Below are 72089 nucleotides of genomic sequence, written 5' to 3'. Positions count from 1 at the left end.
TAACATTTCCCAGTAGGCCTTCATATTAATATTTATATTATTGACATTGATATTTAATAAAAATTGATGGTATTTTATTATATTTTAATTTAACAACAGTTTAAGGATCCTGAGTTAAATACCTTTTTGTGGTCTCCATTTTTTTTCTTCTTGTTCCTCATGAGAGGTCATTAAGCCATAAGCCTCTCTCAGAGCTGTGATTATATCAGAGTATATCTCAACCTTTTCAAAGCCCAGAGATGTTCTGTTATTGGACTATAATTTTGGTAGTACTCTTCTGGTGTTACTTTTCTATTTATATACATTGCCAACTATTTTTTTAGTTATCCCTCTCAATTAATTTGAACGTACTTGCTCTCTGTCATTGATTTCCCTCCTTTTCCTGCTGATTTCATGTTGCTCAGAACAAGAAATCTTCTGTGGTGCTGCCTTGGTTGGAAATGACAGCCATTTAAAGCAGATATTTAGATTAAATAATGAATTACATTTTTCTTTCCATATTTGATGAGGAACATATTGATAAGTTGGAGAAAGAGATAACCACACTCTCTGTAGTTACTTCCCCTTTTCCATTATTTAGTATTTTTATTAGAGCATCATCTAGATTCCAACACCTAAGTTTGAATGTTAATAATGTTGTGCCAGTGGCCTTTGTTATCCTTTGGGCATATAATCACACTGACTACTTAGAAGACATCATAGTTTCTGAGACAAGTAGACATTTTCAAAGGTTTTCAAGCTCAGCCTAATGTTCCTTACACAGGAACAAGCTCACACAGACTATCTGCTTTTGAAAAGCTTTCCTTGAATGCTTACCTTTGATCAACTTTTATTTCTTCCTTTTATTATGAAAACTTCCAGAAGTCAAAACAGACTTAAAAGTGAAGAGGAAGTGATTTCAATGAAGACTGTCAGAGTCCACTGATTCAACACAGTCCCTAAGCAGCTTAATAATGTCAGAACTCTTGGGAACTCATGGGTAATGTTAAATGTTATAAGTAAGAAACGTCCCTAAGGTACTTGGTCCTGGAGAAATTTCTACCACCTTTTCCTGAGATAAATCTTTCCTGAACACAGATGGCCACAGTAAGGAAAATGTAACTTATATTTATTTGCATTATCCTGAGCTAATATAGATAAGAGAGCACGTGTTTGTTTTCATATCTTCTTTTTTTTAAAGAGATTTTTGTGTTAGTGTGATTATCATAACAATCATAACCTATTTCCCATGACTGTCACATGTTCTACTGTTTACCATGATTAATGATCCCATGTTCACCGTCTTTTCAAAAACACCCAACAATGCTGACAGCTTTATCTGGGAATTAGGAGAATGGCACAAATATGCATGAGTGATTCCCATCAAAAGCCTTTTCTAAATCCTCAGGACTTTGCAGCAGAATAAAACTGAAATTCCTGAATTGTTGAGCCTTCACTGATTAAGGCTTTAATCAAAGGATATAGAAAAGGAAAGGATGAGAAAAAGGCATGGAGAAGTAAAAGGTTGTTTTCCTACACAAAAATGAGCTGTCACAGAAAAGCTGATGTAGCCAAAACTACTTTTACTTTTTTTATAGCCTTGACCTGTCTGCCATATGTACAGTGCAACCTATTTAAGAATAAAAATAAGACACAAGCAGCAGGGTTGCCCTAAGCTCCCAATAAAGTTAGTAGAGAGAAAATGCATTAAATATCTGACTTTTTTTGTGAAGATTTTCTCTGCAGTGACCATATAGAAAGCTACTTTTCCTTAAAGTTCCCATAGGTATTCTTCCTTACTTCCATAAGGTAAGGTGGGATATATAGTGATACTAGTATATCTTCCCATAAAAGACACATATATGTGAGCCTATTTAAATTATGCAGCAAGTAAACACAGATCCATATGCACATATCCATATTAATATCTTTTCTTTATATCTATAATATTAAACTTAGCTATCAGAAAGTACATCAAAGGAAGTATCTTGCAGGAATATCACATAAAAGACCATTTTCTCCCACTTTATTCGTCCAGTTCTTCTTTTTTCAAAAGCAATTCTAGCAACAGCTTTAATATTAAAATATTTAAAAATTAGTGTTTCTTATTTTGAAATACTGAAATAAAATAATTGCATCATGACTGATTTCGTCTGAAAAACTTATAGATAAAACTTATGACTCTTCAGAACTCAGAGATATCTGAGATGTTTGAATAATTTTTATATTAATGCATAAGAAAAAATAAAACTGCCTTCATAAATATTATTGAAGGCGTCTCTATTATGCCCATATTTTATATTGAAGAAAATACTTATCATCCAAGGTCAAACTATAGGGTAGGATAAAGTAGAAAGATTTTACTTGCATATGTCTGTCTGTTGATAGGCAGACTACCATCTTAATAATCTGAAATGTCTCAGAATATAACAAGTAGTGAATATTCTTATTATCTTCTTGTGAAGGTTTATAAGAAGATTTCATCATGAATAGTAATGGGTCTGTCGAAGAGAGAGCTGTCAGAGAACAGTGGTAACGACACCAAACACAGTTGTGTAGGCTCAGCACCCAATCTTAGGCAGACCAAATGTACTTCTTGTGAAACTGGGGCTCAGTAATTACCCTCTTTTGGGTGCCAACCATAGGTCTCATTTCTACTATGAACATATAATCAATCCGCTCTATTTGAAGGTATTGCTCATTTGAGGCAGCCTGAGCTGTAGTTATCATACACTGATCATGAAGAATATGGGTCAGGTGAATAGTAAAGTCAGGAGCCTGAATTTTAGGATGCAAAATTCCACGTTTCCCAGGAGTTATTTAGTTGGACCCCCTATGATATTACCCTTAGGGCATGGCAGCAAAAGAGAAGGAAATGTGCAGCATCAGTACAGCATTTATTCTGTGCCTATAGGGACTTCTATGTTTGTCACTTTTCCTTTAGTTTTTTTGTTTTTTTTTTTTTTAAACTGCAACCATTTATTTCTTTCACGAACCATTTATTCAATCACTCCATTAAACAATATTCATCTGACTTCTGAAAATAATTTTTAAAATAATGTTCACCTTTTCATACTAGTCTCTAATAATATCTTTATCCTCTTAATAACAAAAATTATAACATTTTTGCAAATGAGGGATTAAAAGAATATTTTTCATGCCTAAAAAAAGTTACCAATAGAAATCCACTAAGAAGAACATCTGAGGTAGTTTATCAGTTTTTCCCTGTCCTAACTCTTCAAGTGCATTATAAATGTCAGTTTTCCATTAGGAGAGTGATTATTCAACTTGTCTTCAGGCAATTGTTTTTGCAAGATATGTTAGCAACATTCACAAACACTCTCATAGTAAAGGAAATCTGGATTTTCAGTAGGATAATTTTTTATGTGTTGCAAAATCAACATAATCACAGTAATTTATAGTTATGAATAGTATAGATAGAGTATGTAAAGAGAGATTCTGTGGCTGTGGCTGTATGATCACTATTCCATGCCTATTTGAAAACGACTTATACCTTACCTCCATTTTTAATGTCAAAAAATCCTGATTCAGACCGTAATAGTTAAAATGCATTTATTTGTATTTTACATTTCCTTTTTCTTTTTTTTTTTTTTAGCAGAAGGAATAAACTCAGCAGACTTCTCTCCTGCAGGATCTGCAAAAGACATAAGAGAAACTTACAAATTTGTGTTACAGCATCATGTTAGTATCTTCACCAAGAGTAGTCGGATGCCAAAATATAAGTCCAGTATAACACAGAAATTACTATATCAATAAATAGAATCTGTAGACTTTCATTTTTCACTTGCTTTTTACCTCATATTTTTTTAAAATAGAAAGCATGCAACTGCAGTCACACCTTGAATAATTGGGATGGCACCCAATAATGTTCAGATGTTCAAAATAAAAAATTAATGGAATCTCATGGATGAGATTCTGCCTGACCTTCACAGTCTGATAACATGTTAGTAGTCCCACTGATTTTATTAGTTGTGACAGTACTCCAGAAAAAAATATAATTTATTAAGCCTAGTAGAACTGGTTGCTGTAATAATTTTTGCTAGAAGGTGTTCAGAGACAATAAAAAAAAAATCTCCAACATTTGAAGGAATCAGGGCTGCCATAACAGTTTTTCATAAGTAGTCCTCTATCCTACTTGCTTTCTCAATTTTATTCCAATTTTAATCTTAACAACTCATAGAAACTGATATTTGTACTAAAGGGCACTCTAGTATATGTCAGCAAAAGTAATTGTCTTACAATACAGTATAATTTACTTACTGTACTGTTGAAATATTAACAGATGTAAATTATTTGAAGTATAAAGGTTATTTCCTTAATCTGTTATAACTTAGAAGTAATTTTTTTTCCATTAATTTAAGCAAGCTGATGGAAGAGAAAGACTGGCTCTGGGTCACTTTATGGTAATTTAATTATAATTATTGATTTGAGGAAAGTGATGGCATTTTTTACAAGCAAATGTTTTCTGAAACTGTGAGTTTTTCTAACACTCAGCTAAAGTGCTCAGCAGTTTTATTTAAATAATTGTTCTGTCATTCATTAAGAATTGCCAACGATTGCAAGAACAGTTGTAAGAATTATATTACCAATGGCTCAATGAAATGTTGTTGACAACTGCTTTGAGAGAAAAGGTCTTTTTTCCTCTCAGTCATCAGAAAAACAGCTGCTATACAGGTACAAAGAAAAAGTATTAGTTACCAACAGTAGGGACAGGGGAAATTTTGACTGAATAGATTTAGTATTAAATCAGGCACTTAAGCTTGAGACAGAGGGTTTCAGATGTATTTTTCTTTAAATGATTTTGCTGTGTTTAATTTGTTTCTTAAAGTTATATTTGTAGCTAAAAGGATCATCCTTTCCTCGTGGATAAGTAAATCCATCCCATATATAACTCCCTAGAGTAACGTTCTCCTTCATATATTGTTGCAAATACCAATAATATATCTAAATTCAAAAGTGTCTGCTAGACATTTTTTTAAGTCTGTATTTAAAAGCAACAATAGGAAATTTTTATGAGCTGCATGCTCAATAATAATGTAAGGTGTTAACAGTGCTGTTCTGGTTTAGTATTGTAAGGTGTTTTTAAAAACACAGATTATGTACTTTCAGTAGTTGTTCTCTTGCATTCATGTTTTCTTTTGCTTTGATAATAAATGCTGCCTGGCATATTCTCTGATTTTTTATGTTTGCGCTACATTTTTTTGTTCTTGCATACTCTGCATTGTCATCAAAGATCACCTAAATGATCAAATAAAAAAGAAATGGTGGGATTGTCTTAAAAGAGACTCTGGGGTTCATGGCAATAAATCCATAGTCCCAGCTTTCTGAAGAGCTGTCTGCTTCTTCTTAAGTCTCAGAAGGTTAAGAAAATGCCTCATAAATGAAAAGAAAATTGAACTCTTGCATGTAGTAAACAAGAGTTCTCCAGAGAAGTCCATCAGTTCAGCAGTTTCTTTTTTTCTGCTAGCATAAAAAGTTGTATATTAGTCTTTATCTCATTACATTAACTGTTGGAGTAATTTGCCAGCTTAAAATACACCTAATTTCTTTTTCTTCTCAGAAATTTTTAAAAAAACTACAATATATTAAATTGAATGCATTTTGTCAAACATGAGCTTTTCATTGAAAGAAGTTATATCAAAACTAGTTTTGAAGATTGGTTGTTCATCACCTGTATACATGAAGAAGACCACTGGAGGTATTCTTGAGCAGTTACAGAATCTTTCTTGTTATATTAAATCATTATGAGGTAGAACAAGTAAATTGGTCGCTCACAGCTGTACCACTCCAATTGTTGCATGTGCTGCTCCACACAAATTCATTTTGGAGATGATTGTGCCTTAATGGCACCTTATAACTCCATAAAAACTCTATAATTTTCACCCTGAAATATTAACAATACATTTTAAGTTAGTTTTCCCTAATAAAATTGGTTTTAAACATAATCATAAATCCTTTTTTTAATTTAGCTTAAATAAAAATTTTCAACAGAATTTCCAGCAAAACATGTATTTAATGTTTGATTCATAACTGTAAAATAATGTGCATGTTGGGCTGATTATAAATAAGAAGCACAGTGTAAATATATGGTCTGATGTGCACTGCCTTGTGTCAAATATAAACCTGGAGATTTGATGTGTTACTATATATATGCACACACATATGTATAATAATACTTTATATATATATATACTATATATTATACATATATATTATATATTATACATATATATATGTATAATAATACTTTATATATATACTATATATATGCACACATATATGTATAATAATACTTTCCTATAATGCTAACAATCAAGAAATAAGTCCTCCTAACAGGGATTAATAACAGAAGTTATATTCCATAAAGCTGAAGACATCCAACAACCATTTGGATATCTTTTTATGTGAGATTTAGATATTACGCTGAGGAGCAGTTTGCTTTGCAATCATCTAGTAATGAGACATGAGGGTATTCCAAACCATCAACAAACATCTAAAGCTTGTCCTTGTATACATTACTTACTTTCTTCATTTTCATTATAACAGGCAAGACACATGGAAAACATAGTCTTTGAAGAAACCCCAACTCTAAGGACTTGCCTTTAGACCTGCAAATAAAATGCTGACTTAATTGTGATTTTCCTGTTTCTTCTTGGGTTTCCTTTAAAATATGATTAACCGAAAACTAAAGTAAGTTACTAATACTGATTTAATTATATTTTCATGTGAATTTTAAATGAAATGCAGCAGAAGTGTAGCACAAATACAATATTACTTATGGCTTCCTGCAGTAGTTTATTCAGATTGTAATTTCAATTTAGTTTTAATTTCAATTTAATTGAATAATATAGTTGCACTGAATAATGAGTATAGTAATTAAACTGATACATCTAGAGTTTATTTGTCTAGTTGAAATTATATGAAACTTTGGGGAGAAAAAAATGAAAGAAAAATCTGCTTGGTTTTAATCTTTCAAATTTGATATTAGGAATTTTATTACACATGTTCTTTATTTTCTATATGAGAGATATGAGCTCCCTGATTAAATGCACTGGAAGCAATTATATTCTAATTGTAGATTTGATTTTAGATTCATCATCTGTGCTCCTCCAGAATTCTGTTTCACAGATAAGCTACATACAGCTGCAACAAATACTTGATTCTCTGTAAATACATACAAATATATACAAATTGTGGAACAAGCAGCTGGAGGACAGCCCCATGGAAAGATACCTGGGGGTTTGCTGATGATGTGCCAACAGTGCTCCTCAGCAGCCAAAAGAGCCAGCTGTGTCCTGGGGTGCATCAGACACAGAATCTCCAGCCAGTCAAGCAAGGTGATGGTCCTGCCCTACACTACGCTGGTGTGGCCTCGCCTCACAGAACCACAGAATGGGTCTGGTTGAAAGGGACCACTGTGGTCCACCTGGCCCAACCTCCCTTCTGAGGCAGGGTCATCCTAGAGCACATGGCACAAGATTGAATTCAGACACTCTTTAATATTTCCAGGAAAGGAAGACTCCACAGCCTGTCTGGGAAATCTGTTCCAGTGCAAGATCACTCACACAGTAATGAAGTTCTTCATCATATTCAGATTGAAGTTCCCGTATGTCAATTTCTGCCCATCGCCTCCTGTCCTATTGCTCAGCACCACCAAGAAGAACCTGGCTCCATCTTCTTGGCACCCTCCCTTCAGATACTGATAGACATTGATGAGTCTCCTCTCAGACATCTTTCTTGAGGATGAACAGGACCAGCTCCCTCACTCTTTTATCATAAGAGAGATGCTCAGTCTGTTGATCATCTTTGTTGCTATCCACGGGACCTATTCTAGGAGCTCCATCTCTCTCTGAGGATCCCAGAACTGGACATGGCACTCCAGATGTGGCCTCACTAGGGCTAAGTAGAGGAACAGGACCACCTCCTTCAAACAGCTGGAAATGCATTTCTTAATTCACTCTAGGATTCTCTTGGCCTTCTTGGCACACTGCTGACTCAAGGGCAATTTGTTTTCCTCCAAGACCCCCAGGTCCTTCTCTGCAGAGTTCCTTTCCATCAGACTTTTCACAGGTGTTTTCCCCAACCTGAGCTGGTGCATGGGGTTATTCCTCCCTGAATGCAGGACCTGGAATTTGACCTAATTGACTTTCAGAGTAAAGTGCTGTGGGCAATTTTGGGTAGCTCATAGCAATCTACATCTTCTTCAAGAGGGAAAGTGGAGAGGGAGGTGCTAATCTTTCTCTGGCGACCAGCACAGGAGGAAATGAAAGGAAGGTGCATTGGGGAAGGAAATGGAAGGAAGCTGCAATGGGGAAGTTCAGATTGGATGTTATGAAAACTTTCTTCACTGAGAGGGTGATCAGTGACTGGAACAGCCTCCCCAGGGAAGAGGTTGTAACATCGAGATGGTCAAAGTTCAAGGAGCATCTGGAGAAGGCTGTTAATTATATGGCTAAGTTTTAGATAATGCTGCAAGGAGCAGAGCTTGACTCAATGGGTCTCTTACAGTGTGAGACTTGCATGTTTTTCGAAAAGAAGACTTCATTTTAATTTGTTGTTTGCTTATAATTTGTTATCCTCCAATATAAGTTACAAGAAAGAAATAAGAAATATTGGAAAAATTGATCATGTGATCATTATATGTGACAAAATATATTGTATATTACTATATTTACATGTATATGTAAATAATACAATCTGTAATATTCCCTATTTTTAATTTCTTTGTTAATGAGAAAAGTAAAAAAATAAAAATATTTTTAAAACTATAAAATTCAGCTATTAAAAAGAATAAAAGAGTAATGGTATTTCACAATCATGAAAATTAAACATGGTGTCATGCCCAGGAATACAAGTTGGGGAAAAGAAGGAGAAAAGGAGGAATGTTTGGAGTTATGGTGTTTATCTTCCCAAATAACTGCTATGTCTGACAGAGCCCTGCTTTCCTGGAGATGGCTGAACTGCAGTCTGATGATGGGAATGAGCAAATTCATACCTTGTTTTGGTTTGCTTGTCTGTGCAGCTCTTTTATCTACTTATTAAACTATCTCTATCTCAACTCATGAGTTTTCTCACTTCTATTCTCTCTCCATCCTGCTTGGGGGTAATGAGTGAGCAGCTGCTTGGTGCTTGGTTTCCAGCTGGAGTTGAACGAAAATAACCTGTTTTTTTCATCATAGAAATTACTGACCAAGACTAGCAAATATACACAATACCAAGGAGTACTTGGAAGACCCAGCTTTGGATCACAAGGGGACTGCCAGAAGGGAGATGAAGAGATGTGGCTAAAGGCAGGGCCACAAATGATATGGAACTATGGATGGGCAAGAGGAAGGAGAAAGCCTCTGCTCTTTTAAGATTGTCTGGCCAAGGATATTTTCAGTGCTAAAATGGATAATGAGAAAGTAGGAAAACCATGCACAAGAACATACAGAGACAGTCCTGATTGTCAAATGATGAGGGAGGGACAACCAAACCTAGCCAGTCAAATTAATTGATAATGGTATGTTCAACATGGAAATGCTTATTTCAGTAAGATTTTCTGATCACAACCTTCTCAAAAGGGACACCAAGGAAAAGGGACATGATAAACAAAACATTTGGAGATCTGACAAAAAGCATAATAGAGAAAAAGACAGGAAACATTTGTCAGGCACACAAATTTAAGTGTGTGAATTGATCTTTTGATCACAAAACTGCAAGCAAACAACAACTTTGAAAATGGAAAGCATGAGAACCTGAGGGTTCAGATTGCTCTTTGGACTGTTTCAACTAATGAGGCAATATGCTTGAGAAGGGAGAACAGAAGGAAGCAAAGGAGGAGGAAACAGAACGGGGTATAAAAGTGTCTGGTTGTAAAGTGTGGCTGGTCAGTACACTTGCACACTGAGCAAGCCCTGTGCCTGATGTCTGCAATCTGCTCTATCTTCTTCTCATACCCTTACTTTCCATTTGTTTCATAGCAAGAGGAAAATATACTTCTGTGATTTGGAGAAAAGATCATGTTAGAAAAGGAAGGAGGCAGGATGGGCCAACACAGTTCCAGAACAATGCTTCATCAAGAAGTTAATATATTTATGATTCCAAACTGCTATACCTAAACCTTGAGAGCAACATTCATTTTCTAATGTTTAAAACAGTGTTATGATTTTGAAGGACTAACTTATTTCAACAATATTACATGGACTTCTTTTTCCTATTCCAGACACAAACTCATCAGTGATAAATTGTAGCAACCAATGGTGCTTTGGCTTTTTTATCTGAATTACTTGAAGAAAGAGATTTTCAGTATGGTTTTCAAGTTCAGTAAGATCTATCTCTTTTCTTTCTCAAAAAGCTATTCTGTGACAACCCCAGGGGGCGGACACGTCTCATGAAAAACATTTATTAAATTGCTCATTGATTTCTTTATCGGGGTAAAATGTTCTACACTCACTTCCTTGCACTCTTTAATTCAAAGCATTATGCAGAAGTTAGGAATAAGAAGACTTCTCACCCATCATGTGGCCAACACAGGCCAAGGTCTTTAAGAGAGCATAACTGAACCTTTCTCCTTTTGCTTTACTCTGAATGCTCAGAGCCCTGCTGCTTGTCCTCCAAGCTCAACTGTAGGACATTTAACACCCAGCAGAGGTTGGCTAGAGGTCAAAAAGTGCTCAGTTTTCCTTATTCTATCTAAAATGTACACAGAAACCTTTGTTTGATGTCCCCTGAGAAAGTGGAAGGGACTAAGATTTCTCTGAACTCAGATTTCATCACTAGCCTAACCTGCAGTCTCTTGTGATTTGAAAGAACAAAATGCAGGAATTAATTTGAATGACTGTAAATACTGTTTCCAGTAGGTATCTTGCCATTACAAATCCACATTAATTCTTTCTTTTTTTATTATGAAAGTATCAGCATTGTTCCCTAAGATATTTCCAACAGGCTTCAAATTCCTTTGGGTCTGCCACCTATGTCCTCCCATTGCACCTGCTTTCACTCCTCTTCATCCTGGAGCACACTCCAGGTCAGCTTGTTTCATCACGTGAGAGAAATATCATCCATCCCATTATATGCAGACTCTAAAACCATGTGAACCAGTTTGAATAGTTCCGCAGAAAAGACTGCAACAACTCCCCTAAAGTGAAACTAATTATGCTTTAATATGCCTTCTAGACCCAATAGAAGCTCCCATGAGCCTGTTGCCATTTGTCATAAGCAGACAGACAAAACTATGCTTTACCCTTGAAACATGAGCAGCTAGAATATCAAATTTCTTTTTTTTAATAATGCTTTACATTGTTTTGTTGACTTCCAAAGATATTTGGAATAAACTCCAGAGCAAATGTCCCATGCTAAAGCAGGTTAGATCATTTAAGTAACATAATCTAAACTCCCTATAAGATGAAAAATTCCATTACTTCACAAATTAATGGATGCTTCTTCCTCACTGTCATTCTGAATTCTCCAAATAAATGCCTTCCCAGTTTCCTATGTAAGACATTTATCCTGTGATGATCATTAACTATTTTCTTTACAATTTGAGAATTCTCTTAGTAATTTTCCTTTGAATGACTGCAATTTTAAAATAATTCTCAGCATCACTGCAGCTGCTCTTCACAATTTCTCACCCTGAAGAGGGAGGACACATCCAATACATGCCATCAGATATCATGCTGGTTTGGGGATTTGTGTTGCTATGATTACCTCACAATGTACAAAGGATATTTTCCTTACAGGTTTTCTGCTTTTCTATGAGTTAACTATGCCTTAATCTTGTTCTATGTAGCCTTCTAAAACCAAGAGAACACAAGGAATTAATTTGCACAAATTCTACTTTCTGGAAAGAAAATATAACAAACCTTTTCTGTTTCAATCTCATGTTGTTTCAGTTTACTGTATTTCATCACTTCCACAATGGTTTTTGACTCCCATTTTCTTCAGGAATTGTTAATTCTGTATTTTATGTAAGTCATCTTTCGTTTCTATATCACATTGAGGAAAGCTATAAACATAATGTTTCTATTTAGGGACTTTCAGCATGTCAATTTCTGCTGTGTCATGATTAACATATTTTTTGTTCCTTTAGAATTGTAATTAGCACTTTAATTATGTTTTTCATATAAGCAATACTGATTCAATAGCTGCAGACTGAAAAGCACCACTTGATTCTATCCTCTGACTTCATGGATATGACAAACAGTTATGATTTGATTATAAGTGATGCCTCTGCTGCAATTAAGGTGCAAAAAAGACCATATGCCTAAGCCAATAGTATGGCTTTTATTTAACGGTAAATGTGACCCAGAGAGATGGGAACAGGAAGGCAGGCAGAGCCCAAGTATAAGGGATGGGTACAAAGAAGGTGGTTTAAGATTTGGATTTATTTCTCATTATCCTACTTGACTTCTGATTGGCAATAGCTTAGGTTAATTTCTCCAAGTGGAGTCTGTTTTGCCTGTCATGGTACTTGCTGAATTATTTCTCCCTGTGTTTATCTCAAGCCTTTCATCATATTTTCACTCCCCTATCAGTTGAGGGGGGAAGTGATAAAGTGGCTTGATGGGCACTTGGTGTCCAGCCAAGGTAAACCCACCACAAATGGAAACATTTTCTACTGCAGAGATTTCTCCAGATTCTCTCTCCTGTCCCTGACACACTTTTTCTAATCACCTCTCGTCAAATATTCAGCAAGGAAAAGTGCACTGCTATGCCTCATAGTTATCTATTTGAACTGTTTGTCCTTTCTTCCTATAATGATTCTTTGATGACTTGGAATAGTATTATTTCAGTTTTATCTCCTTGTGCCATTTTTCTTTATGTGTTTAAGTGTCCATGATGCTGCAAATAGCTTTGCTGCTCTGAACATGAATATTGAAGAGTGTTCCATAAAAGCTATTAGATCATATCTTTTCTGAGACACAGAGCTGATCTGGGATTCTATGCTGATATTTTTTAGCATGACTAGACAGGAATTTATGTTACTTCCCAAGCACTGAAGACCTCAGGGCTTAGGATATGTTTTGATCATGTCTTTTCTGTCTTCTCTGGTCTGTAATTTCCATAGCTATGAATGTCTGCTGAAATGAAAGAAAATATTATATACAGTCTGAAGTCGATTGCATCTTCTTTCAATGAATTCATGCAGCAGAATATAGATATGCTGAAGAAGTAAAAATGTGCTGTAATTAGGACCCTTCTTTACCATCTCTGAAATATAGAGCAGAGTTCAGAGTAACTAGACCTTATGCTCATTAAAACTTATGATAATTAATTAAAGAAGCAATTCAGTTTTTCCTCTTGAAATGTACTTTACTTTTGGATTATTGTACTGTCTACCTAATTTACTTGGGACCACGAGTCTAAAATTGGTGGTGCCAGCAGTCAGCAATAAATTTTCTAGTAATTTCTTCAGGTATTTGGAGGGGAGGGAAAATAAAAATTTGCAGTAGTGAAATAAATATCCAGTGAATATAATGGATAAAACCCATATACAATAAAGTGTAATAAATAACTCAAAAGCTCTCCTCCATCTGCATCGCTCTTGATTTTTTAAGTTCTGTCCCTAAACATAATCAAGAAAAATTTCTTCTGATTTACAGAAGCTTGATGAACATAGGATGATATGCAGGAGTAAAACGTGCTGTTCCTGTATTTCTCAAGCAATTTGATTTAGTGGAAACTTATATAAATTTATGTTAAAAACTACAAGAACTACTTAAAGTTATGTCAGATTCAGGTCATCATTTCAAGGATTTCACAGTCAATTCACAATCTCTCTCTGACATAAATACAGAAAGTAAAAACCTGTTTGAATCAGATGATAACAAGAACACATTATGGTATAAATGATGCAATCATCTTGTGTGCACTCAGAATAAAATGTATTTTAGAGGGAAAAAATGAAAGTATTGTAATAAGCTGCAGGAAAAGTAGAAATTGTTGGGAAGTCAAATAATTATAGCACCTTCTTTCTTGTATAAAATGTTTCAGCAACGGTTGTTATGATGTTGATGACACGAATGAACATAGATATTGTTACTGCATATGCAAGGCTAGAATGAAATTATGTTTAGCCTATGACCTTGAACTTCTCTTTATTTTATTTACAGAGCAAATAACATAAATGTATTTTATGTTATGAAATAAAGAAATATTTGTAAATATTTTGTAATGTAGGGGGATAGAATATAAGAAAATAGTGTAGAAAGTAATCTCACCCCTAAGGAGTTGCAGCTGGGCCAATTATCAAAGATTAGGAACAGGCCTGACTTTAACAGGCCACAGCAGTAACCATGAGAAGCAGAGTGCTATAAAAGAGTGGGGTGGGTGGTTGAGAAGGGAATTGGAGTCAGTTGGCTGCTCTGTGAAGAAGAGTCAGTGCTCAGAGGAGAAGCCCACAAGAACCACCAAGAAGGTATGAAACTCTTGCCATAAGGAGACAACAGTATGGGACCCCTGAGATAAGATGACGACATTGTAATATGTTGTTTGCAGGGTAATAATGTGAAGTAAGTTTAAAGCACAGCATACTTATAATCTTCAGTGTTAATGGCAAATAAGTACTTAATGCAACATGCAGAATGCAGTTGTGTCTACAATGGAAATAGAAAAAAATTTCAGTAGTCATATGCACAATTAAAACCAATCTGAGACAGTGTAGAGATTATTATGTTAATACAGAGAAACTCACTAATATGTGAATTACTGAAATTGTTTCACATTTTACAGATTTTGTGTATTCCTTTAAACAACTTTCTCTCTTTTATAACCTTCTTGTTGTAACTCTAGATATTACATTAGAATCACATTATTCTAAAATATTTTCATAACACATAATCTCAAGTACTTCTTATAGAAAAGCCAGATGATTATTTGAGAAAATAATCCTTTGAATTTACCTCAGTTATAGGTCATAGGTTAATGGTAAAGGTAATGCCCAGTATCTGAGGGCATTAAAATAAAGTAACAAGGTATAAGATGTATTTATAAAATGCATGCATTGAATATAGATATTCATTTATCAGTATATGTCTTCTGGAGTGTAGTTATGTCAGGACTGGAGGCACGACTGTTTTACTCACCTCTCTGAAGCAAATGCAGTTTGACATCCTCCAATAGAAAAAGAGTGATCTTGGAAAGAGAACTGGAGTTAAGATAAGAACAAATTATACCTGCAGGAGAGGGTTTTGCTACTTTTTTCATCAATGTGCTGCTGCCCTTCAGTTGCTGCTATAGAAATCCAGCAGACAGGGAGACTATAGGGGCTTTATAGATAGGAAGTTCCCTTAAGCCAATCAGTGCTCTGCCCATTTAGACTTATCATGGTTGCCTCCATGTCATTAATAAAAAGAGACAACAATGAGAGTGCTGCCACATGAAAGTTTAAGAACCCATTGCTTTTCTTCTTGTCTACGAGGCAGTCTGCCTGCTGTCCAGATACAATAGAATTCCTAATCAAACTTTTAAGTAGATTATATAGCTCGCTAAACCTGACTGCACATCCTTCTCTTCTTCCCCTGGATCTCTAAATCCCCACTGCATTCTTAGCAGCCACATAGCATAAACTAGTTATCTCTGAAACTTACCCATTTTATTTCAAAGACCTGCTTTCTCTCTCTCTCGTGTGCTCTCCTATTTTTCTTCCACTCTTCTTTTTTTTGTTAACAGTCAAATTTCCCTAAATGTAGAAATTTCCTAAATTAATTAGGAAAATGCAAGTTTCATATTAATTTGATCCTTTAGATCTAAGAGAGGAGAAAAAACTACATGAAAAAGGTTAATTTTCATCTAGAAAAAGAAAGATTGACTAGGAAGAAATTTTTATTTCAACATATAAAGTTAGAGGATATGCTTATGTTTGCGGTGATCTTTCCTTCATATAATGTCAATTTCTTCATAAATTCTAGAATTTCTGTAGAATTCTACAATTTCTTCAGAGATTCTAGCAGTTATACAAAAAAGTTGTGATAAATAGCTGTGAAAAATATATATTCATTTGACATAATACTACAGCATTCTTACCTGGATTATTCCTCTCACTTATTTGTATCTGTAATATATTTTTATGTATTTAGACATCTTAATTTTATTTATATCATCATAGATTCCTATAGAGAAACACTTACAGATTAGATGTGGAACTATGTCACAGAAATCACAAATGTATTCCACCTCTGACTTATGATATACTTAAAACCTTCAGACCTGAGGCTTAATTCAGTGTCTGTTGATGTAATTGGAAAGACATTCATTTTAATAGAAACTGTACTTTGCTTATGAAACCAAACATTTGCAAAACCTGATGCAAAGCCATGGTTTCTGTTTCTGGTTTATCAATTGACATTTTTTTCTGGCCTTTTTGTGCATCATAACATAGTGTTATTGCTTTGATGTTTCATACCAGCTTCATACTTACATATGAACTTTACCATTCATAATATAATTTTATGGTTTCAAAATTTTAGAAAAAATGCGTGTAGCGTCAAAAACATATACTTTTTTCAGGAATCCATCTTCTTATTACTTTAATTAAAAAAAATTGATAATGTCTTGGTACTTTCCAGGAGACTTTCAGTTAATGGTCTAGTTACGGACCAGTAAGGGTTTGGGGTTTTTTTTCCTTCTTTTGATAGAGTTTCTCTTTGCTGAAATTCTCTCATAGAATTTCTCTCTTCTTTTGGCAGGGGGAGCTGTGGCAAGCATCAAAGATTTGCATGATTTTGCTGCTTTCTTTGAAATAGATTTCATGGCACATTCTGATCCTGGAAAATATAACTCTGCTAGGAACCTGGGTCCAGTTGGGGCTAGTAGCAAAACCAACTGAGCAATAAATAACAAAATGCAGGAAAAAATAAAATGTTTCATAACAATCTATCTGTGAATCACTGTGAAAAATCACAGTACAAAATCACACATCACTGTGAAAAATCACACATCAGGCTATTAACTTAATTTCCATAGGTCTACAGGCCTAATTTATGCTATTTCTTATATTTGATCTTTCGAGTGGGACTATGCCAAGCTCTTAACATTAAATGGAAAGAAATAAAGAAATAATTCTGGGGGGTGGAGGGCGGAGGGAAAGGGTGTGGGTTTTTTTGGGTTTTGGATTTTATTTTTTTTTAAGCTAATGTATCTTTTGTGTGATCAGTGGGAGAGCAGCAGCAGAACTTGCAAAACTCTGGAGCATTTTTTAATTTTTCAAATTCTTCTGACACCACTCAGTGATAGATGTTTAATTTAATGGTATAGGAAATAGGTCATATACTATATAAATCTTCCATGGGTTATCATTCCAAAGCCAGCTTATGACTAAATATTGCCAAGCTAAATGTGTACCCAAGACATATTTCTATTATAAATTATCATAGCTAATTATACACAAAAGTGCTTTTATGCTTGTGCTTAAAAGAGTTTATCAGGTACTGGATAATTTCATTAGGTATTAGTTATTTTTTGGATAATGAGAAATAATCATTATCCACTTGCTCCATTAATTCATGATTTTAACTCTCTCTACTAAAGTGTCCCGGACGTAGCTCATTTTCATAAGTTGAAATGCTAACCTCCCCATGCCCCAAAGTAGGAAATAATTTTGATAGAAAATCTCTTCTTTCTTTTAAAGCCCTTTTAACTGATGAAAATAAAGTTCATAAGAATTGTACACAGCACTGAAACTGCTTACAAACCATATGTTAATATATAATAATATTTATAATATAATTATCATTCTTAATTATTTATAATATATATAGTTATTTAATATGTTGTTCATCTCTCTGATGCTGAACACTGAGTTGAAATTTTCAGAGAACTGTCAACAGTAGCTTCAGGATCACTTACACGAGAAGCAGCAGCTAACTTTCTGTCATATTTTCCCTCAGGCATATTACCTTGCACTTATCAACACTGAATTCCATCAGCAGATACTACTCAGATAACATTTTCAAATCCTTCTGCAAGTCTGTACCATCACCTTCAGATTTGTCCAACTGGAAAAATTACAATTTTCTCCCTTCTCCAAGTCATGTCAGTAAAAAAGAAAAAGAACAACTAACAGTTTCTTGGGCGAAGTCTGTCCTTTTGCCCTTTTTGTTCTTGGATCTCAGTTTCTGTGCTGTTGCTTGCATCCAACTAGATTTTGGCAAATGCCTTGTCAGGGTAAATCCTTCCTACAGCAGCCAAGTCTATGTTCCTGATGAAGCAGGGAGTAAGGAAGATGGGAATGAAAAACAAGTTTCAATGATCAGTGACAAAGCAACAGCAGAAGTTGTGGGACCATGACACATTTTTGAATTATGTAGAAAGTGAGGAAGTAGACTATGCAATATACAGGATTTGGAGGACAAAGAAAGATGAGTTTCACGAGCACAGAAACTTCAGGCAGGGCATAAAAATGGGGGGCACAGTGGTACTGTGTAGTTGAGGATGGCATCCAGAAGGCTGGGGAGTTGAAAGGGAGCTTAGTGTGGTAGCAAAACTAAGACACCACTTGGAACAGGAAAGAGTGGACATGCTTGAAAGGTTATGAATCAAGTACTTGGGAAATTAAGAGATTTTGATGACTAGGGGGAAGATTGGCCATTCAGAGTCTGAGCGTATTAGGAAGAAAAAAATAGAGCTATGAGATTAGTCAGAGCAGCTTTAGAATGAATACCTTGTTGTATATCCCCTCATGCTCTGAGGGGATATTTCAATTTTTTTTATTGAAATAGCATACATAACATTGCTGGAAATCACCCTGAATTACTAAACATAACTTTTATTTATTTTTTACTTTTCAACTGGTGTTTAATTTATAAAAGGACTTGTGTCTTATTTATGCATCATTCATCATCCTACTGTTGAATGACTTCACAAACCCTTATACAGATAATTTATGAAACTGTCTGTGGTAGGTTGACCCTGGCTGGATGCCAGGTATGCACCCAAGGCTGTCTATCATTCCCTTCCCTAAATGGACAGGGAAGAAAAAATAGATGTAAAGGCTTATGAGTTGAGACAGGGAGAGATAACTCATCAATTACTATTACAGGCTAAACAGACTTCACTTGGAGATATCAATTGAATCTATTATCAGTCAAAAACAGAGTAGGATAATAAGAATTGAAACAAATATTTAAAAAACCTTCCCTGAACCTGTCCCTCCTTCCCAACATCTATCTCCCCCCCCCTAGTAGTATGGGGAGATGGGGAAATGGTGGTCGGTTCATCACATATTATTTTGACTACTGCTCAGGGAGAGGAGTTCTTGCCCTGCTCCAGCATGGGATCCTTCCCGCAGGCTACAGCTTTCACAAACTGCTCCTGTGTGGGTCCCTTTCCAAGGGGTAAAGTCCTTCAAAGAAAGCCTGCTCAAAAGGGTCCCCAAAAGGGTCACAAGTCTCACCAGGAAAACTTCTCTACCATGGGCTCCTCTCTCTACAGGTCTTCAGGTCCCTTCCAGGAGCCTGCTACAGCATGGGCTTCTCACAGGTTCACAGCCCTCTTTTGGGCAGCAACCTGCTCTGGCACAGGTGTCTTCAACAGGCTGAGGGTGGATCTCTGCATCTCTGTGAACTTCCATGGGCTACAGGAGCACAGCTGCTTCAGTATGGGCTGCACCACGGGCTGCAGGGAATCTTGGCTCTGGCACCTGGAGCACCTCCTGCCCCTCCTTCTGCACTGACCTTGGTGTCTGCAGAGTTGTCACTTCACATATTATCACTTCTCTCTTCCCTGGACACAATTACTTCAGGTATTATCTCTGATGGGCTTGGCCTTGGACAGCAGCAGCTCTGTCCTGGAGCTGGCGTTGGTTCCACCAGATGCGAAGGAAGCTTAGGGCATCTTCTCACAGGCACCACTGTAGTCCCACTGCTAGCAAAACCTGGCTGTGCAAACCCAATACAGTCCTTAATTAGGTAAACTTTGATTTTATCGCTCCATTTAACAAGAATTTTGATGACTTGCTTGGGATCACAAAGTTAAGTCTGCCAAATCTAAGACTTACCAAGACTTTTTATTTCTCAGCTTCACACAGCAAATAAAGTCATTAAAGCAAATGTATAGGTCAGCAAAATGAAATAAAATTAGACATACAAACAAACACAGGCAAGCTGTTAAACCAATCCAGAAATGCTAAGTCACCCTTTCTATCCAAAAACATACATGGAAATTAAAGGTAGGCTTATTTCAGAGAATTCAATGAAGTGTAAGATTGCTTACTGAACTAGAAATATTTACTATCCTGCATTTTTTTAGTAATGGAAAATGCAAATCAAAATTCATCATACCAAATGAGGGAAAAAATAAAGATGGGTTTTTTTATTTTATCAATTATTTTTAGTTTCAATATCTTTAGATTTTAATAAGCATTTTACAAAAACATTGTTAGGTTTCCTTAATTGTAACAATATTATCATTTAATTTACTCTTTCTGTGAATAGATGTGAATGGAGTTACATCCAGCTGGTGAATGGTCGTAAGTTGTGTTTCCCAGGACACAGTTTGTGGGCCAATTCTGTTTAATACCTTTATTGATCTGGATAAGGGGACTGAGTGCACCCTCAGAGAGTTTGAAGATTACATAAAGCTCAACAGGACCTTCTGGAGGGTGGGAAGGTTCTACAGAGGGATCTGGGCAGGCTGCATTAATGGCCAAGGCCCACTGTAGGTGGTTCAGCAATCATCATCCCTGGAAATGTTCAAAAGGCTTGGGGAAGCAGCACATGGATCCATGGGGAACATTGTTATGCTGAGTTAACAACTGAACTCAATTATCTTAGAGGCCTTTCCCAGCCCTAATGATTCTATGCTTTTATTTTTTGATATAGTACTGAACTCTTATTTACTGATTTGTTTTTTTGGCAACATTGTTTAGAAAAATAAATTAAAAACTACTTTTTGAACTGAAGAATTATCTGTTTTTTTTCTTTTCTTTCTTAATGAGGGTATAATTAAATAAATTTAATTTTTTTCTTAAATTTAAGAAAATTACAAGGAGCTTGGGGGTTTGGGATCTACATTATAAAATACAGCACCAAGCCACCAATAGCTGAAGCATAAGAAAATGCCCACGGAAGCTAAACTCTGAAAATTTTAGAAGTTTCAGAAGACTGTTTTGTCAAAAAGGCAGAGAGATCTGCAGCACTTGAGGATGAGGATGAAGAGTTGTATTTAATAAAAGAGAGAGACAGAGACCCTGAGCAAAAAAGATCACTTTTTGACAAATGATAAGCTTCTGAGTTTTCATGAACCAGCAAGATAGGGTTTTCATATATTTTTACAGCAGTTTTGTCTTGAAGATTAGAAAACTGAAACATGACTTGACCCTGAAAACAATGTTGGCTGGCATTATTAATGAAGTTCCACAATCCTTAGGGAGAATAATATGCACTCTTATCGATGTGTTTGCTTCTATGCCACTGTGGTTAAGTGTCTCAGACCCTGAACCAAAGGACAAAAGATAAGTCAAGTCTCCCTGAACAATTTCTCTCATGCTTTTAACTGCCATAATCCCATAGACCGGGTTTACGTAAGCCAAAAAATCTGAGCGTTCAAAATATAATATTTTTATTTACAATACTTTCATATCTAATTTATATATTCAAAATATTCTATTTAAGTATACATATTTGAAAAAGCAGTGTCAAAGGCACCCATTTTAAACCATAAATATGAAAATTTTGCAAATAATGTTTAAAGCAGTGACAACCCTTAGTTCCACAAGCAAATCATCTGAGCTATATTTTCCCAATTTAAAAAAAAAAGTGGTTTGGATTTAGCTTCAGATCTTCTAATGGTCTTTTGTGGGGAAAAAGAAGGAAACTTGGGGTGTATTTAATTTGTTTTCACCAGCACTACTCACAATACTGTGAAATATAGAGCACTGGCTGAGTGGAAAATTTTGCCAGAAAGTATCTGAGATGGTACAGCCAGAGTAATTTGACATTTGTGGTTTAGCATTTTTATGAGTCATTTATTAAGTGCATTAAAAATATGCCTTCCCTCTAATCTACCTTATTTGTGTCATTATCTGTTCTCTGTAATTCACTCACTAGAAAGGGATCTAAATAAAACCAAAGCAAAACACCAGAGTTCAGCACCCCTGTGTTGATCAAGAAGCATGAGCAATGCACTTTCTGGAAGAGTGCTGTCTGATTAGGATTATTGCCTTTGTGATTTACTTCCAAATTTATTTGTGCAAGACACCACAATAAAAATCTCTGAAATCCAGGAGAAGTGAGATCCCAGTGTGCTCTGACCTCTTTATCATACCCAGAAATGACAACATGATTTTCTTAGAAATTAATTAGGATGAAAGGCAGAATGATCCCACAATCAAACAGGGAGCTAAACCAAAGACTTTGCAGCATATGAATGATGTAAACACCATTCAATCATGAAAAAATAATATCAGGAAAAAATATTAAATACTTCCTTTAGTTTCTATAGTAAGGCCATCTATAGTTTTATACATAGCATATCAATTGTAAGTGGGGGAATTTAGCTTCTAGATATAAAATATATCTGAACCAAACATTTAGTTTGAGGACTTTTAAACTTTTTTTCAGTTCTTTCTTTTTAATTGCAGGTAGACAATATGAACATAATCTAAAAGGTTTTGGTCTACCAAAATAGACAAATTTGTCTTTTTTTTTTTACTAGAGAAAGGGGTCAATTACTGGGAAGGTATTTACTGTTTACAGGCTTGAAATGCATTAAGACTTTTCTGTTTTAACTAGGTGATTGGGACCATAAGACTGAAAACTATTCATTCCACTAACAGTGAATTATTTGCTTTTTATATCTAGTTTGTTTCTTTTTGTTTATAGGAAGATTTTGATGCAAGAATGGCAACATAAAAAGTGTATGTGCAAAGTCTTTGTAAAGTTTGTAAGAATTGTTTTGGCCAAAATTGCTTACAAAAATTAGACTCTTTCACTATCCTTCCTATGAACTAAGCCTTCTTCCCAGTGTTTCCTTCAGATTAGTTGTGGAAATAGAGAATTCTATTCATTTTCTTGGACAACTAAGTAAGATGAGAAAACTCTTCAAAGAAGAAACTTTTCCAGAAGATCATTTTCGCTGGACATTGAGAGACAGACCTATACTTTGTTACTGAAGAGAAGCATGATTCTGCAGATGCATGGGCAGTTACACTGAAATCACTCCTAGAAGAGCTGAAGTGAAGGGAGGAAATTAGAGAACCTTTTGTACACAGGGTAGAGTTACCAAGTTTGAAAGAGTGGGCAGAAATAGCAGTTTAGGAGAAAGGATAAGACTGGCCTGTGCTTTTTCAGGAATTCTGTCTTAAAAGAGAAGTTGTCTGTAGCAAAGTTTGGTAAACTAAAAAGCTATTCTAAAATGTTAACAATTCTTAGGCTAGGTGTGTGGTGATAATAAATTTGTGTGTCTTGCGGTAGTGGCTTCCTTAGTGTAGCAGAATTTTATCCTGAAGTTACCAAGAAATCAAAAGAGACATTTTTCCAAAACTGTTCTGTTTACTGATGCAAATTGTCTACTGTACTTCTTCTGTAGTAAGATACACAGGAGAATCACATATATAACAGTAATTTATTTTCTTCAAAAGCTTGCTTACCTGTTTTCTTCCCTATGTCACAAGGCTCTTTCTTACTGAACAGAACATTAACAGTTCCATTTATTCAAAGGATGGGACACTATGTGCACTGATAACGATTTTAAAAATGGGTCCAGATTCATATGTAATGATTCTCTTTTCATTACCACATATGATTCAGAGTGCGTGATGCACTGGAGTAGGAAGCACAAAATCTATAAGCTAAAGTTGTTTTATTTTATCTTCTCAAGCCTTGCTGCTCATGGGAATAGACAGGGGCATGAATATTTTTATTCAGTGCTGCCATGGCATCAAAATATGTTCAGAAAGATACTGAGGCTGCCTGCACCTTTTCTTTAGCACCCTCTGAAGTTTTAGATGTCACAGAAAAGTTATGGATTCTGCCTATACTGCCAAGTATAGGCTTTAAAATATTGCCCTGACATATCATGGTATAAATTGATAAAGATACATTATTGCTCATAAGTAGCAATTATGTTTTATATGTTTTCTGCTAAAAAAGAAAACAGTATTCAGCTTGCCAAGATTTCTCATTAAAAGTTTAAAAAATTAGAAATACTTGTTACTAATTAGATAATTAGGCAGTAGATTAGAAACCTCTAAAGAGAAATGCACTTAAGCCTAGTAGTATGTTACAATATATCTGTTTGAATTAATTTCTGTGGTATCATTAGCATTATGTATTAACTTCACAGTTTTGATTAAAATGTGTAATCTGAGGTACCATTAAGTCTAACACTTAGCATCTCACTGGATTTTTCATGTGTCTAATTAGCACAAGGTTCATGTTCGTGTTTTTTTCAATATGAACACAGCATTAAAGAAGCATACCACTGATTATGCTAATATATCTGGTGGAGCACCACAGAGATGAATTTTTTTCAATTTTCTAAAAGGTGAATACAATTACAAATCTAGCAAAGAAAAAATCTATGATTTAGTACATTACCTTTGGACACTTGTTTCAATAAGAAAGAATTTTGATAGTTACACAAAGAAGAAAACCTGGTATGATCCAAGAATTAAAATAAAAGTCTCTTTACATGTCATTTATGAATAAATTAAGTTCGGTAATCCGATATTACTGAATATTATTTATTAATATTTTTAGTAAGCAAGAATAAAGTATGCAGATACTTAGAAGGACAACGTCAAATGAGAGGATACTTTTGTGGGTTTTAACAGATGAAAACCTCCAAATTTGCTAACACAAATTAACTAACCTGAAAATTAGTATGAATAAAAACTTTGAACCCAGTCTTTTATATTTTCCTCTTCCCTATCTTCTTATGTATGTCACATTTCTTTTAATCCCAGCTTTTCCTGATTCCTAGCTTTCAGAACCTTGTAATATCTTACAATTTATCCCCATCATTTTGCTTTCTCCTATCTTTTATTGCATCCAATTTTCTGTCTATCCACTTAAATGTATATCTGAATATGACTTATTCTACTGATTCCATCTGTCATCTCTTCAAAAGTAGCAAATGAAGGTCATTCTTAACTGAAGAGATTCATGACCATAAGGAAATAATAAAAAGAATTTACCTCCATTATTCATCTGTTATAGGCACATGATGGTTAGTTAAAAAAATCACAATTTCCTCTCTAAACCCTATGAAATTCAACTTATATAGTGAAATTGGTTTCCCCAGTAGTTGATCACACAGCAACCATGTCCTTTTTTGGAGAAAATAAACTGTTTCCTGAGAGCAAACCTGAAAAGTCAATTACAGTTTATGAGTTAAGCAGTTAAATGCTTTCTTGACTCTATTAGTTTGAAATGTGGAAGACAGTTTTTCTTAAACAGCTACTGATTTCAGAAGGAGCTAAGTCTCCTAAATACAAATTAGACACCCAACAATCATTGTAGAAATGACCACAAGGGCCATTTTCTAAGACAATAATATTTCATATTTTATGTTCTTAATTAGGGAAGCTTGAAAAATTAACTAATTCCCTTTTCCAAACAAAAGGAGACATAATAAAATTATAAAAACCTGGAAGCTAGAAACATCTTGGGAAGGGATTAATTTATCTGGAAGGGACAGTTTGAAAGCAGCATTTGGAACCGATCTCCAGAGGGATGGAGAATTTACTAATGAGTACTAAATATTCATAAATTTGTGATCATGGACATTGTAGTCAATGAGTGTCAATGTATTTTACATATAGCTAAGTTCTCATGTAAACAGATAATAGGAAAGTATCCCAGATTTAGTGTTTCTCTGCTATCTAGGATGTAAAGAAAACAAGCTGAGCCTTATGAAAGAAAACAAGCTGTTAGAGCTTGTGTAGTTAGAAATTCCCATTGTTTAACAGCAGGTTCTATTTCTGGGGCAGGAACTTCAAACCGTGGAGAGACAGGATAATTATTTTCTTTATGTTTTACATATGCATTGTTTGCTTCCCTGCCTGTAGGGAAGGGAATCTTCCATCTATCTCAACGGCTATTGTTTGTCAAGATTTAGGATTCCCTCCCTAGCCTGCAAATATGATATGAGAAAATAACACTCTGAAGGGAATGTCAGTTGGGTTGTTTCCATTCTTTTTATTTATATTGTATTAGGGCAGTTTGCTGTCCTCAAATACTCATATATTTGGGACACTTCTGTTTATTCTTAAAGGGACACTGAAGATGCTCAGTGCTCTTTAGGACACACTAGTGGTCTAAATTGCATACTAAATGGAATTAGTATATAAATTTAAATTATAAATGCATTCCGAATTCTGGTTTTTATGACATTGACTGAATCTGTTCCAGTTCTTCTTGGCAACTGCCTGGATTATGTTGTTTAAATGTGGTTTTCTTCCTATCCCTGTATCAAAACCTTGTTCATCCTGGCCCTCATTTGTGCTTCTTTTTGCCACAGCACCTCTTTCATCATTGCACTTACAAAAAAAGATTAAACTATTCCAGGAAGTGGGAGAGTAATGCAATTGAATGGATATTTAGGAGCCCTGGATGTGCATGAATTGGCCCTCAGTAAATAGTTTGGCCCTATGCCTTTAGTCTTTAAAGCAAATTAAATCCTGAATGGCATTTCTCCAGGAAACATGCTTGATGGATTCCAAATCCCAAATATTAAACATAGGCTGAATCTCTGAAGTAATTTTTTCCTTCATAAATAATTTTAGGAGGTAAAACCATTCTTTTCAATAGACAACTAAGGTTGCAGTGCTCTCCTAGCCCAGAAATCTAAAATTCTGGACTGAAGCTAAGCTAAAAATTGATGATACAGAACTGTAAGGAATTATTTACTGTGTTCACCTCTGGATGGTGACACTATTAGGCTTCTGTAGTTGAAACACAAACAAACAGAATAGACAGAATATATTTTTGTAATTGAATTCATACCTTAAAGTCACCTTAAAACTTGCCACAGGATTTCTCAACATATATGGGTTTAAGTATTCTAAATAATTTTTTAGAGAAGCAAGAATCAAGAGCTTTTATGCAAGAGACCTACAGTAAGAGACCTGCCCTAAGAACATTTTGTCTTAGCATTGAAATTACTTGCTAAAGGGCTATGTCTTTTATGGACTTGAGTGGTGAACAAACCCTGTTATTATTTGAGTTTTCTCTATTGAATGTGTGACCTTTTAAATATGACAGAGTTGGTTGGCCCACACCTTAGCTGGAGCCATTTTCAGGAAATTTGTGTAATATTTTTACTCTATAATAATTCTGTGTTTATATAGGTATAACTCATAGGCAGGAGCTCTGGACCAGAAAAAAATCATAAGTAACAGAGGACATATTAAATATCAGAAAATAATTTGACAGCTAATTTCATTTAGTCAGTACATCTGAAAACCATTGAATAAAGGTTAAATTAACATATAATTTCTTAGACAAGCAAAGTTGTACTTCCTAGTATCACTGACTAGTTTGTAAGTGTAGCTTATTTTTTTTTCTGAAACCAAAATACTAGGATTCAAAGACAGAAATGGAATAACAAATATATTTTAAAGTTTATAAGTCCAGCACCTCAAAAGAAGTAATGGAATTTATTTTGCTTTCTTTTTTTTCTCTAAAACATTTTTCCTATAAATGTAATTCAGAAGAGCAAGCAAAGACTTCTCTTAGTGTTAAAACACTATAGTCTTACACACAATGTACAAGCAAAATGATGATTTATTTTTTCTGTCATGTAAAACTCAGATGACAGCTTTGGTTAGGTTTGGGATAGAAATCTCACTAGAAATCTCTTCCTTATCCCACTGCTGTAGTGGAATAGAAGTGTACCTGAACAACGAAATAGTTCTTCACCCCTGAACTAAGAGTATACTGTTGCCAAAAGATGACAGAATCAAAAACTTGGTGATGGGGGAAATGGAGAATGTGAAACACTCTTTTAGTGGGCACTCACCAATTATACCAGGTCAATATGAAGGTATCTGCAACCTGCATGAAAGTGCTTATTAAAGGAGTAAGTGTAAGGAGAGGGCCTGCTTCTCTAATAGTACCTAGTCAAAGGAGCCACAAAACAAGAACATACAGAGAGAAACCTGAACCAATATGCAGTAATGTAGATGGTGAAGACAGCAAACCTGATCAATCACACAAACTGAGAAGGTTATGTAGGTTGTGAAGGTGTTTATTTTTTTCAGTTGGAAGGATAAGGAAAGGGAGGGAGACAAAACATGGAGAGACATAAACCCTGGCAAATTAGCATTAACAAACAATAATCAAGGACTAACCTGGTCAGTCATTCTAACTGATGGACTACCGAGAAACAGCAGACAAACCAGGAACCTGCAAAGAGGCTAATACTAGCCACCATGTGTGAGAAGTTGTGGCAGAAAAGAGGAAACATAACCTGTCTCGGTCCCTCTGGGAGCCTCTCAGGAACCCTGGGCCAGTCCCAAGTTGGCAGACACCGGGGGGGGGGGCAGCCCCGACACGGCCGACAACGGGGAGACACTGTCTGTGTGTGCCCCGAGGGTGCTGAGGGCACCTGGGCTGGCAGGGAGACACTGTCTGTGTGTGCCCCGAGGGTACTGAGGGCACCTGGGCTGGCAGGGAGACACTGTCTGTGTGTGCCCCGAGGGTGCTGAGGGCACCTGGGCTGACAGCAGGGAGACACTCTCTGTGTGTGCCCCGAGGGTGCTGAGGGCACCTGGGCTGACAGGGAGACACTCTCTGTGTGTGCCCCGAGGGTGCTGAGGGCACCTGGGCTGACAGCAGGGAGACACTGTCTGTGTGTGCCCCGAGGGTACTGAGGGCACCTGGGCTGGGGGGAGACACTCTCTGTGTGTGCCCCGAGGGTGCTGAGGGCACCTGGGCTGGCAGGGAGACACTGTCTGTGTGTGCCCCGAGGGTACTGAGGGCACCTGGGCTGACAGCAGGGAGACACTCTCTGTGTGTGCCCCGAGGGTGCTGAGGGCACCTGGGCTGGGCGCCTGTGCAGCACAAGAGACACCAGAGACATCGGTAGAAGAGAAAGGGCCGACTCTTAGCAGGGGTTAATCCAAGGTTTTATTAGGATCCCAAGGGAGCTCCTGCACCTCAGGGGGCCTCCTGCCAAGAGCCCCGGGAGATGGGCCAAGGTCACATTTAAAGGGAGGTGGAAACCAAAAGTAGATAACATTTTACCAACCAATGAGTGACTCTAAGGGATGGGTACTGGGGGATAGACATATAGGACAGCGTATGGGGCAAGGCTTGGGGGGCTGACCCCTGGCCTCTGGACAATCACTCGACGACCTGGACCGAAACTTCTGGATGGAGGGATGGGATGCTGAGTGATTGACAGAGAGCCAGGGTGGGGGTTTGGGAGGGGGGGGATATCACAGGGAGAGGGATAACAGGTAAAGGGAGGGGGGTACAGTCTGGGATAAACCATTTGGGAAAAATATGGGAATACAAAACAAAACTACTTCAAAGTATTACAAAGTATAAAAACGCACTACAACAATAACCCTTGCTCTTAGAAGAGGAAAAAGGAAGGCCTGAGGAACACTCCAGTCAGTCTCAACTCTGTGACCAGCAAGATCATGGAGCAGATTCTCCAGGAAACTCTGCTAAAACACATGGAAAATGAGGAGATGATTTGCAACAGCTAACATGGCTTCACTAAATACAAATCAGTACTTAAAAGTGGCCTATGAGAAAGCTGGGGAGGGACTTTTTACAAGGACATCTAGCAACAGGACAAGATGTAATGGCTTTAGGCTGAAAGAGGGTAGATTTAGATTAGATGTTAGGAGAAAATTCTTTGCTGTGAGGGTAATTGGATACTGGAATGAGTTGCCCAGAGAGGAAGTGGGTGCCCTGTCCCTGGAAGTATTTAAGGCCAGTTTGAAGGGGACTTGGAGCAACCTGGTCTCATGGTAAGAACTCTTGCCCATGGCAGTGGAGGTTGGAGCTAGATTATCTTTAAAGGTCCCTTCCAGTGTAGAACATGCTATGACTCTATGCATCGTATGATTTTATGACTGAAACAAACAACATATCTGGGGCTGTTTTTTTCCTATGTTTGTTCATGTTGTTACCATTGTTACAGAAAAACAGTGTGAATTTACCCATTGTGCAGGTTCTTGGGTTGGTATTCTGCTTTTTACTTTAATTCCTGAAAAAAAGAACATCTGGAAAGTTACAGATTCAGATGTCTCATCTCGATGCTAGAACCAAATTCATGTAGAGGGTAATTAAAGTGAGGTGGAATACAATCTGACTCAGTGCATAGGTACAAATTCATATATGTGAAATTGATGCCTTTTTAACCCATACAAGATTACTAAAAAATTAATGAACAATAGATTTATATCACACTAATTGATGTAATTTATGTCTCTTTTTCTGGCAATGGGATACATAAAAGTTCATTACAATCAAGGAATAGCTATAAGATAAAAGGCTAAGTCTTGTCATAGATTTTTAAACTGGTTAATCAGTAAGAAAGGAATCACAAGGACTATTCCCAGGGCTATCAGGTACAATATCTGATCAAGCAATAAACCACTGATTTATATTTAACACATTCTTTAAAGTTAGTAAGTGTTCTTATTTACATTTCACAATCAGGAAACTGAAATAGAGAGCTATGTCAAATTCAGCTCTTGATAGCTATGAAAAGTGGGACAAGTCACACTTTTACAGAGTTTTCTCTCTCTGACAACAGAGGTCAAACTGAGACAGCAAAAATTTGCAGAAATTATCCCACCTTAAGACTAGTTTGATAATGAAAAGGGAAATATGCATATTTTCTCTCATTGTAATATGAAACTAAGTAAATCAAATAAAGATTTTTTTTTTAGGCAAGACTAGGAAAAAAGCTGAAATATTTCAGAAACAATCTGAAAATTTCAGCACATTTGAACAAGGTGTGATGTTAATATCTGTTTTATTTTATTTGAAAGTATGGTCTGCCCTAAAAAAAAAAAGCCATAAATATTTTTAGCAATTAGAAGTCAGTAACAAAATGTCTGATTTAGATTCAAACCTCAGCACTTCTCGTCAGAGTTAGAATATTACACAACATGAGCCATATAATCTAAGCCACACCTGCCCACCTGCCAGCTTAGAAATTTGCTGTGTCCAATATGCCTGTGGAGTAAAACCTATGGGATTCATTTTGTGTGTATTTTAATTTCTCTGTTTCTTGGTAATTTCCAATAATGTTTCTGCCACCTAATCTTTATTTGGCAAATAATTATAATTTTTATTAGTGTGAAGCACTAGACTTCAAGCTTACATCTGGCCATATCAGGTCATGCTGGAGCCTTTGCTGATTTGAAATGGTCCTGGAAAGCACTTAGCAGATGAAAAGGAAAGGCTCAGCTGCTAGCACTTTAGTTACACAACCTTCATCAGATCTGGTATTTGAAAAATAGACAGTTATTATTTTCTTCTTTTTTAATTTTTTTTCTGATGGACTCTGCTATTATCCAGAAATGATACTAAGATTTTCTGTAGGAGTACATCTACTGGCAGCTCATGATCTGCTCATGATCTGTTTACAGATTTTATAGGGGATAATAAATTGGCTTCCAAAAGGTTTCTCACTCTACAATAGTTACCCACCTGTTGATCCCAGGTTTCTTTAATAGTTTATTGCCAAACATTCATCTGTAAATAAAAAATTCTTTGGTTAGTTCTCTCAAACATAAATCCATCCATTCTTCATGATACCATTATAGAAAGATGCCATAATGAGTTTCTGAAACCAGTGTTCTTCTGTGCTGTGATTTTTCTGATTGTGATTTTATTTCAGCAGGCTGTATCCTAAAAAAGGGATAGCATAGATAACAAATGCCTCCTTCATCCCTTGTGCTGAGTTATTTGAATTGCATGGACCGAATAGGTCTGAATACTTTAGTATTTGAAAACAGTTCACACAAATGTATTTTGTCTGCTACAAAAAAGGGCTATAGTTATCTTTGACATTTACTGCTTGATTTTACAGGCAGGGAAGTTGTGGAGGGTGTGACAGTGTTCACAGGGGTTTTCAGGTGAGGGAAGAGACGAGAATGTTGACTCCATGTTCAGAAGGCTTGATTTATTATTTTATGATATACATTACATTAAAACTATACTAAAAAGAATAGAAGGAAAAGTTTCATCTCAGAAGGCTAGCTAAGCTAAGAATGGAATAGAAAAGAATGATAACAAATGCAGCTGCCTCAGACTCTCTGAGTCAGCTCTGCTGTGATTGGCCATTAATTACAAACCAGCAGATGAGACCAATCACAGATGGACCTGTTGCATTCCACAGCAGCAGATAACCATTGTTTACATTTTGTTCCTGAGGCCTCTCAGCTTCTCAGGAAGAAAAAATCCCAAGAAAAGGATTTTCACAAAAGGATGTCTGCAACAGGAGGGTACTACTCATTACGACACCTGTTACAGAGCATAAAGCAAATAAAATTATTCACAGTAAATGAAAAAGGTTATGCTGGAAAATTCCCACTGTATAAGAATATTATATATCTATCTCTATAGTCAGGATATTTGAGGCAAGTTGGGAAGGTCAGCTATTCTGTTGTTACTGGTCCTGAATTTGCTATGTAGTTCTTCATATAGTGCATGTTTGTTTGGTTCATATATGGTTTATAGTCTTTGGGTCTCCAGTATAACCCTGTGCCCTTTTTGTCATTGTCCCATAACATTACTTACCCTGCATCCCAGGGCTCCATTCTCAAAGCCCTTTCTGTCACACCAGACCTTTATGCATCCAAACTACATTTTTAAGTCAACAGTGAATATTTCCATCCACATAAATCATCAGTACATTACTATTACTAAAACATTGGGGTTATGCCACAAAATTTTACAAAGTTGAGCAAAGTGACATTAATGAGTTAATAAGTACTTGGTCATCAGAAAATTGTCATTACACTTAAACAAGCTAAAAACAATGCTCCAGGCAGGCCAAGGGGAGCTCCGATGCAGCCTGATGAGCCTTGGCCCATTTGGTGCAAAGACTTTGGCTTGTAATTAGCAATAGCAGTGCTGTATCTATGGAGCTAAATGGCTCCAGGGCAAGGTGACACCATCTGGCATGGGGAGATCTCCCTCTCTACTCTAGGACCAGCTTGTTGGCTTTTTCCCAAACCCTTAATGCTTGATTCTGAGCCTAATCCTGGTGCTCAGTGGTAACATACTCAAAGAACACATTGCCATTGTGTTTGAGTGTGACTTTCAGCTCAAAGTATTCAAAAGAATTTGAGACCTTTGTGTGGAGGTCCAACAGAGACATCACTTCTTTAGTTCAAAATTCAGCATGAATACTGCTCTGTGCCATGGGGTGTGGCCTTACCTTGAGGAAGAACACTTTGAAGACCTACTGGAGCAAAGCCTAGGTATTGGAGGACAGAAAAGAATGAAGGGGGGGTCAATTTTCCTCCCCTTTCAAGGGCAACCATGGACTCCCCATTAATGTATTATGCTTTATTCTTAAAAGAGTTATTTTGGGAAGGGGTGGTTAGTAAAGAAATCAGGAAGAAAATTAATGTTCAATCAGTGCCAATGATAAGGGAATGAATGCTCAAGCTTGTTTGACTGTGTAGATGTATCCATAAGTCTCAATGTAAGTTCATGTGTTCTGATTAGAACTCTGAAGCTTTGAAAGTGTCTGAGACATATAGTCAACACTTTGTTGCTCTTTCCATAATTTAACACCTTTTTCAGACAAGCAGTGCCACATATTCTACATATTTAGCATATCAAATGGGACAGTGTTATTAAAATTACCCATACATTCCTATCTAGAGGTCTATAAATAATTTCAATTATTGATTTTAATGGTATACCTGTTCCAACTGCTTCATTTCCATTAATTATTCATTAATATGCTTGGATTTCCTGCTGATGCCAGCTGAATGAACGAAGAATATTTGCTGTAACATTGCAAAATAATCTGGAAGACAAAAAAAAGTGTGTATATATTTTTTTTCCATTTTAATAAATGCAGTCTTGTTAAATATATTATATTAGAGGAATTGATAGGACTCTATTAAATGTGTAACTGTAGATGCATGTCTTTTATTATTTTATTAATTTTAATAGCGATAAGACAATCTGCCTTAAAGGGATGACATTGGTTAGCACTCTGATAAAAAGGTAATTCGTTTAGAATTGCTTAAGAACATTTGGAAGGCCACAGAGGCTCAGAGATTAAAAAATAAAATTAGCTGCAGGAGTGTCCTGAGATGTATATCTTGAAGAATTTGAAAGACAAAAACTTAGCAGTTAAAGATAATTGGACTGCAGGAAATGCTAGGATAAAATCCCCCCAAAAAGTAATCTAAGGAAACACTAAGAACTGGGTTACCTTTTGCAGTATCCTAATTCTGCAATCACTCAGATTTAATAACTTTTGCCATCTCTCCCACATCTTTTGTAGATATGCAACTATGCATTTTCCACCAAGAGCAGGAAAGGATGTCCAGGTCTAGATGTGCAAGATAGCTCTCAGGTAGAGTGCAATAAGCACTATGAGACACTAGAAAAGAATACATCCCCTCACCTGCCCGTGCTTCTAACAAGGTAGGTGAGATAAAGGTACACTAGCATATGGGGGTAAAAACAAGATCATGAATCTGTCACCTGCTTGGAAGCCAGCAAAAATCTGAAGATTTTAAGCCAAGAAAGGGGGACTGAGGAGTTTGGGAATAGACTTGACAGAATCATTTTAATTGGTATGCCTTAAAACCAACATTTCTGAAGTACAGGCAGAATAGCTGTCTAACATCATAGTTCAGCATTAAATCAAACAACTCACAAATCCCTAATGACACTTGTCATTTTTGTAGTGTGGCCAGTTAGTTATTTTCACAAAGAATGTCAATCTACACAGGAAACCCAATTTCCTTATTGGAGGAATCAATGATCAAAACTTTTTGGCTTATCTTAAAAAGGAATTTTGATTATATTAAAGAAATGGTTTGACATATAAGGTTATCAAACCATCTTCCAGAAAATTATTTCGGGGGTTGGTTTTACTCTTTATTGAATCAAATAATATGTACAAACTGGCTGCTTTTCTCTACTCTACTACAAATATTGATGCCAAAATGATTTTTGCTGCATATATTTGTAGATCTGTAGACTATTGTTGTGCAATTATATAGTTCCTAGCTAACCCCAGGATTTTTCCTACCCTGATAGACAGAAAGACAAAACACATACCAAAAGGCTCCTATCCTATCTTGCTGCTTCTGGGAACTAAGGTTAAAACAGCTTCTCAAGACACTTTCTCATAAAGAAAGTACAGCCATTATAGCAAGTAGCAAGAAAGGGGAGTTCCAGAAGAGGATGAAGCAAGGGAGTAATAGCTTATTACTTCTGCTTCTAATTGGAAATTCTTGTAAATTATGCTAATTTGCTAAACTTATAAAACTGTATTTTCCCTATGTGGGGTGGGCATTTTTCCATATCTGCCTTTGGAGGCCTCCAATTGAAGACCAGCTTTTATATTGCTTTCTATACTAATATTGTCTTGAAAGTGTGTTGTTTTGTTTCTAGATCTTTTAGATATCAATATGGTTGTTCTTTTCATGAAGTCAAATTTAACCACAAATAATTTGTTAAATTTCTTTGTAAATTTCAAAAAACAAGGTTACCTTTTAAATCTGGAATGCATTCTTTTCAATAAATTTTGCAGTCTGCTTTTTGGTATAATTATTTATCATATACACCATATAGAACACGACAGCTATCAATCTTTCCCATAATACTTTAGCACATTTACCCAAAAGTCATGCCCAAAATAGTAAGGCTAATATTAGGATACAGGAAATTAATTTGCATAAAATCTAACAGTGCAAGAAGCACACTGTATTATCCTAACTAACAGAGATCTTATTGATTTACTCTTTTGGTAATATATTTTTAAGATTTAAATTTTGACAGTCCTTTTTCTCATATATTTCTTATGAAGTAGTGAGTTTGCCAGGTACATTGCAGTGATGAATGATCTTACAAATATACTTCTACACTGAGCTGGTGATTCATACAAGTGAAATATTTTTTTCAGTAATCTCCCAGAATTTCTTTTCCTGCTATAGGTTGTTATTTAAAACATTGTAGCTTCTAGTGATTTTTATTGCAATGCAGTACAGGCAGCTGTATGTGAGGACATTTAAGTAATGAACACCATGATCATCTTTCACTGAAAGAAAAGAGGCTATCAGGAAGCTGCCTCTGACCATCATTAGACTGAATTAAGTTTGCATTTAGTGTGAAGAAAGAAAATGTCCTTAATCCACTAATTCAGCATAAACATCTCTATTAACTAATCCTCTCAAACTGTAGCAAATGCCGTGTTACTTCATAACATCATGCATTTCATGCTCAGGATAATATTTCTGATTGGAGAAAGCTTTAGTGTCTCAGCTAACTTTAGTCAGCTAAAATTCAGTCATATAGGATGGGATTCCTTTGCCTAAAGATAAATATCTACTGCAAATTGAGATGTCCTACCGTATCCTGTGTGGTCTTCCACTGTCATGTCAGGAGGATGGAATTCTTCTATCTGTTTTGTGTCTTATGTGTCCTATGTGGCTGTCTCAGATATTGTAGAACTTCTAAGGGGGAGTAAGTTTAGGCAAGTAAATTACAGACTTACAGTAACTGAGTAGCTTCGTAGAATCCAAAAACTCAAGTAGACTCAATTCATTGTTCACAGGTAGGAGTCTTGCCCCATGTGAAATATCCTAACTAATCAAAGCTTTTGAAAAGGACTGAAATAATTGCCAGAGCATGTCCAAGAGACCTCTTCACACAGTCAATATATAAACTTGAGCAACTGAGTGAAGCCCTAATGACTGGAAATCCAGTGACTAAATGAGAATCAAAATGCTGCATGTGCATGTAGATATCTAAAATTAGGAGAAAGTTGTGTCCTACTGGTATTCTGAGCCAGCTATTTGGGATACCTGTATAATCAATGGAGACATTCTGGCATCTGGCGTTGCACCTCTCTTAGGGATTCACCTATTGCAGTGATTGTTTGGAAGTGCTTCTGCCTGCTGACTAGAATGTGGAAGAAGAAATCTAGCTAAGATTAATGAGCTGAGTGATTGAATCCCACTTCAAGTGTCTAAGGAAGTGTGGGCTTTTCAAAATCTAGGGTTTAATTACCTAAACACAGGGCTCAATTTTATTTGCTATGCCCTAGGACATACATATAATGCACAAGACCTAACTGAATATTTTTGAATGGGCAGGTGGCAACCAAGATACCCCAGGTTATCCTAAATTTCATTATATGCCAATATTAAGGCATCTGAACTGATTTCCTACAGTCAATTTAAAACCAGATGTCCTCATGAAACTAGAAAGTTATGGCATAGATATAACTAAATAGTCCTTACCTATTTTAATAAGTTTCAGGCTATGTCACACCAAAAAAATCCTTTAGCATTTAACTAGTTATTCTGATTGATACTCTTGGAGCCTACTTGATCATCTTTCAGGTTTCAGCTTATGAGTGTTTATTCTCATAATGTATTGGAATATTTATTGTCCTTTTAAAAAGTAGTCAATTTTTGTAGCATAGTTTGGGAAGGAATTATGTACAAAATACAATTGGCAGTCTAGGTAATTACTTTTTATGTTCTTTAAATAAACCAAAATTATTTTCATTTTTCAATTTGATTTAATCCTATTTATTAATTTGTAACAGAAAATTCTTTTGTGATTAGTTATAGCATTCCTCATTATCCTCATCATGCTCCTTCCCTTCCTCCCTCCTCATGTTCTCTCCCTTCTTCCCCCTTCCCTCCTTCCCTTCCTTCCTTCCTCCCTCCCTTCTTCAAAGAGCTGTCCTTAAAAGTTCTAGTGACGTAAGAACAGAGCTGTGACTCCTTTGCCACTTTTCCTTTCTATGTGAAATAAAAGCAAATGGTCTTTTTTCCTTTTTTCCTCTTTTTTTGTTAACTTAGAGAAAATAATCATTGCAGAATGTCCCTTCATCTAACATGGGGGCATGTATAATACCAAAAACAGCTAATAAAGGATGTCAAGGCAACAGGAATAAAAGAAATAGAAAAATCAATTGAGATTGCTTCTGCATCTTCACACAGAACCCACAGGACAGAACATTCTTTTAAAAAAAGCTTGGTGAAGTTAACTTTCAGGTTTACTTAAAAAGCCTTAAGAATCCTTTCTATAAAAGTTTTAATGTTATTCTTTTTATAGCAGGAAATAAATGATTATATTATATTATATTATATTATATTATATTATATTATATTATATTATATTATATTAATTTTATTATCATATTATATTCTGCACTATGCATTCATTTCACTATACAAATTCTTGTATATCTATATATCTGGTCACACATACACACATGCAAATCAACAGTGAACATGTAAATGCTTCCATTATCACTTTTTTTCTGTACTCTACTCTGTAAACAGTTCAAAAATAGAAACTTACTACATGCTTTATTCTCACAATGGTTCATTCTAAACACCCTTTTGAAATGTTTTGAAGTGTATAGAACCTGAAACTAACTATCTATCTATCTATCTATCTATCTATCTATCTATCTATCTATCTATCTATCTATCTATCTATCTAATCTATCTAGATATACATCCAAGATAAGTGGGAATATTCTATTACTGCTTTGTTCTTTGAATATGATGTTCTTATTTACTTCTACATATTTCCTTCTCTCTTAATCATAAATTGCTGATGTCCACTGAAGTGCCAGAAGAACAGCTGACATGAAGATTGAATACAGAAATAGATTTCCAAATTATACTGTTTCAAGATTCAGGATATGGTATTGCATAATAGCAGCCCACAAGTGGTCATTCTTAAGACAATTCAGTCTTTTTAATTAGTCACTCATTTCAGGGTAATGCAGTGATAAGAAGTTTTTTCAGTTTACTATTGACATTGTGATCACTTTTAAAGAATTTGGAAATACAAGCTCACTTTTTAAATTTTGGCATGGGGATATAGCATAGCTAGTGATGTCTCTAAGACTAATAGCATAATGTAGCAATTATTGAAATTTCTTAAGGCTTTGGAATAGTCCAGCTGTGTTCTGTATTTTTATTTTTGCTCTCTCATCAAAGCATCAAAACAAGATTATTTGTAGTTTCTATGTTACAGAGTAGTCATTTGCTAGAACAGATAATGGCTCATATCATTTTTAGATAATTTTTCTGGTGACAGTGCTATAGCAGAAGCACTATGGCAAAAATTTGCATAGGCTTTTCTGTCCTCCTAGAACAGGAAAAAATGCTTCCTATGCATGAAATTTCAGAAGGGCCAACTTACAAAATTTACTAATAACGAAATATACAAGTTCTCTTTTCCAGTCATCAGGCCAAAGAACAGAACTGTGCAGCACAGTGAGGCATAAACACTTTGAATAAGCTCTCTTTTGGCTGTTTTTCAAACTGATAATTGCCTAAAAACTGGAAACATGTTCTACATTTGACTCATTCATCACACAAGAATGAATTCTTGTAAAATTGTACCGAATAGACAAGAATACCACAGCTCACCGTCAGAAGCCTGCTACGAATGAGTAATGGGCTTTTAAAGCCATCTCAAACACTCGCTCATAACAATTCCTTACAGAATTCACTCTGGTTTTAGACATTTCTGTAGGAGGCCATATTGAGAAAAAATAATATTTTTATAATTTGTATCAAAACAGCTACTACAAAGCATTTGTTTTTGAAATTCATTTTCTACATAAAGATGAACACTTCCTAGGCCTTTAAGCATTTTCTGGGAGGCTCAGGAAAATACTGACCTCACACAGAGGCTAACTCTAATTGATTATTTCTTGCAAGTAGAAGACACATAATTTTCTAAATTCTGAATACCTTTTATCAACCAGAAGGAGTCAAAAGCTCTGTAAATATATAATTCCTTCATATATTAGCAGTGGGCAGCACTCTTTTTTTCAAAAAGGCAGTTATAGAAATCCAAAGTCAATGATTGCATCTTAGTTATTTGTATGGAACATCTATATTACCATTAAGATTTTGGGAATTCATAGTTCTGTTCTCTCTTGTCTTTTTTTTTTTTTTTTTTGTGTTTGTGCAGAGAAAAGTTTATCCATGGGGTTCAGACTTTTATTCAATAAAGATTTTGTCTGTGCTAGTTTCCACTTTTGTAGACAATGACAGAGTAAGAAATCACATGTTGCAATGCGCAAATGATGAGGTGGAGTTTTGCCACAAGCTGATAAGAAGTCATGAAATATAAATTAACAAATTCAGATGATCACAGCCAAACAAGTCTACCTCTAAGGTTGAGCATACACAAGTTTCTCATGCAAACAAATCCTCACTTTGTGAAGAAAGCAAGTATTGTAAGGTGCTTCTGTCAAGATAGGTCAATCAAGGCACAATTAGCTCTAATTAGCAATCCAACAGGCTATTAAAATTGTTTACCTTCTGTTGAGATAAGCACAAAAAAGGTACATAATTTTTCCCACTTGTGAAAACATCAAAAGAAAAGTATTTCTGATCTGAACCATGAAACCAATTATAAATGAGGACAAGCACAGCACTGACATCAACAGAATTTGGGAAACCATTTGTATTGCTAATTGCAGCATTTGAGCTAGCTGAGGCAGTATATAATGTTCTTCTTATGAGGCTCAAAATAAAGGGTCCCTAATAATTGGGACTTTAAAATAAAAAATCTCACAAGGACAGAGAAATTAAAAGACAACTGTCTACAGTTATTTCAATTCTTATCTCAATGTCTGAGTAAAAAGGTAGAATGATAATAATTTTTTGCTCCAATTCAAGTACATAAATTAATAGCCTTGTTTTCAAAAGAATAGATCAATGGCTAGATCTTGTTCATTTTTTTAAAAGATAACATACAATAGAAAATTCAAATAGGAAATGAAAGGCCGAGAGAAATCCATAGCTTTCTCATCTCAGTTTTTTGAAATTATATTGTCTATACAGAGGAAAGCAAGTTTCATGAAAAGCAATGTACATGGATTTTACAAGTTAAAAGCCTACATACTACTTTGCATTAGAATTGAATTTAGGGAGAAAAAAAGTTTTAGCTTCTTTAGTAAATGAGGAAGAAAGTGTTGCACTAAATCCTGTTTTAGGAATCATATAGATAATATTCTGCTCTGATAGACCTTTTTCAGCTAAGGACCAACAACAATGTAGTTTGGAACAAGGTTTTTGTTCCAAAAATGAAGCAGCATGCCATATACTTTTTTTTTCCTGGTTTATCTGATCTGCTAAATATGCTTAGGCACTACTGGCAAGAAAATTATTTAAGCAGTGATTTTAAACATATTCATTAAACCACTTAAACTATAACTTAAACAGTATACCACACAAATAGCACTCCTCTGGATGCATTTAATGTACTTGAATATGTCCAGAGCAGGACAAGAAAGCTGGTGAAAGGGCAGGAAGACAGGTCCAGTGCAGAGCATCTGTGAACTCTGGCTTTGTCTAGTTTGGAGAAAAGGACACTGAATGGAGGAAGTGGAATTGCAGGTGTTAATTTCTTCTCCGTGGAATCCAGTGATAAGAAATCTAGGAATGGCTCAAAGCTGCATCAGGGGATGTTCAGACTGGATATTAAAAGCATTCTTTTACCAAGAGGATGGTCAAACTCTGCAACAGGCTGCCTAAAAAGGTGTTAGATGCCCCAAACCTGTCATTGTTTGAGAGGTATTTGGACAATGCCCTTAATAATATGCTCTAAATTCTGGTTACCTCTGAAGTGTTCAGTAGCTGGACAAGATGACAATTGTAGGTTCCTTTCAACTGAAATACTTCTATTCTATTCTATTCTATTGAAATCCATTTGATTTCAATGTTTTTTCAGGTAAGCGTAGAATCACCTACTCCATATTTCTGATAATACATTAGATTCATCATAAAGTTTATTATTGTTTAAAATTATTTTAATTCAAATAAATGCAATGAAAACTGTTAGCAGCCCATTAGAGCTGCAATGGGAAACTGTAATTTTAATGAAGTTCAAATTTTGGCTTTCAATATTCAAATAATACAAAGGCATATCTTTCATTACACATTGCTCTTGAAGAATGAAAACTGTGAACTTCAAAACTTTTTATGATAACTCTAATTATCATAAAAAGTTATTTATTTGAATTTTAAATTATTCTTCTTATTATTTGAGAAATAAATACGCCTAAAAAATTAGCCAATATTTAGATTATCCCACTACGCATGTAGAAAACATTATTGAAGCCACTACATTTTGTCCTTTGCAAAATAATATCTTGGCTAGTTGGCACTTGCTAACAGAATTGTTAGGCTTCATCTAACATGATGTATAGCTGATTATTTCTTTTTAATTAAAATAATACAATCCAAAGGATTCTAATCCCTCATACCCCTGACATAAATGAGATTATCCATACCTTTGCCACATACTGGATTAACCTGCCTCTCTAAATGTATGCCCATCAGAACAGAGCAATCACATTAATGCATTTCATCCAGCCTCTCTAAAGATGAACAGGAAAAGATGGGGCTTATAATGAGACCATGAGATTTACAGATATGAGCTATAGCAGGCCAAGGAGGTGGTAAAAACAACAGCAGGAAAGAAATCCTGAGTCCAGTATTTCTAAATCAAGTAGCCTGACAGCTGATTACATGGAGGAAACTCTGGATCAGGAATTTGTGGTTATCATAACTCAGGCAATATGGTACAAGGAAAGAAAACAGCCTAGACAGAACAGTTTAGGCTTTTGAAGATGAATTTCTAATCCATTAATTCTGCATAGAAGCTCATGGGAAGTTAATGAAACTCAAAGGCATCCACTGCTGGCATAAAAGTGCAAATCCTACTGTTTAGACTGCTGACTGAAGTGGAATGCAATGCTGTTATTTCCATCTATATGTAGGTTTTGTGTTGGGGAAAATTAAAAAGCTCAGAGTAGATCTGACCCCCAAAAATTTTGTTTTCAAAGTTATCATCAAAACACTATGTTTAGCTTTCTTTCCTCTGAAGTCAGATTTTTAAGGTATGAACAGTAAGAACATTAAATAAATTTCTCCTTCTCTCAGGAAAAAAATAATAGTTCTGGAAGGAATTTACTCTATGTTTTATTTAATACGTGATCTGGAACTGTTTCTGTAAAATGCAATGTGTTTCATATAACCCGATTGAATTGCACAGAATCTCTTCCTGCCTTGTATCAAAGCCCTATATTTAAAGATGCTGTAAAAAGAACTTGCTGAACATGGTCAACATTTCTGTAATACAAGTAGGAAAGTTATCATTATTCTCCTTCTGTGATTCAGACAGAAATAAAGAAAACATGGCTATTTAAATCTATGGCTATTGTCATGGTCAAATGATGGTCAAGCTTCATAAGTATAGAATCTTTCCTTAATTCTGAGTTATGCAAGTTAAAATTGGTCTAAATAAAATCTGTATAATTAACACAAATACAGTAATAAAGGGAATTTTTTTTTTTTGAGCTAAATGAAAGATTTGGTCCTCTTTGCAGAAATAAGGACAAGGAAAGAAAAAGAAAAAGCTCCAGAATTCCCACCCTATTTCTTTTCAAAAGTATTTTTTTTTCATTTGCCCACCTTCTCCTTACTTCAGTAGAGGCTGTCATGCTGAGACTGTTGCTTTGGGTACTAATGTACTTTGGAATAGGCTCTTTTAGTATAGTCAATAAATAATTCAAATCTTGTAATCCAATTAGAAAGTATTAATATATACATATATATTAACATTTATATGTCATATAATTATAACATAATTAGAACTATTGCCTGTTCTCTGTAGTCTAATACTGAATGTCAAATATAAATCTTAGCTTCATACCACAGAATGAGCTGTTGAGGTAACCTTGATTTATGACTTTCAAAAAGAACTATCAAAATATAATTTTAAAATATAATAAAAAATCAATTCAATCTGAAATTAGCAGATTTGGGAGCTTCTGCTGAACTTTTTTATAATTAGGTTGAGAAACTTGTTAATCTAATGAGAAATTCCTACCCATTGTAGGAGTAAGGAAATGATGCTTGCTGGGTGGAAAAGACAAAACCTAGGGCAGTTGCAAGTTTTCCATCAAAACTGTCTTGAGAGTAAAGAGCAGGGACAATCTATGTAAATCATCATGATAATAAAAAAATCTTTCTTAGAAATAGCATTTATTTTGTCATTTAGATACAGAAAGTTGTTTTTTGCATCTTTTTTAAAAGAAGATTTTCCTATCTCATGGGATGACTGAGGTGTTAAATCACAAAAAAAGGACAAAATATTGAAACACTGAAAGACTTTGGAAGTCCAGAATTACTACTGAGAGTAGTCACTGCATAATTAATCTGAAAATGAGGTATTGCAGCTAGCATCATTATTTTTCTTTTTATTGTCAGTTTATCAAGATTTATCTAAAATATTAATTGCATGTACTGTATAATTCCACTACAGAAAATACATGGAAATATTGCAATATAAAAGTATCCAGTAAAGTTCATTAATGTTATCTTTACAGTGAAAAAATTATTACTACTCAATGTTTCCAAATATTTATTTCATTTGGATTTATTTTCTTTTCTTATTTTTTACAATGATATCCCATTTCTTCTACTACAGTAAAAAAAGTATTCATTAATTCTTCCAAATAGGACATACTGTTTTTATGGAATACTACCATTATTTACTTCTCCTGAGTTAAAAAAAAATAAGTTTCCTTCCACCCACGAGATTCCTTCACTCTTCAGCTGAAGAATGCTGATGCATTTATAATCCTTAATTGCACTTTTATAATAGGTAAATCCATGGATTATAGCCACAGGTAAGAAAATCTGTTTCTCCTGGTAAAATAATTTGATCTGAACACTTAATGTAATGCAGCTTTCAATTCCCAGAGCAGGAAAATTACAGTGACGTTACTAAGAAAATGCAAAAATTATGAATTTTTTTAACAATTCATTTTTATCAGCTAATGTTACTCCAAGGAGAAAGCAAACCAAGAAATGCCCTATTTGTCCTTGATTCTATAAACACTCTTGTAATCTATATTCTTTGGCCAGATTTAGCAAAATATTGTGAGGGACACTGAGAAGAAGAGGACAAATTCAAAGACCAGTTATTCAATATCTAGTTTAGCTGCATAAAATTAGACTGCAGCCAAGGAGAAGGTAGATTTGTACTGCTACCCACACTATCAATGAAGGATTCTCTCTCTGTTGAAGAGGGAAACAAGATCATCACTGCAACATCTTCCCACGTCTTGTTTGAGCATTCAGGTTTTTTCACCTATCAGTGACTCATCATACCTATCAGTGACTCATTAATGAACAATTAGCTCCAGAGTTTGTTATCCGGATTTAGCATAAATATATATTTTGGGGGGCTTGGGAAGAGAGGAGGGAGGGTTTCAAATTTTGAATGCTACTGTTTAGTTCTGTTGTCACATGGGTACATGATTTAGTGGTGAACATGGCAGTGGGATGCTAAAGGCTGGACTCAACGATCTTTGTGTACTGAGTAAGGTTTTTTCCCAACTTTAACAATTCTATGATTTTATCTTTCTGCTCTCAAGTGTTTGCTATACTAGTATTTTTCAAACATTGAACCAGGAAGGGTAAGAACTCTTATGGCAGAACATCCTTTTGGATTATGCTCCATGTAGACACAAAAGATCCCATCAAATTTTATTCTATTAATCTGCTTATCCAAAATGAGTAAACTTTCTTAAACTGTCATCCTAATATTGTGCATAATAAATATTGCTTCAAAATGCATTGAGTGTTTGAGAAAATAAATAATTTATTTGAACATCAGCTATGCACTTAAAAGTAGTTACAGTAATCTCCTTAGTCAAATGGTTGTCAAAAATAGGAAATTGTTCCATTTCACAAGATTGATGGAAAATTGAACTATAAAAGTCTGTCTACTGCAATATATTATTTTTGCATTGAAACTAATCTTAAATTACTGAATAATCTCTGGAAACAAAAGACTATTAATCATTTTAATGACAATTAATAAAATAGAGTTCGCAGAAGAATATTTTTAAGTGTTCCATTCAAGTCTAAATAATCTTGCCTGAAGAAGATATTCAGCTTACAAAAAGGCATGGGTTATACTGTCACTAACTAGAGTATCCAATAATCAAATTTTGTCATTAAAATATCACTATCACTATTCAATAGACATTAAATATACATTGAGACACATTTAGCTTTTTTTTTATTTCTTTGCAGTTCTCACACCTCAAGAATTGTGGTGGATTACTTATTTTTCCTTAGTTGCTAGCATCCAGTATTGTTTTCTTGCTACAGGAGTTTATTCTTAAGCATCAGTTTCTTTACAAACTACTTATTTTCAGGCTATTTCCCCTGCCTTCTCCAAAATGTCAGGTTTTGTAATGGAATGAACTTAAAAGTTTTGACTTTTGCACAGAACGACAAGTCTTCAGTGTCCTTTGAATGTAATTACTGGATGGGTAGGTAGCATAAGATAATACATCACTTTTACTACCATGAATTGTAGATGATAAAAGAATTCCTCCTCAGAGAATTTCTTTCTAAATTACTTTCTGTTCATTCATTACATAGGATCTTTGTTCAGGAGATGTGTATGACACTGATTAAAAAATCCCCTCCCAATTCCTTCTTATTTAATTTCAATAACATTAGATTCAGAAAGGGGCAATAATTAGTTCAGCTCAACCTGAACAGATTTCAAATCTTAATTATAGACCATGCACACCCATGTCTCTCAAACAAGGAAGGAATATAACTATTTTGAAAACCCATTGCCAATCTATTTTTTCCTATTTACTGACATAGAAGATACTGTGACCACCTTTCTGAATATTTAAGTTAGGATTTATCCAATGTTTATAATGTAAAGCATGCATGCCATCTGGATGTTTTCATGTCATCCTTGAAGCTGAATCAATATCATTTGCTTAGAACAGTTGCCTCAGCATACAGATCACTTGAAATGTGAATGGTAGAAGTGTAGGAAATGACAGCTTTGCACCATGTAGCTCAGCTGCTCCAGATTTCAAGCACATCCTGATTTTTTTGTTCAGATTTTTTTTCTTTTAAGTAGAAATAAAATGTTTTCTGAATCTAGTGGGAATATTCTAACACAGGTACTGTGTGGAAAGAAAAACAAAAAAGGTCACATGCCCCGCTAGTTTGGGGTGGGGGTAGGCAAAACTCCTGATTGTTGTAATGCAAGTTTGCCTAAGTGAGAAACTCTGAATTTAGCATTAATAATTTCCTTGTTTCCCCATTACAGTTTTTTGTAAAATGACTTAAATGCAGAGCATTCCTCTTAGCTTTTCCGGTAGAATCCACAAATCAGTGCAGTATTCAAGAACTTAAGGTATTTTACTAGACATACCACTTAGTAGCAAGTGCAATTCTTTGAAAATAATAATTTAATCTCAATTCTAACTAATAGGCCCATAAACTAATCAGCTGGTCTGCATCTGTGAATATCATATTACTGGTTTGCCTTTGAGAAGAGTAGAGGATATTTGAAAAATCAATCATCTGGAGTACCGTATTTGTCCATTAATAAGAGTATCATATTTTGATGAGGTTACAGACTTTTTGTACTGACTGAAATTGATGATAAGTGAAGCCATTCAAAGGAGATCATTCTTGAGTTTCATTTAGGGAAGTGGTGCTCAACTTTTAACAGCTGAGGAGCATGCAGCTGCTTAGGAAGGTTTCTCTGTGATTTTTCACACTTTTAATTTCCTATGCCAAATTAATTCCTGGGGGTTTTTGTTTCTTCTTCACCCATTAAGAGATAATATTTTTCTCAGCAGATACAACTCTTTCTGATGTTTAACACCAGAGGTACTGTATGGACTACAAATGATTTTTCTAGAGATCTTATGTATCACTAAGAGAGTTGCAACAACCCAAGTCTTCTTTTCATTTTACCTTTTTTTTTTTTATTCTTATCTAGACCTAAAACTCTGTTATAAACACAAAACTTTTTCCTGAAATATCTTGTATTTATGAAGCAGATAGCTGAGACCATGCCTAGAGTACTGTATCCAGGTCTGAGCTCCTCAGATCAAGGCAGACACAGACATACCCGAAAGAGTCCAACAAAGGGCTACAAAGATTATGAAGAAAGTGAAGAAAGGCTGAAAGAGCTGAGACTCTTCAGCCTAGAAAAGGAAAGGTTCAGGGAGATTTTATCAATGAATGTATATAAATACCTAAAGGGAGGTTGCAAAGAAGATCAGGGAATCATAGATTAGTTTTGGTTGGAAGGAATTTTGAAGGTCATCTAGTTCAAATACACTGTAACGAGCAGGGACATCTTCAACTAGATCAGGTAGTTCAGAGCCCCACCCAACCTGATGTTTAATGTTTCCAGGGACAGGACATCTACTGGCTCTCTTGTCAGACTGTTTCATTGACTCACCATGCTCATTGTAAAGACATTCATCCCTGTGTCTATTCCTATTTAGTTTAAAACCATTATCCTTTGTCTTACTGCTACAGGTGCCATTAAAAATCTGTCCCACTCTTTCCACTTGAAGCCCCCTTCAAGCATTGAAAGGCCACAGCAAGGTCATTGCAGAGCCTTCTCTTCTCCTGGATCCAGGATATAGTTAACAACCCCACCTCAGTCTTTCTTCACAGGAGACATTCATCATCTCTCTGATAATTTTTGTGCCTCTTCCCTGGCCCTGCTCCAATAGGTTCATGTCTTTCTTGTACTGAGGGCTCCAGAGCTGGATGCAGTACTCCAGGTGGGGTCTCAGGGAGAGACATAGAGGGGCAAAATGACCTCCCCTGACATCTTGCCCAGGCTTCCTTTGCTGCAGTCCACAATATGGTTGGCTTTTTGAGATGAAAGCACACATTACTGGCTCATGTCCAGCTTTTCACCCACAAGTAGCCTCAAGTCATTCTCCACAGGACTGCTCTGAATCCCTTCCTCCCCTGCACTCTATTGATATCAGGGATTGCCCAGACCCAGGTGCAGGACCTTGCACTTGGTGTTGTTGGGAGTCATGGGGTTCACATAAGCCAACTTCATAAGCTTATCCAGATCCCCCTGGATGGCATTCTTTCCCTCAGGCGTGTCAATGACACAAATCAACTTGATGTCATCTGCAAACTTGCTGAGGATGCATAGATCCCAGTGTCTATCCCATCCATACTGTTGATAAAGGTATTAAACTGTACTGATCCCAAAGATGGAGCCAGTGTCTGATGGCTAATGACAGGATCACCGGTAATGGGAATAAACTGAAACAGAAGAGGTTCCCTCTGAACATCAGGAAACACTCTTTCACTTTGAGGGTGACTGAAGCTAACGAGTGCAGGTTGTCAGAGAGATTGTGGAGTCTCCATTCTTGGAGATATCCAAAAGCATTATAGACATGGTCCTGGGCAACTGGTTGTAAGTGGCTCTGCTTCAGGGGGTTGGAAATTATTATTTCCAGAGGTCCTTTCCAACATCAATCACTCTATGATTCTGTGATTCTGGAACTCATGATAGTCCATTCTTCCCTCTGAAATGCTGTTAATTGTTAATGTTCATGTGTAACATTCCTATTGGCCTTGGGTCCTTTTAAAAACTCTTCCATTCTTTTTCAGACCTGGCAGAAACTCATTCTTCCAACCCAATTATTATTTGTCAAAGCTACAGCTGTCCTTAAATTTTCAGAGCAAGGGGGGGGCGGATCTGGATAAGCTTGTGAAGTTGGCTTATGTGAACCCCATGACGCCCAACAACACCAAGTGCAAGGTCCTGCACCTGGGTCTGGGCAATCCCTGATATCAATAGAGTACAGGGGAGGAAGGGATTCAGATTTTGCCTTTCAATGATGCTCAGTGCTTTATTCAATCCATTTTGAGGATAGTACTGCTTCTGCACTTTCATTCCCTGCTCTTTCAACAAGACAAAGAGCAGTATTGTCTTTCTCAATACTGCTTCTGGAATTCTCCTAAAGGCTAGTTGTCTTCAGGCATCATCCCCATGCAGACCTCATGCTGCCTGTACAAGAAGACTTCTCAAGTGTATTCAAGGTCCCACTGAGCCAGCAGGCTTGTACTGTAAGTGGAAGTTTTCACAGAAACAGTTATGTATTTGGAATAATGGTGCTTTTGTTTGACAGCTGGACCATAAAACTTTATATTGGAAGTCTGACAACAGAGAATTTAAATAAGGTCCTTGTATATCTATTACCTCAATAACCTTCTTCCTTTCTGTTCCATAGATGATCGGGTACTCAGCAAGATTCTACAGAAATTGACACATGACTGTCTCATAAATTCTCTCTAAGGCAGCCATGTGTACATACTCTGTTCCAAAAAGTTTCTAACAAATCTTCTGCACAGTAACAATTGTTGCTGGAGCTGTCATGGACTGCCATAGACTTTGAGCACAGACTGCATCCCTTTTTTTTCTCATTTCCTGCTTCACAGAAGGAATGAGCGTGAGGTCAAGAAGAACATGGACGGAGACAGAACTGTAGCTATTAGCAGCCAGCTCTGTGTTAAAATTGCAGGTTGAGGTATTTACAATGTACTGTCAGTTTTTCCAAGCACTGTTTTTAAGTGTGAATGTGAATATATAGGAAAGAAGTGCTGTCAAATATGTTGAGGTTTCTATGTTACTATTGCCAGTTATATTCTACATAAAGAATTACATATAGTGTTCGCACACATACAATATTATATAAATATGTAACATATTTTTGTATTTTATAAACACAGGAGAAAAAACATAAAAGCTGTGGCTTGTTGTTTAAGAATAAAACAGGTTTAAATGGTCTGAAGGTTGAAGGGGAAGGTCCCTCTATCTCTAATATTTTGGAATCCACTATTACTTACTGTTATTATTTCATTATCTGCTGAAGAGTTTAAAACTATGTATTCTGATCCCCTTTCTCTTATCAAAAGAATTAATTTTTCTGAGATGTAAAAGAAAACAGCTGTTTACAAGTTCCATCATTTGATAGAGAAAAATATTTGAAAACTATTATTTTAATTTTCTTTTGAATAGTAGACAAGGAAATTTCTTAATCTCCTTTGGGGACCTTCTGGTTACTCTGAGATCTCAATTTTAATACTCTTCCTTTCTTCCTTTTTTTCTACGTTCTTTCTTTATCTTTTTCTGTAGTTCTGTGCCTGGAATAACCCACAGTGATATAACAGCTCAGAAGAATGATTCTTAGAGGACAAGGAGTATCCACATTGCATATTGTGGAACACAGCATGAAAGTATGTAGGAATGTTTAAGGGTGTATAGTCCACCAGAGGAGTGGAGGGGACTGCAGAGGGTACAGGAAACTAAAGCTCGTGTAATGACATTAATAACTACCCTTTTGCTGCAGCAAAGAATAGTTGAACCAAACTATTCTTGAAACCATATGTTGTGGTTTAGGGCAAATTTGGAGGAGAATTTTCAAATTAGGGCTCCTCCAGTAAGCAAACCCACACAGCCCCTCCCCCCAACCAGTTTGGGAAGGATTTCTCGGAGAGGAGTGGAAAGAACCTGTTTATTTAACAAGCACAGCACCCCCCAGCACACAAAATGAACGATACCGGATGACACCGCTCTGAAAAAGATGACAAATTCAGAAAGTCTCTCTTGGGGGTGGTCCCTCTGTTCTCAGTCCCTCCGGCGCTGGGGCAGCTGCTGCAGGCCACAAGGTGCAGACTCTCAGTGTTTCCCTTGTCCCAGTCCGGAGCAGGTTCGAAATGATCAGACAAAGGAAAGGAGAAACAGTCCAGGAAGAAATTGGACAGTTTAGCTAAACTAGCTAATGAGCAAAAGCAAGCAGAAGCAAAGCAAGCAAGAGCGAGAGAAAGCAAAGCGAAAAGCAAAAGCAGAAAAAGCAAAAGCTGCAATCTCTGTGTCCCGCCAGGCTGATAAGAAAACCAAAACAAAACTTTCCCTCTTCAGAGCCGATCTTAAAGGTACAGAACATAATATCCAACATTAACAGAACACATGAATGGGGATACAAGCATCATAACGTCACCCTAGGACACCATATTAAAACAAACTTGTACTTTCAAAGTCTTGAACAGAGGCAAGGAGAGCAAAAAGAACCACTACAGATGACCAACAGCCTAGAATTAAAGCTTTTTTGATTTTCTAAAAGATAGTAGTGTAAATATGTCACAAAATCTTTTCTTTATTTTCTTGATTTAAGACAAGTTAAGGGGTGGACACTTCAAAATGAGTTACTTCCCCTTTAGTTTTAATCAATCCCTTTCCACCAAATATTAGAAAAAAAAGTGAGTAGATATAAGTGAAAAGATTAACAGTTTACTAAAAATCTCTGCAATAGCAACAGGAAAGGAAAGTAACAGTAATAATCACAAGCTAAAAAGAACAAAGAGAAACTCAAAATGGCGGAGAAACTCCTCACCTAAGATGGCACCCGCTGAGACAGCTGCGTGTGGGGAGATAAAGATGGTGGAAGCCTTCCCCCTCTTACCCCTCCAGCAGCGGTAGCTTGGATGGTGAAGGCAGCTGGCACATTCCAATGGCTGAAATTCGCTAAACAGCTGAAATGCATGGGGGGGACTTCATCTTGTTGCTCACAGAAGCAGCAGGCAGCCAGCTGGGATGACTCGGACTCTGCCTTTCCTGGGCCACTGAGTGCTGCTGGCAGGATGGGAATACCATACGGAGCAGCTGTACACATGGACTGCCGGAATTTGCTGTGTAGCAGTCCAGGACTGCAAAACGCAACCTCTCGGAAAAACCTGCCCAAGGAAACAACCTAAAACAGGAAAAAAAACCAAAAACCAAACCCAACAAAAAACTAAAGACAAAGGGAAGCCTCTATCAACACTGGCTCAGCATTCTCTCCCTGCAGAATGAAAGGGAAATGGCAAGACCCAAGAGGAAACAGAGACTCTGCCTTGAGTGTCCCAGCCTTAAAAAACATTTGTACAACTGGGCCCCACAGTCATTTTGGTTACCCAGGATGCTCATAATGTTTTGAATTAGAAGCTATGATTTTTTTTCCTTGAAACTAAAATGTTATCCCAAATAGAATTAACCACGGATGGTGCATTACTTTAATTCTTCTACCTTCTGAAAATACAGCAATAACACATATGTCTTTCCTTTATAATCAATGGAAAGGAAAATTCCTGTCACTTCACTTCCTGAGAAATTTTAGAAACCTCTTAGTGGAAAAGCTTTTTTTCCTACAGAATGAAAATGCAGTATGAACTTTTGAGTTCCTTTTAAAAGCCAAGGTAAGATATAAGCAGCCTCATCCTTACCAGGTAGTAGGACTGACCAAAAATGTAGAATAGCTTAATACCTGTAGAGTAGTAAAGGTAAGGCTTACCTTCTGTCTCATAAGGTGGTCTGTGCAGTTAGGTGACAGCTGTAACAGCCAGATCCTTTATCTAAGCTGCTAGTAACATGGCATATATCAATTTATGCCAATTGAATTAAAGAAATTCAAATATCACAGAACAGAATTTTCCAGTTACTGATACACTTTTGGCTACTATTCCTCTAATAAAGAAAATTATTAAATTAAATTATGCATATTCTTTCAAAAATATCATGCTGTTCAATTCATATTACAAGCTTCATCAAAAGCAAAGCTTGATTATGAAGCTAATTAAAGTCTCATTAGATACACAGAGAGGCTATCTTTGGCTACAGAACTATATTATAGCAATTGCTTATATTGCTGTCTAGTGTACTTGAAACATCTTGTTATCTTTGCCATATCTTGCACAGCTTTAGCACTTAAACATCTGAATATGTTATCTTTAAATGTCGTATTTGAAAAATTAAAAAAAATCTTTACAATTCTGTGATGAAATGACTGCAAAATACAGTTGTTTTATATTAAATACTTTTTAGGATATCTGGGCTTTCTAATTTTTTTGAGGGGGGGTGTGGTTTAGGATGTATGAAAGAAAGGAGATAGCTAATTTGATAAAACAGAGCCCAATAATTCTAAGAATTAAATACCTTATTGGAGTTCAAACCTGCTCTCATTTTCAGAGGTAACATTCCGATATAATTGTATTTTATGCACTCTTTTCTCAATAAATGCACAGAAGAGAGGAGATATATAAAATAGGCAGATCCAATCTCTCAGTGACATTAACAGAGAATAGGTCAGATAGATCTATCTAAAAAGCTGGTTCACAGTTTAGTCCATTCAAAGTGACTTTTTGCAAACAAATTATGTTAAAAGTTATGTGTCCAATTTTTTTAAATGAAACATTAGAAATTTCAATTTATGATGACTTCAAGTTAGAAAAGCATAGCAGGCTAACTGGTGAATGTAGTCTTTAGATATTAATAAATCTCTCTTGAATATAATCAATGGATTGACAGGGTTTACAGTGAGTAGTGCAGGTGCAAAGCTGAGCTATGTCAGCTTAGGCTCATGGAACTCCTATGACTCTCTTGCTTGAAAAGAGCACGATGGGCCCTTGATGGATTTTTTACTAACAGAGCTATGGTGTGTCAGACAATTTTTGAGTGACTTCTCTTTCAAGGCAATCCCACCATTAACTAACATTACTGAATGTTTAGCTGCTATTAAAATGAGATTGTGAATTCAAGCAGTTGTTTCCTACCCAGTAAGGATTTCAATAAAATGTGGTACATGATCTGAACCACTCCACAACCCTAGGGAATCAGTGACATTTGTACAGGCACAGGAGTCATGGAGAGACACAATAAATACCATCCAATAGCAAAGGTGAGTTTGACTGAACTTTGTAAATTAGATACTATTGCCTTTGTTAAGTGCAGTAGGTGAAGGGAAGGAAGAAAAATAATATTTTATGAAATTTTATTTACCCTGTCCCTGGCACAGAGTAACATAATTGAATTAATCTTTCTTAACAGAAGACTGATAGGACATTATATCCCTTTGGGGAAACATGAATCCCTTCCAAACTTTAGATCTTTTCTCTTTCTAAAACCATGGTTATTCCTTGTTTATTTGTTTGATTTCATTGCTCAGAACTCCAATTAATTTAAAATCTATTGTTTTCTTATAACTCTGCTAAATTTTAATATGGCTGGATATACTCTGTGGATCTAGATTGCATCATAACAAATGACCATGAGAGAAGCATTTTAAATACAACTGCAAATTCATAAAATTCATAAATAGCTGTGTTCAAACACCTTTTCTCTCTCTTTTTCTTATTATTATTTCTTATCAATTTCTGAAGATCCAAGAGGTCAAACAGATGTGCTGTTGTCCTAGTCTCTGCTTCTTCACCACTGACTATCTGGGATTAATTAATCAATAGCAGGTCCTTTTTTCCTTGTTTCTTTTAATTTCTGTCATTATAATCCTGTATCATTGCACATTTAATGCTGGATAAATTATGGTACATATCTAAATTAGTAAATTATATTTACCATATACTAAATTACATTATGAAATTATATTTACAATCATGAAATTATGTTTGCAAACTCACCACATCACTAAATTGTAATAACAGTATGTATCAAAATGAATATCCATAGCCTGATTTGTAATATGTGATATTATTCCAGGATTTGCACTAAAATTTTCTTATTCTCCTTTTATTTAAACTTTTCTTCTAGGAATTGTTTGAGGCAGAAATTTTATATTGTCAATTTTAAATTATATAACAAGTTGAAATATTTAAAAATGGATGCCTTATGAAAGATTTATTTATTTGTTCCCTATGCCATATTCTGTTCTTCTCTTTCTTGGGCTCCAAGTCTTTGTGCTTACCTTTAATCTCTATAGGTACAGTGTGATATAACACTGCTTTAGGGTTTTTTAATAGACTTGCACTATTGGAATTCTACAGAAAATATAATTTGAAACTCTCAGGTAAGTTCTGGTTAGGCAGCTGCTAATAGAACAGCTGCAAAGTAGCCAAGAGATTGAGAGAAAAATGGTTCAAAAGACAACTTGGAAATGAAGTCTTCATGCAGAGTAGTTTCTGTAAAACTCCTCTGAGATTTGCATAGTGGAAAGAGAGAACCTCTGAGTTCTTCCATGAGAGCAGCTCAATAGTCTGACTAATGAGGGATTTGTAAAGGGACCTTGCATGGAAATTTTCTCTCCACAAGCCACAACTACAGCATTCTTCAGTGGAAAGGAAGGTATAATTTATAGATCAATGAGCAATGTCTCACAACTCTGGTAGATACTCTTGCCACTGAATATTGCAAATCTAATTTTGTGTGACTACTTCCACCAAAACTGCAAAATGGCATCATGGAAAAAAAAAAAAAAGCTCATGCATTTTCAGTAGCTGGTGCAACTAAACTGAACAGTAATTTGTTTGTAGCCATATATTTAATTCTCTATTTCATTACTAAAAAAAGGTCGTTTATGCTTCAACTTACAAGTCAAGGAAAAGGTGTCTGTGATGTAAATAGGGAGTGGCAGGACAGCTGAAACTCCTTTTCTTCATAACACTTCACCCATCAGTCTGCCTCCTCTTTTCTGTGAAAACTGAAAAAACAGGAGGACAACAACCCAGGATTCTTGTTGGTTGGTGTTTTTTGCTTTTAAATAGGGAAACAAATTTCCTCTCTATTTCTTTCTTCTCCCTGACTTTCAGACACATGAATTTGCCTTACACAGGTATCTGCACTTGAGGAATAGTTCTTCCTGTTTAGCAGATCTCACATATGCAAGTGCCATGTAGTTGTCTCAGATAACATAGAGCCTTTCAAATATTTAATTAATTGAACTGCACTCACAAAATCAAGGCATGAGTTAGCAGCTGAGTTGCTGCTCAGAGAGCATGAGTAGCATCAGTGCTGCAGCAGGAAAGCTGAATGTGAGGGGATAATGTGAAGGCTAAAATTTCCTCCATCAATCACAGCTCTTCATTCTACTATTTCTACATTATACACAATTCTAAGAACATTTATATTTAATTTTAATGCTAAACATCTTAAAATACTATGAAATGCTACAAACCCAGTAAGCTGAATGGCATGGATATGTCTTAGTTTCAGAGATGACATTGAAATGTGGATCCTTTTCTAAAATCTGAGAGGAAATGAAAGACAGACACAAGTGACTATGAAGCAATCAGTGTTTGGCACATGCTAATTCTGAAAAGAGACCATAAAGAGCTCAGATTAGGCACTAGGCCAAAATGTAGGATGTAATTAAAAAATAGAGAAATTATCTGGCATCCTATCTGGTATGTGAAAATCTCTGATAGGCTCTATTAAAACAAAAGGATTTTTGAGAATGCTTATTCATAATTAGATAGAGATTTTATTTCAGAGAAGGTCCATTATGTTGCCTGAAGACAGCTGAATGCCTTCATATTTATTATACATGACCATATGAAATAAAATACATTCAGTAAAAAGAAGTACAATGAGAAAGAGTGAAACTGTGCATGTAAAAAGTAATTTACTAATTCTAACCATATTTTCAATGTATTTGTTTCACTTGCTTTGAATATTTTAACAAAGCAACTTCACTAGCAATACAGACCACAAACATGGATAGAAAATGTTGATGCTGGGTAAATAAAGATTGATAGGAAGAGTTTGTAGAACCGCATACAAACCCAGTGAATAGGATTTTGAGATCACAATAGATCTGTTGCCAACTTGTTAGCTGAGTTGAAAAATGAAGGAACACAGTCTGTACTACCTAATATACTTGGCAGATTGCGATTTTTAAATATAAATTAGTTGTTCAGAAGAAATTTCAGGCTATCCCATTAATTTGATCAGTTTCTCCAGATTAAAATGTCTACAGGGTAAATTCTTTAAATTTTGTGAAAGACTTGATTAACAAAGCATTAGGAATTATTCTCTCAGTTCAGATTTCTGTGTTCTTTGACATACTTTAATTAGGTCATGTAACTATTGGTGGTATTGATCAATTGCCTTTTGACTCTGTCTTGAATTCTTTGCATACTATAAATCACATTGAAAATTAAGAGGATATATGGGTGGTCATGGAGTGCCACATCTAGGAGATATTTTCATCTTTTGCTGCATCATTTTATTGATTATTTCAATAGGTCTCATAAATCCAGTGAGTAACTTTCCTAAAAGAGGAAAGAAAGAGGGGGGAACCTCACAAGTTCTTGTCATATATAATAATTTATTTTAGCCTACATCTTCACAATTTCACTACAGGATGGACTATCCAAGAAGACAAATTGGGAAGTCTGGTGGTTTGACCTTGGCTTGATGCTAGGTGCCCACCAAAACTGTCCGGGGAAGAGAGAAGCTACTGTCCAGCTAGGTGCCCACCAAAACTGGACAGGGAAGAGAGAAGATACTGAAAAGTTTTTGGGTCAAGATAAGAACAGGAAAAGATCACTCATCAAATACTGTAATGGGCAAAACAGACTCAGCTTGGGAAAATGAGTTTAATTTATTGCCAAAAAAATCAGAGTAGGCTAATGAAATAAACTCAAATCTGCAAACACCCTCCTCCCTGTTCTTAGGCTTAATTTCATTATCAATTGTCTATTTCTTACCCCCAGTGGCACAGGGAAAAATGGAGTGGGAGCTGCAGTCAATTCTTCACCTGCTGCTGATCCTTCCTGCATGCTTATATAACATAAACCAGCTACATCTTCCCATCAGAGTGCCACATGTCAATAAAATGAATGTGAATAATGCAAGCTCCTCAACACATAAACCATTCCTCTTTCAGTGAGGTATAGAGTACAAAATTATTGTTGGTATTAAGAAAAGCTGCCTACATTGTCTTATTTTTTTTCTGATTTGGATCTTACTCATGATCAATCATGATCATAAGTTTCATTTAGAATTATTTTTCAAAAATAGTTTCTGAATAAGATAATTGTGAAAAAAAAGATGCAATAATGTATAGCCTTGATCATATGTGCTTTACATTTAAACTACTGGAATTAAATAAAAATTGTTTTGAGGTACTGGATGCATCATTTTAATCTTATAATTCAGGAAAAAAAGAAAAAAAAAACATAATAGAAAGAAACAAATTCAGAGTAATTAGATATTACTGTGAAGTTCCTGAGCTTAATTCAGGAAAAATTAAATTGCTTCAGAAAGCACAGAGGGAGATAAGAATCACTGGTTAATACATACCTTGAAAATCTCTAATTTATAAAGAATGTAATAGACATAACTATACACATAAAATTTATAGTGGGTATAGAGGTTAGATAGAGGTATAGAGGTTAAAACACAGCTTTCAGCGGCTTAAAAATAGTCTCACATCTGTGAGATTTCAATTTACTAGGGTATACCTCAATCTACAAGAAGCACTGGTGATGCTGGATCAAAATTTCAGAACTCTATCACTATGAAAGCAGAATGGATAGTTGCCAAATAGCACCAAGCATATGTACTGGAGAAGTTGGCACTGATTTTTGTGAAATAAATAATTACCTAAAGTACAGAGTCATAAAGGAATTTCCCAATTATTCTTTAACTAATCTAGAAAAGATATAATCATTTTAAAATTATATTTTCCCTCAGGCTCAACCTACATTTAATTCTTAATTAAAACTTCTGTTTACCGAGCAGCACTGTTGACACAGTAGGATCAGAAAAAAAAAAGTCTATTTCCAATAGCATATTTTAGAGTCCTTTATATACAAACTGAACAATTTTAGGAGAATTTTTTCCTAGACTGCAGTGATTTATTTTTCATACAGGTATACATGCTTGTTTACATTGTTTTTCATACATGGTAAAAAAGATTCTTTGAACATTCAGGTTGAAATCAGACTAGTTAACATTTTGTCTTGGCCCTGTAAAAGGCAAAGCCTGTGGCCCTGTAAAAGCCACAGAGTTCTGGTCACTTCATAAAATGTTATTTTGTGCAGTTTCCCTGTGAGGCTAAATGAAAGACCAAGAAAACATGTCCAAAGACAAGAATCTGAGACTCTCTTGTCCTAATATAGCACTAAACTGCAGATAAATCTGACTTGCTTTTTCTCAGCTAAACCAATTCCTGGCTAAGCACTTGTTCAGCTTGATGGCTAGGGAAAGGAAATCATTCCATCCTGGGTTCAGCCTTTATCAGCTGTATCTCTTGCAATGGCACTATCCAATGTACAAGGCAGCAGACTCCATCAAAAAAAGTCTCAGATGCAGGTCCTGAAAGAAGCACTCTAGTTAGAGGGAGATAATACAGATGGGTATAATGGTGAGTGCCAGTGTTTGCCATGGCAACAAAGAAGGACTGTTATCTCACTTGGCAAAGAATATTGTTTTCTGTGATCCTGACATTTTTGCAGTTTGCCATTAATCAAGAATTTTGATTCTACAGATATACAAGATCAATTAGAACTCTAAAATATTTGCAATTCTATTTCAGGTATTTGATTTTCTTTATTCTCATAATCTTCTCTAATTACAGCAACAATTTTTTTAATAGTATTCTCATGTGCACTGTTCTTAAATGTTTTATTTTATTCTTCAAAAATGGTTGTATGAAAACATGTCATCATTGTCTAGTGATATCTATAAAAACACAAATTTATTGCTTTCTTCTTATATATTACATAAAATGTCACAAAATATCCCAAAAAATAATTTTATTCATGGAGATATTTACTTTTGAACCACAATTGCTGTATCAACTTTGCTGTTTTGTTTTGCTTGGTTTTGGTGTCAGGGCTTTTTTCTTTACTTGTTTGTTTGTTCTCAACATCCAGCTGGATTTCACCAAGGCTACATATTACATGTTACCACCCATAGCTGTTGTTCTTCTTCTTACAATTATTATCATCATTATTTAAAACTCATTACATTGTTAACTACTTTATTCTCCATTTTAAAGACATCAACAGTGAAGGAACTTTGCTTACACTCTGCACTTCAAGATCTGTCCCTATTGCCAAATACCAACAAAAAATAGTCCATGTTACATTATCCATAACTATCATTTTAACCCTTCCAGTTCTTGCCCAGTCCTACTATGGTGCAGTGGGTAAGCAGCATTAGCTGTCTATTGGTGTTAACTCACTACGACTTTCCAGTGCTTAAGAACTTTTGGCAACTGCCTCTACAGATTTTCTTATGTCTATAAAGATTTGACCTCCAATAATTCATGTGCTTTTAATGGAATAACTATATGGTTGAGCTAATTTTTTTGGATGACCTATTTGATTATGAACCCAGCAATTTTTGTTCAAAGTACTCGTGCTGCTATAACTTATGCCAATTCTCTGATTGAAATTACACATGACTACAAATGAGAGCAAATATTCCTACAGTACTCTACACACAGATATGCCTTTTAAGACTGTCAGGGTTTTGTTTGTATTTTATTTAAATAGTCCTTCAAATGGGGAAAAGCTTCAGTATTGGCACTAGAATGAATTCCATTCAGTAGATGTTAAAAATACTAGAATTGTTGTAGGGTGCTCCTTACTAGCACAGCTTAAGAATAATAAAAGTGCTACCAACACACCAAATGTTAAAGAAGGTAGATCAGAATGATGTTATATAAGGATTTCAGAATTAAAAGAAACGACAGCCTAGATATTTTACAGTGTTCCTGAAATAAACAAACCATGCAATATCGTGTCAAGATAAGACACACCAAGGGAAATAACATTGGCAAACCATACAAAACACATTCTATATATACATGTTAAAATAAATCTCAAGGACACGCTTTAAATATAAGGCCAAATGCTGATAAATATGGTAGGCATTTTACCTTCCTACATGAAATAATTTCAAAGCAATAGAACCAAGTAAAGAACCACTAAGGCTGAAGAATGGAATAAAAATTGTTCAGTGTTTCAATTTTACTATTTAATTATTTATAAAATAGTTACCATTAATTTATATTATGTTATTTTTTAAAAAAATTGTTAACCATACTGCTAGTTTATATTGTCTTAGTCCAAATAGGTTACTCATTGAAGTGGTTCCTTTTACAGCCTGTAACTCCTGAAAGAATGGGATTCATTCTCCATTACGATGGAGATAGTGTTTTTTCTTTCTCACAAATCAAGCTAATTTATAAGTCAGTAGGTCAAAAGACAATTTTATTCTTTTTCGAGTATTAGTCACTTGGAAATAAAGTATTGTAGAAAACTAGGGACATAAAAACTTTTTTTTCCTTTTGTTTCTTCTTTTAATGAAGAAAATTAATTATTAAATTAGTATCTATTAGATATTATATTATATTATATTATATTATATTATATTATATTATATTATATTATATATTATATTATGAGACCTGACAAGTACCCTTTACAAAAGAATAAACACATAAAGTAGTTAAATGAGGAGTAGAATCCAAAATATAGGCAATATAAGCAATTTCCTAAAGGTTTTCATGTTCACAAGCAAAGGGAAACATTTACTTATATTGTTACAACAGAGAAAAAGGTTTTACATAATAAAAAAAAAAGAAGAAATAGCACATGCAATTTTTACCCCTTTTTTTCAGAACTCATTGAAGAACATAGCTTGATATTGCCCTTTAAATGTATTTTATAAGAAGTGAAAATATGTGGCTAATGCATGATGTACTAAACCTATTGTCAACAAGAAGACAAAGAGACTGAAAGAGAAGGGTCAATATCACTGCTACAACATGGAGAATTCAAAGAACCTGGAGGTGTTACAATGCAGCAGTGTCCTTGACCACAAACCTGACATTCTTCAGAAAAATAAATAGACAAGAAAATGGGGACTTCATTCTTTGGATAAGAATCGTTTCAGTGAAATGTATATGTCTTCAGTATATATATAGGCTTTGTGATATGGTCCACCTTGGTTACATTTCTTGTTAATACAAAGAGGAATGTTTTCTTTTCATTGGAAAATAGGGTGTTAACACCTTATCCAATGTATTTTACAATAAAGTGAACAACATTTAAGAACTGTCTGTTCTTCTCTATCACTTTCTCTATCAGTAAGTGAATTCACACAATTGGAGATTGGAGAATCGGAGAATTATTGCAGGAACTTCATGAGACAGGAAAAGCAATTTTCTGTTGTCTAAACAAATCCTAAAACAAATGGCATTTTTGTCACAGAGCAGAAAGGGGAGTGCTGGAAATAAAAGCCTCTTTCATTCGACTTAATTACAGTTCTGGTACAGGTATTTCCAGAGAAGGTAGAATTGGGTGTTACAGAAGTGGTGCATTACGGGCTAAGAAATATATTTGTCCCAAAGCCCCTCTGCATATTGTACTTAGAATACATTATGTATTGTATGAGATTGTATGTCAAAGTTTTGAGAACAAGGTGGGGGAAGATGCCAGAAGCTTACCCCATGTCAGATAAAGCAAGTGCCAGCCAGCTCCAAGTTAGACTTGTCACTGTCCAAAGCCAAGCCAGTCAGCAATGATGGTAGCACCTCTGTGATAATATGGTTATGAAGGGAAAAAAAATAACCAAACCTGCTGTTCAACAGATGCCAGAGACAGGAGTGAGAATATATGAGACAAGCAACTCTGCAGACACCAAACTCAGCAAAGAAGGAGGTGGGGGAGCTGCTGGAGCAGGGATTCCCCAGCAGCCTGTGGTGAAGACCCTGTTAAGGCACTGGTCCCTCTGTAACCCATGGAATTTCCAGGGAACCTGCAGTGTCTGAAGGACCCCATGCTGAAGCAGGTGTATGCCTGAAGGAGGCTGTGATCCTATGGGAGGCCCATAGAGGACCAGGCTCCTGGTGGGACATGTGACCCTGTGGGGAACCCATGCTGGAGCAGTCTGGTCCTGAAGAGCTGCTCCTTATGGAAAGGAGCCATGCTAGAGTCATTCCTGAAGAGCTGTAGCTTAGGGGAAGGATACATGTTGGAGACATTTGTGAATGTCTCCTGTGAGTGGGACTGCACAAGGCAGCAGCAGAAGACATTGATGAGGAAGGAGCAGCAGAGACAACACAGGATGAACAAACTGCAGCCTTTTCCCCATCCCCCTGAGCTGCAGCTGGAGAGGAGGTAGAGAATTTAAAGGTGAAATTGAACCCAATAAGAAGGGGAAGGTGGAAGGAATACATTTTAAGGTTTGGTTTTCTTTCTCATTCCCCTACTCTGATTTGATTGATAAGCAATTAAATTAATTTTCCCTAAGCAAGTCTCTTTTGCCTATGTTAGTAGTGATAAGAGAAGTCTCCCTGTCCCTAACTCGACCCATGACCCCTTTGTTACATTTTTTCTTCCCCTGTCCTGATGAGGATGATGATTGATAGAGCAGTTCTGGTTTGCACCTGGTGTCCAGCCAAATTCAGCCCACCCCACCTATATAAAATTCTCAATTATTCAAAACTACCACAAGCCTCTTTTTAAAGGAACTCAAAACACATTTCTTATCAATGACTCCAGGCTAATTGAAAGTCAAGTCAACAGAAATTCCTTCATAGATATAAATAAACTCTCAATTATTCCATTGATAATTGTGTCAAGAGCAACATTTGCAAAAATACTGATAAGATCTGATAGAAGCTGGCCCCGTTTTGAGTGGTGAGTTGAAAGAAATTACTTCCAAAGGTGCCTTTTAACTTAACCTGCTTTATGAGTCTGTTTCTATGATTTTAACATCGTCAGTTACTCAATAAAGTCTTTCCAAATGCCATGTGAAAACTAAAATTGGAATGAGAATAGTAGACTCTGATAAAATATTTCTGAAAAGTACTTTCATTGAATAAACGCCTAACCCCTTAAATCAGCCTAAATTTCACAATGGAAAAATACCGTTTATTCATTTTAGTCTTTAGTCCCATCCTAACAGATGACCTGAAAATTAGATCAGTAGGAGATAAGTAGATGTCCTCATAAATGCTTTTCAAGATCATAACCAATAAACTTACAAAAATTAATAAACAGCATTTTTAATTAAACAGTACCCTTGTATTATTACAAAACAAAAGGTGTAAATCAGTCTTAATATTTATCTTCAGAAAGAGAAAAGGGGTATAAAAGTTGCTTTGTGACTGGTTAAAAAAAAGATTAGTCGAAATATTACACAATATTATAGGTAGCCCTGAAAAGACAAGACATTATCAACACATAAAGATACTCAAACACTAGGTGAGTAAAAATATTCCCAATTTTGTATTATTTTTACTCTCTCAAAATTATTTAAATAGCATTTGATGAAACAACCTCCTACTGACATAAAAAATTGAAGACATAATATATGTATATTACACTATATCCAGTAGAGATAATTAGGTAGTTTACACTTAAAAACAATTCATAATCTTTTGTTTGGCTGTTTTCCAGAGTTTCCAGTTTTTTATTTGTTTCAAATTTGTAACAGAATTATAGATGCATACTATAGGCACAGGTATGTTGCCCAGGGAGGTTGTGGAGTCTCCACTCGTGGACATTTTCAAAAGCCATCTGAACATGTTCTTGGACTATCTATTCTAGGCAGCCCTGCTTGAGCAGAGGAGCTAGACAAGGTGACCTCTTGAGGCTCCAGCCATGCTGTGATTTTGTGGTATATTGGTGCTCAAATATGTGTGACTATATATAGATATTAATATATTCATACATACTTGTTCATCTTTTAGGGACATACTTGCTAAAACATACTGTATAAATTACTGGAAGTCACCATCTTCCAGTTTCCAAAGGAATATATGGAAATAAAGACAAAACTTTCTGAGTATATATTTTGATTATTATTTTCTAATTTCAGTCCTTGATTATGATTCTCGGAATGCATTTATTATGCCTGCACTTTGGGAAATCTTATGCAAATTTTGGTGAAACTCTTTATGACTCCCTGCTCTCAAAAGAAGATAATTTAAAACTTTATTTACAACTGATTTTTAACAACGTAGCTGATTTTTACTCTTTCCCTGGCATTTTATTTTCTTAAAAGTTTACAACTTAACATCCAGACTTCTTTCCCACAATAAGTTCTGTGGAATTGTGAGTTAGGAAATGAACAATTGTCATACAGTATCAACTCAGGAGAATTCACCTAATATAGTGTCATGTCCTTGACAGTAGTTACAATAAGCTCTTTTACAAAAATAGTTCAAGAAGTTAAACTTTGATGCTAAAAAAAAAAAAACGGATGTATTGTAATGAGTCTGACTGGGATGGAGTTGATCTTTTTCACAGCAGCCCACATGGTGCCATTTCAGATTAGTGATCTCAATGGTGAGATGGCACACCTGTGTTTTAACTGCTGAACAGAGCCTGCACAGCACTAAGATCTTCTCTGTTTCTTACTCTCTGTATCTCTCCAGGTAGTTGGCTAGGAGTGGGCAACACAGCCATGAAGTTTATTCAAATGGATGAAAGGGAACTCGCACCATGCTAGGCAATGAAAAGTAGAAAGGAGGAAAGGCTAAAGCAGGGATAGTTTTTTGAAGGCAGGCATTGCATTGAAAATTGGCTGGACATCAGACTGGTAGGAGGAGGTGGTGATTAATTGCCTCTGTGTTATTTGTTTTGTTTCTCTTCACTTATTAAATTGTTTTTGTTTTGGCTGATGATTTTTTGTCACTTTTTGTCCTTCCAATTCTCTCCCTCATCCCAGTTATCATATCCGTTCTAGAAGTCTTGGCTGTATTAACAGTTCAACTCCAAATTTTTGCTTTATGCATATAAAATTTAACACTTGAAACTTGATAAAAATATTGCTCAAGGAGTAAAAAATTATAACAAGTTCCCTATACTAATCAGACATTAATAAAAAATGCTTCCACTATCAAGTTTTCTGCTACTAACCATAACTGAATGACAGTTTATTATTGTGCTAGAAAACAGACTACAAGGGTGGGTTTCACAGAGAAACAGCAATAAAATGTAAAGATTTATGTTTTTTTCCTGAGCATTTCACTTTTATTACGTAAACAGTGGCCAAAGTGAAATACAGAATCCAAACAACTAAAAATATCTGCTTTTTCATAACCCCTTTGGAAGCCAAGTCTTTTGACAACTTGCATGTCCTGAGATGATGAAAGGTGACTCCATTTGAGTATTTTCTATCCAAAATGGGCATGTCAAATTTCATGAGATAAAGAGCTCCCAATGGCTTAGGAATTGAATGCCTCAAGGCTGCTTAGAAACCTGTGGCAACATGATGGCAATACAATAATAATGTGTTATTTAGTTTAAAGATTGTCTTGGGCTCCACAGGATAGAGCTACGAACACATCTGTCAACAGATTTTCTCTCCATCTTTCAGGAATGTGAAGAAAATATATTTACTAAGATACCTTTTGAAATAAAATAAAAAAATGTTTTTTGATTCTCTTTGCATGCTTATTTTCATAGCCTTTTTTAATGGTGCTTTTTGAATATTTCTTTAAACATCATGGAGTTGTTTCACCCATTTATATATATGTTACAATGTTTAGAGAGATTTGATAATGGTGAACAATTAAAATATGACTTGGATCTGGCTTCAAAAAATATTCAAGAGGAAAAACCATAGTAAAAGTATAAAACTAACCAAACCACCAAACCTATTTTATATATGAACAAGGAATGACAACAGAGGGAAAGTAATTTTCACTGAGTGGCATCCTGATGCATACATAGTTAAATACAGCAAGGCAGCACCACTCAAAATATGGCAACATATTCAAATCCAAAACATACTCTTCCCGGAGAAATCTTGTGCATCAGACTCACAGAGACATTTGAAATCACTGGCCTGTGACATCTGCTTATTACCCCAGAAGAAAAAGGATCTAAAAAAAAAAAGTTTCTTTAAGATCAAAATTAATGACAGCATGCATTTACAGGTAATTTCATTTTCCATGGATATATTTGGTTTTCCTTTCTTTTTTTTTTTTTCCTGTAAATTAAAAGAAAAATTCAGGAGATTTTAAAGATAAAATCAATGTATTCAGAGAAATTGGATATATAAAAATGCTCCCACTGAAAAACAGTCAGTTTCTGTGCTGCATACAGGACAGCAGCTTGACAGACTGATACACCCAGCCCTGATTTCAGAGAGATTTATACTGCAGCTCCTCAGGAGTCTTTTACATTCCTACACTACATGGTCAGCCTCAATAAGGTAATAAAGTTAGAAGTGATACAGAACACCCAAGTGAGGTGGATCAGGATCAGGAATAACACAAAAAAAAAAAAGAATTCATGATTCTTAAAATGTCATCCCCCCTTTTTACTCCCCTTCTTCCTTTTAACAGTGATTCCCTGGATGAATTGGCAAACACTTTCAGCTATTTCCAAGTAACACAAAGTAAAAAAAAAAAAAGAGTCGGGGCAAGGTTCCTTGGCTAGATTTATAAGCCCCCTCTGCATTGACATCTAAAATTTTCAGATATAAAATGAAAGCTTGAGAACAATCAGATTTACTCATAAGGGAAAAGAAAAGAATAATAAAAAACAACCTTAGCAAAAATAGAATGTTGAAGCTGTTTTAGATGTAAAATACATGCCATAATTTCTATCCTGATTTTAATTCTTGACCCATGTCAAATCTATGATTGAATCTCTGGCTTTGTTGTAGGCTATTTCCTCTGTGTTTTCTATTTAAAATATTCTTTAAGATTAAATTCTGTTATATAATTCAAAAAAATGTTAGTGTTTACCCTATACTGTTTTATCTTACTCTAATGTGTACTATGTACGTCATGGAAGAAATAAGAATGTATGGTTTCTGTTCACAATTGCTTTTCATTTCCTTGCTATAATTTTGCAAACTTTTTAAGGAGGCAAAAAGAGAAGGGGAGTAGAAAAAGGTTTCAGAAAATGTTGTATGACTCAAACATTTTGTTTCTGGTTATTGCATTTCTGAGAAATGCACTTGCACTTTATACTGCATTATATCACAATATGTTTGTTTCTCTGAATATTCAATATGAACTGAAAATGAAGAACACTTAAGGGTATCTGCAGGAGAAATGGAGCTGTAGATAGCATCCTTACAGAAGTAAAAAAAGGAGGATATACTTCTGACTGTAGCAAAATTGGGAGGATACATTCCCATGACTCCTATTTTGTTTAAATATTGCTGCTGTCTCTTCATAAAGGCTACAAATACAATTGTACATGTTTCATAAAAACAAAAATAAAGACTTTAATGCTTTCTGTTCATTCTGGAAGCTTAAAACTCTAAACCCCTGGAGATAATAAGCATATAATTTCAAAAGTTCATATCTTATAATTTCCTAACTTTAGAAAAATAATTCAGTAAGTCATGGAATACAAAACAATAAAAGCAAAAAACCCTCACAGATATGGAATATGCAAGCATAGGGCATTGACAATTTCACTGATAAAGCTTCAGAAATCCCAGTACTAGTGAAAGACTCTGGTTGCCACAGAAGTTGTCAGTATTCTGGAAAAACTGCAGCTGTACTTTGAGTCCCACAGACAGCTAACTTCTGACAGCTGTGAATGGTTCTTTGTAAATGTAGACTTCTCTCTTTGACTCAAAGCTGAGCTTCTGGAAAATTTCCAAGACAGCTACTCTTGTGTGGCTGAAAAATGCTCCAATTGCATGCTAGGAGACGGCATGGCAGACTAGACACATCTAAACGTGTGTAAAATCTGCTGATGCTTTATTTTTCTTTCCCCATATCAGGATTGCAAGTTGTCCGTTTTGCACTTCCTGTATACTTAAATCTAGGGAACATCAGTAGGCAGAAGGAGTGCCATAGAAATGCAGAGTCAAAACACGTGACAACAGACTGCTATTGAGTTAATGTAAACGGTAACCTAGGTTTCAAGGACTCGAGCACTCCGTCAGAAAAAGAACTCGAAATGTTGAAAGATGGTAGAAACAAAAATTAATTTTTTAACAGCATGATCAATACAGATGAAACAGGATTTGTTTCAACAGTATCTTTTCAATGAGTGTTAACTCAATTTCCATTAAAATTTGTGACATTTCAACAGTATTCTTGATAAGGAATGTAATTTTTAAAATTGTCTTTTATCGTGAATTTTCCTTTTTTAACCCCACAGCCTTTCAGTTTAGGAAGGCTACTGATCACATTCTTGATTCATTTTTTGGGAATGACATACTTCAAGCATGTGCAAAAATCTCATCTAGAAGAACAGGTTCTTCTTTACTGTTCTGGGGTCAAATTACTAATGGGGAGTGTCACTCTTGCATTGAGAATGACACGGGAACAGGCAAGAGGCAGTATTGTAGAAAGAGTAAAGAAGGCTTTATTCAAGAGAACCGTGCAGCTTTTATAGTGATATGATACATTCTATTTGATTGGCTAGCTAACAAAAACACCTTCCTCATACACTCTTTGAGAAGAACAGAAAGACGAATTAGAAAACCACTACCTGCAAATTGCTTATATTTAACAAGTTATCATATTCTCACAACTCCCTAAAAATTCTCACGAGCCACTGTGAGAAATGCTTGCTGTTTCTCTTTCTCTGTCCCATGGCATCCACAAGGGAGTGTGGAGAAATTACCCTTGTATTCACACACCCTGCTTCTAGGCAAAGAAAAAATGCAGCCACTGTGTCTTGGCAGCTGTATGATCATTTTTCCTCTCTAGTTGTGCAGTATCTTAAAGAAGGCAGATGAATGAGGAATGATGCATTAGTACTGTGCAGCAGGGCTTGTCCCACCCCCAGAAGTTATGCTTGCAGATACAACCTAGGAGAGACATACTTAGAAGATATATATTTATATGCTCTCCTATACATACCCATGCACACATATAAATATATCCATATAGAAGAGTTACATCTCTGGGACTTTCCTTCACACTCTGCCATCTGCAGAGGCACCCTCTTGATGTGTGTCTTGAGCTGATGGTGCAAGTATCTTCTTCTCTTATCACAAGGCTATCCATTTTCTGTAGAGAAGAACCTTATTCAAGGGTCAGGCTGACCCCAAAAATCTTTGAGAGGAGCAGACGCAATACTGTCTTTGAAATATGATGTGACCATAGGCTATATAAAGCAAAGGCAAGTGTATGTATTTGCCCTTGTATTGGTACGACGTCGTATCTGCAACACAGACAAAATTGAAATATAATAGAAGGGTATACCCCAGGGAAAAAATGTATTTAAGAATTAAAATTGTCCTGTTTTAGTAAAATTTATTAAGGAAATACCATTTTTTAGTATTTTTCACTGGGCAGTAGGTATTTTAGAATGTATTCAGATTTTTTTCAGTACATATTTACTGGGTGATTTTAAAAATCTAAATTATCCTCATCACAAAGTTAATTCCAGAGAAGTAGCAAATTCCATGCTGTGAAACAGAATCTTAAAGTCTTATTCAGTTAAAAGTTTTGGCAATTATAGTCTGGTACATTTACAAATCCTGACATTTTAATGGTGAGCAGCTTGCATAACAAGTGATCAGCTGGAAATATATAATGCCACACACTAGAATTCATCTGGATCTCAAAGTTCATCTCACATTAATCTTCAGAGTCTCTGGAACTGGTTCTTATTTACATGAGAATATTCAAGAGTCTGATAATTATGATCACTTATTCTCAACTGAAAATGTAAGATAGGCATGTGGAGTGGAAAGAAAGGAAATAATATCTACCCTCTCTATTCTGATAGAACCAAAGAGGATTTTCCTCTTGATTGCAAAACTATCTTTTCAAGATCTTTGAAAACTCCATGTTCTTTAAAAATGTATTTTTTAACATGAAGATAAAACTGCAAGCTTTACCTTCAGTTACTGGGTAATTTCACATCTTTGGTAACAAGGTCACCAAAGGAAACCATAACCTTGTTGATCAGTGTTGTCAGTCTGTGAAGAATCTGTCCAACATTTGTAACACTATGGCAAGCTTCACAACTGCATACAGCTCTTTTTATATTGTTAATTCATATAACTGAAAAAGTAACCCTGCTCTTGTTTAAGGTTTGAAAAGGTTTGAATGCTGTAAACATTCAGAGTAAAAAGGCTTTTCTGGAGTGGAATTCTGGGTTAAGGCTGCTCAGATCATTTGAAAGATTGTTAACTGACTACTATAAATGGAAAAAAAGCCAAACAAAAGAGAGGAAAACTTTTAAATGTTTAGATCCATAATTGGCTTTATAGAATATAAAAGCCTAGCCTGCTACACACAGTGCTTTCCATAAGTAAGAATAAGTGTGATTTTGCAACCTGTCAATTTGAAGGGACAGTTAAGGCCATGTTATCAAGTTCCTAGGTCATAATTTCTTAACACTGAACTTCTGT

General features: G+C 35.5%; 1 long non-coding RNA gene across 2 annotated transcripts; it reads right to left on the bottom strand.

Moving 5' to 3' along the window:
- Positions 1-18725: 18725 nt before the first annotated feature.
- LOC129117458 (uncharacterized) lies at positions 18726-63867 on the bottom strand. 2 transcript variants are annotated; one of them, XR_013180893.1, is made up of 5 exons: positions 63244-63867; positions 52480-56481; positions 33824-33930; positions 31596-31640; positions 18726-19856 (listed from the first exon to the last, which is right to left on the bottom strand). It is a non-coding gene; the product is annotated as an uncharacterized LOC129117458 (long non-coding RNA). The 2 variants fall into 2 exon arrangements; XR_013180892.1 differs by lacking the exon at positions 63244-63867 and adding an exon at positions 58490-58810.
- Between the last annotated feature and the right edge of the window lie 8222 nt (positions 63868-72089).

The sequence above is a fragment of the Agelaius phoeniceus genome, chromosome 2, assembly GCF_051311805.1.
Source record: "Agelaius phoeniceus isolate bAgePho1 chromosome 2, bAgePho1.hap1, whole genome shotgun sequence".
NCBI lineage: Eukaryota > Metazoa > Chordata > Aves > Passeriformes > Icteridae > Agelaius > Agelaius phoeniceus.
Note: the sequence above shows the minus strand (reverse complement) of the source record. Positions and strands in the feature narration are given on the sequence as shown.